Source organism: Ceratosolen solmsi, unplaced genomic scaffold (assembly GCF_000503995.2).
Source record: "Ceratosolen solmsi marchali unplaced genomic scaffold, CerSol_1.0 scaffold7, whole genome shotgun sequence".
Classification (NCBI taxonomy): Eukaryota; Metazoa; Arthropoda; class Insecta; order Hymenoptera; family Agaonidae; genus Ceratosolen; species Ceratosolen solmsi.
Window position 1 is genome coordinate 4,307,327 of NW_011948413.1, and position 72,089 is coordinate 4,379,415.

Genomic DNA, 72,089 nt, shown 5'->3' on the forward strand with positions numbered 1-72,089 from the left:
CAAATTTTGTACCCTGTGGGGTATTTAATGTCATTCCAGCAATAAATTTAGTATTATTTTCTAATTCTATCGCGATTCCAGGAATAAACTGTAGTTCTTTTGTTTCTGTCATTACGCTTTGACCAGGTAAAAATTGAAGTCCATTTTTCATCAATACCGTTTGACCAGGAATAAACTTTTCGATGCCATTATCCATTCTTAATCTTTGTCCAGGCATAAATTCCCAATTTTTATTTACTTGATAACTCTGTCCAGGGATAAAAATCTGTTGGCCTAATTCATCGGTCATAGTTTGTCCAGGCATAAATTGCGCACCTTCATCAGTTGTTATAATCTGCCCTGGTATAAATGTATTCTCTACTACTTGTCCAGCTACAAATTTCGGACCATCTTTCGTTAAAACAGTCTGTCCAGGAATAAACTTCGAACCTTCATTCGTATGAATTGTTTGCCCTTGCACAAAATCATCTCTTTCGCCTCTACATAATGTTTGTCCGGCTACAAAAACTGGTGTCAACTTACCACTTTCTTCTTCAATAGAAATTATTTGTCCTGGAATAAGCACTGGTCCCTCTGGCGTATGAACTGTAAAACCAGGCACGAAACTATTTCCTTTTCCCGTTTGTAATGTTTGCCCTGGCACAAAAATATCACCATCGGGCGTATGTATTGTTTGTCCCGCGACAAATCTCTGAGTTGATTCTATATCAATTTTTAAACCTTTCACGTTATGCATTTGTACATTATCGCCAGTATTTATGCGCCCCACTAATTTTGGAATTTCGTCAATTCTTGGTAAAATTTGCAATGCCTCTGCACCAGCAGCTACGAATTTATTATATACATCGGCTGTTTCTTCAAGATCATTGGACGAAATATTCTTAATGCCCTCTTGGACATCGTATTCTAGCTGTGTAGTTAAAGGCGAAAATGGCTCAACTACTGCAATAGTCTCAAACCCACCCGTTTCTTCAGACACGGGTGTATTGTAAGAGCCAAGCATCGTTTGTTCTAAATCGATTCTTTGAGGATCAATTGTCACTGGAGTAGGCAATTCTTTTATTAAAGAAGTACATTCAATAACTGAATTCTTATCATTATTTTTCAAAACTTTCCAGTCAATTATATTGTTTAAAGGCTGTCTAATATCTGTCCATTCACAAGAACTCGAAAGAATTTGTCGATTTGATTTGTCTTGTTTAATGCCAACTTGTTTCCAATTTAAAAGTCTATTTTCTTTATCTTCCTCGTGAATACTCCTTAATTTAACATGTTTTGTTATCTTAAGTTCCTCCTCTTCCGCTGCTTTTTCCTTGTCTTCAAAAATTTTTTTAGCGTAGCTAAGGCCATCTCGCTTTTTTTTTGTTTTATTCTTAGACTCGGCCTCGACTCTTTGTCGCTCTTTAAAGATATCCTCACGAGGGCCGAATCCATCATAAAGCTCATCAAATCTTTCCAAATCTCGGAAATCAACCGAAACGTTTTTACCTTGCTTGAGGCGCAAGAGTACAGTATCACAGTCTCTCGAGAGCATAACATCTCTCACATCGCCATCTCTTACCGCTGCTTCCAGCTGAGCTGGGAACACAAGGCTGCATCTACGCTCTGCTACTGTATAAACAAATTTCGAATGCGTCTCCTCCTCTACAGGCTCTTTTGATTTAAGTAAGTTTCTTAAAACTATATGCTGCTCGTCATCGCCGTCTAGGATTGGAAAAACGTATCTGTAATCTTTCAATATAATGTGTTTTTTTTTCTCTCCTAGTAGAATTCCAGCTGTATAATGATGCGGCGCCAAGCCAGATGACTTTGTTGTAATTTTACATTTTTTGTTTTTCTTGCCTTTACTTTGACTGTGAAATCCAAGTACGACAGGAATGTAATGATGAGTTGGTAGTCCGTAGGATTTACCAGTAATTCGACAAAAGCGCTTAGCATCAGCAGGACTAATGGGTGGCAGTAATGGAAAGTAATTTGGTTTGGGGAGGCCCCGGCTCCTCCCCGTTATCCTACAAAAGGACATCCTTCTACAACAGCTCTCAATTCCTCTCTCAAAACTATACAATAACTTTGCACATATTACCTCGCTAATCTTGCATTCGTATTAGACATTTTATCTTCAAATTTTACTTCACTTTGTACTTCCATCTGAACTTTGGACATATCGCTAAAGGATGTTGATTCGTTATTTCTTTTCTCCCTTTCTATAGAAACAGGGAGCAATTACTGGTCGTCGGCCAATTAGTAAAATTAAGCTTCATCTAGAGTTATAATTTCAAAGGAATTCAGACACATTACTTATTTTAGCTTTTGAGCAAGGACGTACTTGATGTCAGAGATCAACATAAAATTGAAATATCTAAAGAGTAGTAGTATCAAGATCATTTATCTAATTTACTTTTCTTTTTTCTTTTTCTTTTTTTTTTTTTTTTTTTAACTCTCTGTCACTTTATTATATTGGATTTTTCTATTTTTTTTCCTTTTTACGTTTCCTTATATTCGTTGTAATTTTGCAGTCATTCTCGTCGCTTTCGTTATTTTTTCGTTAAAGAAGTTACGAAAATTTAATTATATACTGACACTTATCATAGGGGGTGGTACGAGTCTAAAGATAATATCAACGGACCACATCTATCGGAGACACACATCGTGCTACTGCTGCTACTGCTGTTTCTACCGCGGCTAATAGCACTGCTGCTGCCACTCTGAAAATTGTATATCACGATACGCGACGACGAGCGCCAGACTACTAGTTGTACCAAGTGCATGGCGCTTGCCTGAGCCTCGCCTCCTCGTCACCAGAAATAGCTTCTCTTCTTACTTGTGCACGGCTTTAACGGTCGGACGCGGTAAAACTGTATGTATGGGCAGCCATCCTGTTTGCCTATGATTCAGCACAACGTAGAATTAAGCGATCAACAACCCCCTTGGATGACCGGTCACCTCGAGCAATGAAGCTCATTGCCCACAATATTAGTGCAAATGGCTTGGACGCTATTATCAATAATTCAATTTAGACTACAATGCAGAATACTACGAATTACTAGATTTTTATTAAAATATTATTAAGCGTAATGACTAGCTAAAGCATCTTTCATTTATTAATAGCCGTTGATAGCTAAATTCTACGTTGAAATTTATTCTACGCTCGTGTAACGGAATACCAAGTGACCATTTGTTAATAATTTATCAGACTATTAACATTTACGAGATCTATTGGCAGCAAGTTTACCGACCATATCAATATTAAAATGAGAAAATTGATAAACTGCCAACACCTGCTTTATGCATATCGTCACGGATTATGGTTTTCACGTGCCTACTCGTCTCATAAATCAGCGTTGTTTTGCACTTTGCGACTATCACTCACTTGCACCCCGGAACTGTCGCGTTAATACTTTGGGCAAATCTTTTTCTCGAGCAAAATTTGAGTTCTGCCAAAAAGCAATAATTGACCGTATCCTGCCAATACTCCAAGCGATGAATAATAAAAATTCAATTAATAATACGGACCTATGAGTCTTGTCAATTGAATGATAAGCACGTGCGTACCTTGAACCAATTTTCTTGGCGACCTTCATCTAATTACAGCAACACCTAATCGCTTATCCATGATCAAAGCAGGATCGAAAGAGAACAGGTAACGCACTATACCAATTACTTTCACGAATTAGATTGCTTGCATTATTTACTGCCTGCCAAAAAAAAAAAAAAAAAAAAAAAAAAAAAAAAAAAAAAAAAAAAAAACAATAATAAAGTGCGGTGACAGTGCAATTTGTCAAAAAATTTGACGGTGCATGAGAAGCAATTAATGGATTACAGCTCTCGAGTTAGCAGCGTTAATGATTTTCGAATCAGGCAGACGAGATATCACGCGATTTGAGCACCGCTGCATAAATATTATTTTCATTTGACTGAAAATTGTTTTGACAGTTCAAATCCAAGTCATTCTTCTCTTTCATTATAACTATTTTTTCAGTCGTTGACAGATTTTTAGTCTGCGAAAAAGTTTCCTACTTTATAGCAGTGAATTCACTTCATCTTTCTAAATAGTACCAATGTTTTATTCTTCTGGTATATTATGACTTTTAGGTCTTCAAGATATTCGCAATTTAATAGAGTAAATTGTCGGTTGAATATGACATATTTATTAATACTAATGCGTATATTTGATATTTCCGTGGCTCAATTTAAATAAGACTCGCTTTCAGATACTTTTTGTCATTTATGTGTTTACAATTAATTATTCGACTTTACCAACACCTTATTTTTCTGATATCCATCAATAATGTTAGAAAAATTGAAGCGATCATGAATCGTAAAACAAACTCTACAAATTTGGTATCGAACGGCTAAGACGAATCCTCAAATTATAATTTAAAAAAACACATTGCACTCAATCTTTATAATTAAATACTTTCAAAGTATTTTAATAAAATCATTAATAATGTCAAAAAGATCGGCATAATCTATCATCGATTTAATTTTCAATTACTACAATAATAAGTCTACTGATATGATGGGGCAATAATTGAAAGCAGTAATTATATAATCTGAGCATGTGCCTTTTTATTTTTGTCAGAAAATTAAAAATCAATTCGTTTAATTTTATAATTTTTAAATTATTAAGAAAATTGTATTCAAAATTGTAAAATTAATTGTAAACTATAAAATATGAAAAATCGAATTGAATCTCAAGGTGATAATTTTTAAATTTCATTTGATACTATAAAAATTATATTTAATGAATCAATAATTATGTTATTACTTAAATTAACTTAATAATTAATTTAATTAAAAACGAATGCCAAGTTATTGTGTAGTATTGAGTAAAGTTTGATTTAAATACAAATATTATGATTTACGTAAAGTCTGACGAGAAAATCTTAACAAAGTTTTCATTGTGAATAATAATAAAAAATGCATCATATAGTTTCCAAGCATATTAATTGTTCATTTACTTAAACATCAATGTAATTATTGCACGAGTAATAATGATTTTCATAAATAATTTAAATGATCGAAAATGGATTCCAATTATGATTTAAACGGTCGATTTAATAGTTATATTTTAAATATATAATTTATACTTATTTTCAGTATGAATGTTTTTAGCTTAAATTTATTTTAAATTTAATATCATTATATTTATTGGCATATCTATTAAAATTACATTAAATTAAAGAAACATCTCTACTAAAGATTAAATAAAAATATTGATAATTTTATTTTAATTAAACATTTTGAAGACAAAATATGGTGAAGGAAGAAGAAAATTTTTAATTCCATTGAAGGAGCGCTAATATATTCAATTAAGTTAATAAAATATTTAAAGTTGCGATAAAAAAAATGATGTTGTGCATCAGTTTAATAGTTAAATTGTTACACGATTGTTTATATTTATGTCTCAATAGAATCACTTTATAAGGAATACGGCTTTCAAAAATCCATTAAACGTAATGATTTAAAAGAAAATTTTCTATTTATCCTTAAAAAAAAAAAATTTGCAATACAAAAAATTAATGTGCCAATTGATGGTTTCGATTAAAGATTATATTATTTTACATTAAAACAATATTCAATATTACTTACTGCTGAGGATTGTAACGAGGCACGACTGGTGATTCGTTCAGTGACAGACGTCGTTACATTACCATCCACACTGCGCCTCACTTCCGAAGAGAATTCTTTAAGATTATAATAATAAATGTTACCTTCATTATTAAGAAATTATCCAGGCAATATAATACATTAAAATAATAATACTAATAATAATGATAATAGTAATAATAATAATAATAATAATAATAATAATAATAATAATAATAATAATAATAATAATAATAATAATAATAATAATGAAAATAAATAAATAAATAAATAAATAAATAAAAAACAAATGAATGGATAAAAGAAGTAATGTATGGACTTACCCTGTCTTGAATATCTGCGAGCCATTTTGTTATGTCTTCATTATTCTAGATTAACATATAAAAAGTATAGTTAGCGCTCAGCTAAATTACTTTAACATTATAATATGTCGAAATTCAAATATTTAACGTGTCTTTTTTCCACTATTAGCCATTTGGATTTACATCATTTAAGCACTTATCTTTCAATTTTCTTCCCTATTTTATCGTTTTCAAATATAACGTCGATACTCAATACAAGTGACCTTCAGTTTAAGAGATTCCTCAACTTTTCGAATCTACCGTTTACGATTAACGTATTATTATTAAGCTGTATGCCTATAGTTGCTTTATTTAAAAAAAACTTATAAAAGTATTGTTAAATTAAAGGAGAGTAGGCTGATTAGTGCTGCCATCTGAGAACGATAAGTAGAAGAAGTACAGCACAAAGCTGCTAAGCGATCACTGTGAACTTTCGTCTCGTCACTTTTCTATTAATTCCCATAAACGAATCTGCATGATCGACTTGCACTCAACGCGCGCTGCTCATACCGGCATCGCCCAATAATAATCATTTCAAATCCCAATACCTTCTAAAGCGTGGAATACGCGTTCTAATAAAAAAAAAAAAAAAAAAAATAAATAAAAAAAAAAATTCACTAATTATAATAAATGTTACTTTGATTCCAATTTGCATTAGTCACGACGTTCGTCAGCAAATATACATATATTAATTAATTAAAAAAAAAAATTAATTAATCAATTAATTGCTCACTTATAACATGCTCACGTTAAATTGAATGATAAATTAAATAGTGAGGTTGGGAGGACGAAGGGAGGAAAGAAATAAATACAGAAAAGCCAAGATCGATCTTTGGGAACAGTTTAGCAAGGTCTATTTCGGACGCGTGTAACGTTAGTCGCATCACGATTGGTTGACGAATAGGTCTCCGATCGCTGGCCGCATATTTTTACTATCCCACCTTCAATTGGGTCACTTCCGGCGTTTACTTAACAATCTTTTAAAAGACAGGTTAATTGATAAATTGACGCTTCTCGTGGTAGCGCCTCAACTTAATCACGAAGGAGATGTAACGTCGTTGACGACGCCTCTTTATTCTCGGTTTGGCGCCTCGGAATCAAAAAGCCGCGAAAAGCCGCGCGTCAAACAGAGGGGGCGGCGATTGGTAGGGGACTGGAAGGCGGGGGCAAATGAGTGACTGGCGCACGGGGAAAAGACGACGAGGGTGGCGGCCTCGAGGTGGGGACGACGGGCGTGCGGTTCCGACCTTCGCGACGCCGACGAAGCCGCGAAACTGTGCCGTGAAAATGGAACGTCTATTTAACGTGGTCTATACGACTGACTAAGTGCGCGCACTTTTTCCTCGCTCGCGACGCAAGTTGTTTGTAATCACTTGCCGGCGGCTGAGCAGCTCCGAAGATACCAGCGCGGAATATGCATCAGCGTTATTTCCGTCCGCATCGCGGGGCTGGACGCCGATGATCGATCGCGTTCTCGGCCAATCTCATCGGGAAATCCAAATTTAGCCCGGGGCCGCGATCGCCTCGCGCTAAGGGCCGCTATTTTTAAAACGAGAGGGGCCGCACGTCGCCGGGGAAGTTGTGCGCGCTTGTTTGATTAAGCTGCCTGTTGCTTCGCCGGGGACGCGGGGCCCAATAACGCAAAACGCAGGTTACCTTCGAGACGGATACCCTGGGGATACGGTGATCGGCGACGTTTAAGAAGGCGGCTAGACACGATCGTTGCCCGTTGTGTAAATAGGATGCAATCGGCCGACGGCTATCCCGGGACTGCTGCCGATGCACCGATCTCTCTCTCTCTCTCTCTCTCTCTCTCTCTCTCTCTCTCTCTCTCTCTCTCGCTTTTTTTTTCACTCAAGCGCACACTCTTACGTACGGACAGACGTACACACTTCTGGGCAGCTATCGTTCCCCCGTGGATTCGTACACTACCGCGATCGGCGACCGATCGGCAGCGCACTTTTTTTACACGACCAAGAGGACGATGACGAAGACACGCCTTACTCGTAGTCGGGTTATATCTGCGGCCCACCACGACAATGACAACGACAGCGACTCCTATGACGACGACGACGACGACGACGACGACGACGACGACGACGACGACGACGACGACGACGACGACGACGACGACGACGACGACGACGACGACGACGACGACGACGACGACGACGACGACGACGACGACGACGACGACGACGACGACGACGACGACGACGACGACGACGACGACGACGACGACGACGACGACGACGACGACGACGACGACGACGACGACGACGACGACGACGACGACGACGACGACGACGACGACGACGACGACGACGACGACGACGACGACGACGACGACGACGACGACGACGACGACGACGACGACGACGACGACGACGAGGACGACGAGGACGACGACGATAAACACGACGACGACGACGACGATGAAGACGACGACGACGACGACGACGGCGACGACAGCTGATCGTGGACGCCCGCGCCCGTAGCTGGATCTAATAATACGTCAATGGCCTCGCGTCTCTCTACTCCAGGCCTCGGACCTTACGACGCCGATACATGAATTATCACAGCAGCAGCGGTGGCGGCGGCGGCGGCGGCGGCGGCGGCGGCAGTGGCGGCGGCGACGTTAGCCGCGTGGTTGCGCGACTACGGCGCGGGCGGCAAGGAAAAATAACAGAGCGCGGCAAGCTTTCCTCTCAGCAAGTGTACGACTGAAAACGGATGTGTTATTTCCCTAACATAATTAACACTTGCAATTGGCCGACGACCAAAAAAGCCCTCGCTTTAGTTTTCGTATGTTATCCCTGATCGAATGGACCACTCCGCAAATCCTTTTATAATAGCTTTTATTCGCCTACGTCATATATAAATTTGCTTCACCTTTTCTCATCGTTGATTTATCGTTAAATCCTAATTTATAAATACCATTTCCGTACTCAAGAATTCTGTTAAAATGTCTTTTAAACATCTAAATTGTATTTTACACATTTCGCGTTTAAAGGCTATTTGTTAAGCTACTGATAAGGAAACATAATTTATGTAAACTACCTGACTTATCACTTTCTGCAAGTAACATATAATTTTACATTTGTCACTGTCGTAACTTCATTATAAGATCGATGTATTAAAAAAACACCTTTCAAAGAAATCTAATTTTTTTCAATATGAGATTTCATAAAATAGTTTTACATGCACCACAATTAATAAAATTAATAAAAATCTTAACATTATTGACAACTTATTTTGATAAATATGACGCCTATAAATAAATACAATATATAGTTAGTTATTTCTAATAATAATATGAATAAATATATTTATAGCATTTATGAAAGAAAATAATTTTATAATAATTTTATAAAATCTTAATCAAATAATTATTATTTCAAATACTAAACATATTTATTGTAAAATAACTAAATTATAAATAAACTCAATAAATAAACTAAATGAAGTATAATATAAACTCATATAAATAAAGGATCTAATAAAATAATCAATAAACATAAAAAAATTATCAAATTTGCTTCGAAATTTAAATTACAATTATGCTGAGATGTATATGTAATGAATTATAAAAGTACTGAAAAATTCTAAAATTTACAAAACTGAAAATACAATCAAAATCGTCTGTGTAAAGAGCAACTATAAAACATTTTTTAAGATTTTGATAAAATTCAGTAAACTTAAAGCTCATTCGCATTTATAACAAATAATCATTTATACACGTACACACATCCATCTCGCTGCCTATAAATTACATTTGCTATTTGTTAAGTTAATTAATTAAATCCATATGAAAATTTGTAGCGCCGTAATTTCAATATTTGTAATAATTTTTATGTTTTAATGTAACTATTAATAATCAATAATAATATATCAATATTGAGTTTATATTATATTTAAATAAGGTAGTGGTCTTATTAAACAGCCGCATATGATGTTATAAATTCTAATAAATAGGCAGAAAAGTTAAAAATTATCATTTAAATTGTTAATTATTAATTTATAAAGGATTATATATTTTCATATACAAAACAAATTATATATGTATCATATAATTAAGTTCTTATTTAAATATTTTGAAAACCGTTGAAAAAATAATACTGGGATCGTTCGTTTTGAGAATATATTGAGCTATAACAAATAGTTTTTAATTAAGGAAAGATTACTTCTACATAAAAGCATTTCTTTTAATTTATAAAAATGCTAATATGATAATTATAATTTATATAATTGTGATAAATTATGATAGTATTATATATATCATAAAATGTAATAATGAATCTTTATTAATATTTCTACTATTTTTAAATATACTTCTGAATAATGTCAGATATGAAATATTTATAGTTTAATTCATAAAATACATAATTCAGGATTTAATTCAAATTATTATTATTATTATTATTATTATTATTATTATTATTATTATTATTACTATAAGAAATTAACTATTTTTGTTTAAAAAATTATTACCGATTTAATAATTACCTTTTTTTTTAATGTATATTTAGCTAAAACTGTTTATTCATTCTCTCAGGAAATTAATTTTTACGATAAAATTAACCTATTATATATTTAAAAGATTTAGTAAAAATATATACATTGTTATTTCAAAGAATGATTATTTTGATTAATTAAACTAATGATAATTTAATGTTTAAATGTGTTGATTTTTTCTTGTTTTCACAAAAACTGTATATTTTATTTGAACAGTATTAGATTTTATTACATTCAAATGATAATTTTACGTAAAATTTTAACTATAAATATGTCAGAATTTATGTATTATTGTGTAATTAATGCAAATGATAAATTAAAATGTGTATATTACATTGAAAATCTGTATGAATGTAGTATTCAATTAATCTGTACTATTTGTTTTATTCTATTTTTAATATTTTATGCTTTGAACACTATTAAAACTGCCGTTGTTATGAAAGCACGGACTAACGAGGATGTTTTTATTCTTGTTAAATTAATTTATATTATCTAAGTACTATAATATAATATTGTTTAACATACCAATTTTCTCATATTTTAATAAAAATTTAAACTGATAAATAAAATAAAATTTTTATGTATAAATAAATTTTGACCTAAAGTATTAAATGCGAATTTATAAAATTCAAAGTTTGTTTAAAATATTTTTCAAACTATCCCTTATCTCATTATTATTTTTATTGACAAAAAATATCTTTATATTATAGAAGACACTGTAATATCGATGTTTACATAAAAATTTTATTTTATTTTTTCAGTTTAAATTTTTCAAAATTAATCGAAAATTTTGAACTACACATTTCAAGGTGTAAATATAATTAAAATAATGCGGAAATTATGAGATTAATTAAGAATACAAAGTTTGTCTATTGTTGGCATTACATTTGAATTATTATTGGCCAAAACTATTACACCACAATATTATTTAAATAAATGTTTTTATAGCTGTGAATCTTAGAATACTATTTACGTACTGTAAACGCTTTAAATGCTCCGGTTAAATTGAGCTGTAGATACTATAAAAATTTTTCAGACATAAAATACCAAACTGTTATAAGATTTACTATTCAGATAGATTGATCATGAGCAAAAACAACTCTTATACATTTTCAATTAATAAAATAATTAATTAAATTCAAAATCTACAATCTATATAATAAATAAAAAAATATGTATTAGTTATGTATTAGTTCTATTAAATATATATAATATATGTATATAACAGTGACTAAAAATTTTTAATTATAATATTAAAAAAATATTAATATTAAATTCAATTGATTTATGTTTTCTGAAAATATACTTCTAGTTCAGTTTGTTTTTATAGCCTAATTATAATGAATTAATTATAAAATAATCTATATGATTAATAGAAAAATTATCCTTAAACAAATCCAACTAAATATAAATAATTACGAAAAAGACTTTTAAAAGCAATTAATCCAAATTTTATGCCATAAATAATTATTTCTTGATATATTTGTACTCGCAATTGCTTTAAATTGCTATTAATTAAGTTCACTTTATATCGTTTACTGAATTAAATGGATGTTTTTATTTTTTACATTTACACATATAATGAATTCAAAAATAAATTAATAGTAATCGAAAAGACGAGTTAAAATATTAACTAATTTTGCAGGAGTTTAGCAAATAAAATGAAAATGTAAGAAAAATTATCACGGCACTAATAATATAAATATTAACATATAAGTGTGTCTTAATTATAATATATTTTACTAGTACAATGAAATATAATTGGATATAAAAAAAAATTCAATTATTTTGTATATTTCTCAGATACAATTATAATCTTACATAATTATAAAAGCTTACAATAAAATACAATATTGCAAAAATTATTAAAAATACTAAAATGAGGGTTACAAATATATTAATAATTTTTAAATATTTTAAATACTAAGCAGATAATGCATTTTATAACATATCGTAAAAAAATTTAATCGTTTTACTAATATGTTCATTAATAACTTAATAACAAAATTGATAATATATGTAAATTTACAATACAGAATTCATATCAAGACAATAAACGTGTCGAACACATGATTATATATTTAAAGAAACTTTACTATTATTTCTAGTCATTATAATAGTTAAAATTTGTACTTCGTTTTAATTCTTCGTGATGATTAATGAACGATAATATAACGTTCATATTTGGAAGCTCTAATACAATACACTTTGATCCCCATAAATATCTGTTTTTCACAATTTTACTTCTGTAATGAGTCCTTTCGTTTTATTTTCAAATAATGATTTCCTGAAAATATCAATCAAGAAAGTAAAAACTTTTCAAATTTCAATCACATGCATATCTATATATTCAAGCACATTGATATATACTTTTTTCATAATTAATATAGGTACTGTTTAATCCATACAATGTTTATCTTTGATAGTGTAAAATATAAGGATATAAAATATTTTCCATTTTATGCATTTAGAATACATTATCAAACATTAGACTCAGTTACAATCGAAACCTTGAAAATGAAGAAAGCCATTAGTTTTATAATCACTATACGTTCATTATAAATATACAAGTATTTGTCAAAAACAAGAATCGCCGAATAACAAAGTTTCAAGTTTAGATACTTGTTTTCGAGATTTATTAGATAATGCTGATGTTCCTGAATGCCTTATTCTAGTTGTATTTTGAGATTCTAGAGGTGTATTTATTTGCACTTGGTCTAATAATCTTAGCATTCCTTTGCGAGACAAATTTCCATTTCGCGGAACTTGAATTTTATTTTCATCGTACAATTCATCATGATCATCGGAGGCTTTTTCGTTCGTTTTGGCACTATCTAAAAAATGTTCTGTTTGCGTTGATTCGTTTATCAAATGATCTTCTTCACCTGCTTGAATACCTTTTTCATGTTTAACAGGCTCTGTAATTTTACTATCAACAAATTCTTTTTTACGATTTTCTGAATTTATATTCAAAGCCTGCTTGTTTAATATGCTTTGTTTGTCATTTTTACTATTGATCTTGCATTTATTTTGTGACTAAAAACAAAATTTAGCAGACTATATGAAAACAATATAAAATTTTCTTTTAACTTTTATTGAGAATAGCACTGAGTTAGTATTAAGAGTATTAAATTAAATGCACTTAAAAATAAGATTATTAAAACAATCAAAATATAAGAATTAAAAAATATGTTTATACATATACAAATGGGAAACGTTCTTTATGCAAATGCAGTACCATAATAATAAGTATTATAAGTATTATAATAGTTAGCATTATTACAAGTATAATAATAGTAAGTATTAAAAAAACGGTATTATAACGTAAAGTAAAATAGGAAATAAAAATATATAGATCTTAGAAGCTCAGTCACAAGTATAAGTCATTTATATACAAAGTAACAATAATTTATATTTGGTTAATAGTAACGAAATTTACTATTAGCTCATACAGTTAATGGTACTACTACATACCTATTCAGCTACTATCTTTATACTGGATTATTTTCTATCCTAAATTTAATGTCAATTTAACATTTTATATTGTTATAGTATACATTTGTTTTAGTATAATTTAATATTTCTCCCGTACTCCGTATATAATTATTATAACAGTTTTTTTTTTTTTTTTTTTTTTTTTTTTTTTTATAAAAAAATTTAATCGATTCTCATTTTTTATTTATTACCAATTTCTTCTAATAGAAATATAAATTAACGCGTAAATTATTTCTAAATTAATTCTACTCATTACTACAATATTGTGCAAATTTTATAGAAATAAAATAAAAAATGAGTGTATATGTATATGCAAATTTTTTTAAAGTTAGTATGAAATATAATCTTTTAAAAAATATTAAATTTCAGTATTCATAGTAAATCGATAGTAATTAATGATTTTATATTAATTATATATAATTAATGTATGTTTATTACATTTATGATAAAAAATGGTGATAATCTGCAAACTTAACTCAGCACTTCCAACAAACAAAATCAATATAAAGTATGCAGTCATTGGATTAATAATTTGATACTCACGGTTAATTCAATATTCATTAAGTCGATATTTGATTGCAATTCATTAAGCTTAAACAGCAACTGCTCATTCGCTGCTTTAAAAGCTAACACATTGGCTTTTTCCTTGATAATATTATCCTTCAGGATTAGTTGTTCGGACGCCTGTTGTGCGATCTTCCGCTTGAATTCGTCATTCTCATGTTCAACATTATCGAATTTCGAACTGAGATCGAGAAGCTCACTGTTATGCTGTTGTAGGATCTTTATCTCGTTGATCAAATCAATTATCCTCTCGTCTTTCTCGCGCATATCAACCTCGGAGCTCTTGACTTTTAATATGCTCTCATCCATCTGGGCAACCTGTATCTTCTCAGCCTCGAGAGCCGCATTTACCTGCACGTTGTTCCTATGGATAATTGTAAAATAATTATTAAACGCATAGGAATATTAAAAATGAATGACATAATAAAATTCGACGTACTTGTTGCTTTCTTCGAGCCGGCTCTTAAGCTGACAGATCTGCTCGTTCAATATTTCATTGGCGCTCTGCGAGTCGATGAGTTTCTCGTTCTGACGTTTCATTTGACGCCAAATTCGGATGTACTCAATGTTCTCTGCAACCTTATCACGTTGATTCCCCGATGTATAGGTCGCAAGCTCGGTCTCTAAATCCCCGATACGCGACATCATTTCTTTCTTCTCCTTCTCTATTTCCTAAGAGCAATGCTTTATTTAATAAAAGAACGGAGAGGATTTATAACTTTGATAAATGGATAGGATTGAAGTACCTGCATTTTAAGTGAATAATTTTGAATATCGTGTTCATCGTTTCCACACCGAATGTTGATGCACTGACAAGAGGGAGTTTTCAATCGACTGCCTTCGCTCCGACAAGTACTAAAATAAATCGGCGCTCAACACTTGATATTGCTGAAGCCAAATCCAAGGGTTCGAGTGTTCGCGAGTGTTCTTCTATAGGGATATACGGGCCAATTTTTCTTGATTCGAGATTTATTACTTAAATTTATCGACTATGTAAATCAATTTTAATGTTTTTAATGTACATACATTGACTACGTCGGAACTTACAAAGGTTTGTAATATTGCTTATAGTTGAATGAGGAAAACGGTAAATGCAGATACCACGACAAAATAACTACTGTATACGAAATTTATTTGAAATTCAGCTGTTTGTATGGTATATTTAAAATATAAATGTAAATAGGTTTATTATTTTTATACAATTTATCACATAAAAAAAAAAGAAAGAAAAGTAACTATACGTTCATTGTTAAATGCTAAATAATAATTGTCATATTAATTATAAAAATTTACCGAGCACTTTAGGAAACTATTTCAATTTATGAGGATGTGAAAACAATGTTAAAAATGATATAAATTATCTTTAAAATTGAAAAATTCCTTATCAAGTTACTAAATGTAGAAGTGACTGTATTGCAATAGCATCGGGAATAAAGCCAAAATGGGCTTCATCGAATACTTATAAATAACGAAGCATCGAGAAAACTTTATAAATTCAACGTCGCGTACAGTTAGTTTTGGTACGCTTATCAATTCGCAAATTATAATAAATTGTAAAACTCGATATAGTAAAGAAAAATACAAAATGTCAACTATCTTTTTTATTATGAATTGAAAAAAAAAAAAAGAAAAAAAATATTTAATTTGAGAAGCAGTAATGAAACTCGGCCCATTCTCCCCTACAGAGTTGATGGTGAAATTAAAGTTAAAAGAAAAACTTAAATTACTACTTACATTAAGCCTGATGTAGATCCGAGTCTACGAACACGAGGAGGCGACCTCGCAAAAATTTTATTATTCATCAGTTGATTTCGAAGAATACACATTTGGTTTTTGAGCTAATTTAATAAAAAAAAAAAAAAAAAAAAAAAAAAAAAAAAAAAAAAAAAAAAAAAAAAAAAAAAAAAAAAAAAAAAAAACAAAAAAAAAATAAATAAAGCCATAAGAGCATTAGAAAACGCAATAAAAGGATTAAAAATATTCAACAATCGATATTCTTTATTAAATCATTAATGTATAACCTTGGAATTTTCGTTTTCCAAATGTAAAAGTCTTTCGCGGTCATTGGTAACGTCAACAGTGGCGATGCAGGTACGAGGATTCACTCCATACCTCATCAGTTTGGTGGCGAGTCTTTTGATCTTATCCTCCTGGCTGTTGGATAGTTTCTTAAGCGAATTTACCTCTTCCAGTAATCGCAGGTACCTGTCCTCGAGTTCGTAGCGATCGAGTTTACACACAATATGCCGCTCCCTAGGATCTTTCATTATTTTATTTTCACACTTTTGATGTCTTATGTCGTTCTTACACTGTGCAAATTGCAAATGGCTTTCAAAATATTCGAGTACCGATCGCGCAATATAAGAGATCCGCGAAATGACATTCGCGCATTAATAAAGTAATCATTAGAGTGCGCAAAGCATTAAATATATATATATATGACTATGATAAATCGACGAATTTAAGCGGTGATTCCTGATTAACTGATACGAGAATTTGCAAACCTATACTGCAATGGCAGGTGTCAATCGACGAGTCCTCCTTCACGGGATGAAGGTCCCTATCCAGATGATCGGTCATCGTCCTGGCATCGAATGCGACCTACCTGAAAGAAGATGTAGCATTATCAAAGATCATGGATCAACAACGAATCCACATCGGGTCAATGCAACGATGATGACGCGCGCCGATAAGCCTTGATGAGTATGGTGAGCCACCAATTGGCAGAGTCAAATCGCTGCTTTAGATATTCTCGGCCGAATAAATAACAAAAGCGTGGGATAGCGGCGAATGGGGAAGTGTCAAAGAGGAGCCCTTAATCTCGTGATGCACACTGTTGTCTATTGGCGGGGGGGGGGGGGGGGGGCGGGGGCGGAAAGCATTCAGAGGGCGCGCGTTCGTTAAAAGGCTGCTCTGCTGGCAGGAGGGAGCTGACGGCGATTGGCCGACGGGTAGGGACGAGGAGGAAACGGGGGCACACACGCTGGCACGTACTGTGGCTAAGGCCTTGTCGCTGGCTCATGGTGGCAGTGGCCACCGAAGGCAAGATGGCGGCGGACGGAGATGCGATTCCCGACCAGGAAAAAGTCCGAATAGTCTCGGACTTTATATTACATTCGCCCCCGGGCGAGTTCAACGAGGTTTTCAACGATGTCCGAATCCTGCTTAACAACGACAATCTCCTTAAGGAGGGCGCCTCCGGGGCGTTCGCTCAGTACAACAAAGATCAGCTCATGTCTGTTAAGGTAGAAATCATTCTCATTCGCTCGTAGTCGAAATCGAATGCACACAATGAGATACGACTTTACTCATTTTCGTCATCCTTCGGCTTCCATATCCCGAATCTTTTAATTTTTCCTTTCACGGCCTTTTCTTGCCAGCGATCTTGCGCATCAGCGATAACGCGTATCTCGTATAATTGTAAATCGTAGCGAATTTTTAGCGAGCAATTATCATTAGATTAGATATTGTTGTTAATTTTAGTAGCTGTAGTGAGTAAGCTCACTTCAAAAATCGAACCGTAAAATCCCATTAGTAAATTTCAATTGTCTTTTTAACGCATACATTTTTATATTTACATTGTAAAATGTTTGTAATAGATCGACAGTAGTGATTATCCAGTTCTTATAACAGAATACAATGACTTGGGAAATCAGAGGTTTTACGATCCACGTACTAAGCAGAGCTTTAAGTATGACCACCTGAGAAAGGAAGCACAAGATTACGAGCCCTATGAAACCGACGTAACAGCAGAACCGTGGAGGTTGGCATTACAGGAAGAGATATTTGCTTATACACAGAGTCATTATAGACATGGCTCTTGTTCTGTTTTCGCCAAGAGTCAAGGAGGTAAGGTTAAAGCTTTTATTTTAAAAGTCTTCATAGAAGTTTATAATTTTCAATAAATGGATTACAGAAAATATTACCCTAACGGCCTGCATAGAAGATCATCAATTTCAACCAAAAAACTTTTGGAATGGACGTTGGCGTTCAGTATGGACAGTAAGTTTTAGTACTAATTCGGGTACAGCTGAATTAAAGGGAAGCTTAAAAGTTCAGGTTCATTATTATGAAGATGGTAATGTTCAATTAGTTAGTAGCAAAGAGGTAAAAGAGAGTTTAGCAATATCTTCGGAAAAACAGACAGCCAAGGAATTAATACGGCTTGTTCAAGAATCTGAAAACGATTATCAGACTGCAATTTCTGAAAATTATCAAACAATGTCTGATACGACCTTCAAGGCATTGCGCAGGCAATTACCTGTCATGCGAACAAAAATTGACTGGAATAAAATTGTATCGTATAGTATTGGCAAGGAACTCAAAAGTCAATAGAACTAGATTTTTTATATATTATTAAGAGAAGTAATTATAAAAGCGCAATTTGGTTGCACGTGGTCTGGAGGTGTTATTGCATGGGAGCAAATGTAACATTACTATGTGTAATAAAATATTTGGTCAAAGCTCGCTCGTGCACTATTCGGCACCTCAGATCCAGTAATCCTAGCAATTTTCAATAATCAAATTGCATAGGATAACTACTCTGTCAAATAGTAGCCAATTTACTTGTATATTTTATATAAGAATAATAATTTCTTGTGTCAGGCAAGAATCTTGTTCCAAGTTTCAAAGTGCACATTTAAATGCAAGATACATCTCAATCTTGATAACGAACTGAATATTATATTTTATTCAAACACATTGTGTACATATATAATAGAAGTTTGATCCTAGAGAATATCAATCATTAATACACTTGTGTCTTTCTATTAAATTTTTGAGTGAAATTCATTTTTTGCAACAGCCCTGAACATTTTCTCAATTTCGCTTTTACACTATTTATAACGTTCTTAATCAATTTTTATATAAGGTTGCTATTTTTTATTGTAATTTTTACACTACTTAATAATTCTGTGCCAACTAGAGAAGTGGTGCATAGTCTCTTTTGGTGCTACTGCTTACCATAGCATTGCACAGCCAGACGAAGACGTGGGAAAAGGAAAGAACTAAGTACATAAGAAATTGTACATTGTAGAAGATAGCCTATAACCTGCTGGAGCCTTAATCTGTTCACATTTTGCGTTGAGAGGGTATTCTGTACATATGTTAATGGGATGGATGAATGGATACGCAATAGCGTTCAATTTGACACATAAGATTCAATATACGTTACATAATATTTAAACTTAGTCGTTAAACGACATTCAACTTTCAAAGCGCTCAACTTGTTGACCTTATTAATCCAGATTACATCAGAATAAAACAGAACATATGAGTCTTTTTGCAAAGACTTGCTATTACTTGTATAAATTATGATAAAATTACAAAAATAAATATTACAAATCTTAAATACAACACAATAGTTGCCTACTATAAATGAAATTTTAGGATTGTACCAACAATCAAGTGTATCTTGAATAAAGTAATGATCATGTCATGTAAAAATTACAAGGAATATGTTTATCGTTTAAATTATGTATTATTAAATGTTATTATTGAGCGAATAAAGTGATTGACACTTTACTGTACCATTGTGTACTTGTGTTAAAATGTCTTTCTAAATTTATGATCTTAACGAATTTATTTCAAATACTGTCATATCTCTTTTTATCTCTATAAATCATATATAATTATCATGTTGAACTGCATTGAATAAAATATATAATAATTCATAAGTGACAATTTTTCTGAAAATGTTTTTAATAATAAAATTAAAACATTTCATTTAAATTAGATGTATATTATTTCTTACTTTAATTCTTTAATAATTCTGAATTATTAGTCGTGAGTTAGTTATTCGGTTGAAGGTAAGGTATCAAGCTTTGCTCATATAATTTTTAATAATTGAAAGAATACTTTCTTTTCTTCTTTTTTTTTTTATCAAATTAACAAAATAAAATCTGTATTTAAGCCTTTAAATATATATATTCTTGTATTGCTATTATTTTTTTTAATACCCTAATGCAAAACTATTATCTTTTATGTTATAAACTAGTAAACAAATATCTGATTAATTGTTAGTATTGGTTATTTTTTATTATAATTAATTACTATAATATTATGGAAAAGTAAATTTCTCACCTTGTAAACACAAGATTTGAATACCTCAAGATCTGAATTACAATTGAAAAAGATCGACCCTTCGTATGCATTTTCTTTTTTATGAACAGAACGCGATGTCCTCTTGAATTTTGATATTCGTGACCATATTTGTTTACAAATTATTTTGTTACTATGGTAACTATTAGAATATGTCAACATTGTAGTAATGAATTAAAGCCATTGAATCTAGAGAGGTATATTTTATGCTTAATGCATATATGGTGAGTAATCACATTTGAACATTTCATGATAAAATTGATAAATTGTATAGATTATTCAAATTATACAATAATTCAACAATTTCAATTATCAATGAAATACAATAACACAGGTTAAAGCGAATATTTTCTATCGAGTAAAATTCTCAATTTCCGTTATTTACGGGCATTTTAAATATTTTAATAATAAGAAACTGTATTAAATAACATTGCAATTTCTTTTTTACCTAAATATTATACTGCATTGCTTTTAAAAATATAAGGTCTATAATATTAAATATAAAATTGGTGTTTTAGAAATTATACAGTTATTAAAAAATACAGCTTATACGAATTTAAAATTATAAATTGAACTTTACAATGCAAATGAGACAATTTAGTCAATTATATCTTTAATATATTATTTTATTGAAAATTTGAACATAAATATATGATCTTGAATGCTTGCATTTATCATTTATTATATTTTTTTATAAAAAATATTGTTATTTAATTATTGATATTGCAACACTTAGAAAATGAAGTATAAACATTTTATAAAATAAATTTATTCGAAGAAGAAGAAGAAGAAGAAGACGAAAAGAAATAGAAAGTATAAAATTACTATATGAATGATTAATAAATAAATTATAATAACATATGAATTTAAAATACATATCACATATAGTATATGTTTTAATGTTTAAAATAAGAATCAATATCTTTTAAATTCATTAAAAAAGTCCATTGATTTGTTACATAAGTTTTTCATAATATATATATATATATAGATATGTGTGTGTATGTGTGTGTGTATATATATTTTTGTAAAGCATGATGATTGTAAGAAAGTGCGTTTCATCTAATAAAAAATAATTACAACTAATTTAAGAATATATTTTTTAATTTATTTATAAAACAAAAAATGAATATCCACTTTATATTTACAAATCATAAAAGGATTACAAGCTAAAAGAAATGTTCTATTTCAAATGAAGAAAATGATTTTGTTAGAATATAGTAGTAGCGTAAATAAAATAATAAGTAATGAAAAAACATAATAAATTACAAATGAATAAATTACAAATCAATTATTTTAATTAATTGTTGAATATTTACAGCTTACACAATGAAATAATTCGATCGAGAAAAATACTTACGAAATTTTCTTCTAGAAAATATACTACTATTAGAAATATAATAAGCAATATTAATATCCATGATAATCGGTAGTAAAAAACTAAAATTAGACAAAATAAAAATGGTTACTTTTTAACATGCACTTTATCAATTAAACTTGAAATAAAAGTTAAATTTAATATACGTTTTAAAAAATTGTATTTTTTTCTATTAGAAATATACATAGTAAATAATGAGATTTTCATAAATACTTTTATTTATCCTTTCCATAAATCAATATCAAAATTTAATTACCATTCAACTAACACCTACATAACATTTGTTTTAAACCATCAAAATAAAATTTTAATTTACTTTATTAAAGATATTTTATTAATATGACCTAAAAAGACACAACATTAAAAAAATCAAATAACAGAATATGTAATTACTTTTAATTACTTTATTATTTCATTTAATAATAAAGAATGCTATGCGATAAGTGTATTGTAAGATAGTAAAAATAATTCACTCTTAAAATATTTTAAGAATTAGCACATAAAATTATTATTCATATAAATTAATTTAATTATCATTATAAAAAAAAAACTTGAATAAAATCTATAAAAATCATTCTATACACAAAATTTATTTAATCATTATTTTATAATTATTATCATTATCAACATAATCCTTATTATCTATATAATAGTTATTATTGTTATTGTTTCTTTATTATTATTAAATGAAGGATGAATATGAATTCTATAAATCCATATACGCGGTAAATTAATATATTTAACGACTTTTTAAACTATTACTATAAAATCAATAAATAAAAAAAGTATATAAGTAGAAAATACGTGATTAGTTTAAATGTAATTATTTCAATTTAACGGATTAATAATTATTTATTACTTTTGTAGTAACGAATATACAAACGTACAAATGGCATAGATAGAACTAATCAGTTATTCCAGTGTGTGAGATTTAATAAAAAGTATATAACAAAAATTTAAAAAATTGTAGATAAATAACGAAATATATTTTAATTTTCAAAGATTAATTTGTTTCATTTAAAGTATATAGGATAAATATTCAAGAACAGCACTCCTTTTTTCTATTCTTGAAATCTGCGTTGGTATTAAGAAGAAATCTTCTTTATTTTAAATGTGGGCATGTACATTTTATTTCTATTTTTATCGGCGTTTCTTTAATACAAATATAAAGTAGACTCCACGTGACTTCCCTATTTTCATAATTACCTATAAGGCAAAAGATTTTACATCGTAATTCGCGATATAAAATAATTATTACAAATTCAACCTATTTAGACATTATTACTTACCCATACATAAAAAATAACTGTAAATATCGAATTTTTAAGTTACAATTTTAATTACAATGTTAATAATGTAATTTAATGTTAATTAAAATCTAAAGCAATGTAATAATAATCTTTATAAATAATAAAAATAAAATTATAAGCACGTAGATATATCTATGCTTAAGGAGAAATCATTAATAATGTTGTATAAGGTAACATAGATACTAGAGAAATATAAAATATTAACGTAAAAAAGAAAATCATTTATAATTAGAGTTCTAATTATAAGTTAAAAATATTTTCAATAGAGAATTTTGCTTTTTCTGTATCTACTTCTATCATGTATTGTTTCTGACATTATTAATACATTTTAAGTTATTTTTCTAAATGCAGATAATCTTTTAAATGTTAAGAAATATAATCCGTTTATGAATTTATTAATTAGTGTATTCATTTCCATTATTGAACTTATCAAACCAAATGAATAAATTATATAAAATTGTATGTAAAATTAATTCAATGTCATTTTTAAATTATTAGTAAAATTTTTTTAATATTATATTTTAATTCATACAAAATTTCAATTATATGAAAACCAATATATAATGCTTTTTTTTTAATGAAACCTTTTACAGATTTTGAATTGCATATAATTAGATCAAATTTCGCAAACTTACTTTACCAATATGATGTGTCAGAGTAAAATATTTTTTAAATTTACTTTCCTTTCTATATATCAAAACCTAACAAATTTATGTGTTAATTCGACTATTATTTAGCTATCAAAATAATTGTTTAAACCTACTTGTACCTAGTTTATTCACGTATAATCGGCACTTCTCCTTAAACACTATTGAGATAATACTTTATTTATTATTATAAATAAATACTTTATATTACTTATGATATTTCCTTTTATTGGCTAATTAATTATAAAAATTCTATATTATTCATACTGGATTGCTTTTATCTTTTGCAGATGGTTTACAATTTTAATATAACATAAAAATATAAAAATAGTGCAATATATTTTTATTTAATAAGCTCTATAGTAGATTTAAAGAATTTGACTGTAAAAAATAAAATAATGAAATATTTACTAGAAAATGGTAAAAATGAAGATATTGAAATTTTTGTCGCAAAAATATATACAATACGATATAAAAATCCTAATAATAGACTAGTTATGATTTTTTATTTTTCTTTAATTTATAATACATATGTTCTAATATAAAATTTATTATTAAAATACAACGAACCTTCTTCAACGTTCATTATTTAAGTATATTAATGTAATGATTTTAATAATAACATTCTAAATTTCAATCTAATTTAAATCTTATTAACAATTTTTAAATTTGCTAAACTGACACATTGCCATTTCCTATATCTTACTGATCTGTGAAATTCATTTCAATTTCTTTTATATTTATGCATATATGTATATTTATCATGTATGCATATATCATTCGTAGAACGCAGGTTATCCATTGTCAACAATATACACATGTTCACGTGCATGTCAATTCATGTGATTTCTAATTGTCAGTCGAGCATATCGGAATACATTCCACCTCAGAGTTCTTCTAACGTCACGACCAAAATTAGTTAACAAATGACAATTACGATTTTTCTATCATAAAGCTATAAAATTTATAACAAACATAAAAAATGTGTGTTCGTATTTTAAAAATTAATTTCATCATATGTTTTAATCGAGAAAATATTTGATATTAAGAAATTAAATAAGTGATAGAGCATAATTAAGAAAAGCGAACGGTGAAAAGGAAAATTTTAGGTTACCAAATATGAAATGAAGAAGATAAAGCAAGAATTTCCTGTTGATTTTGTAATTTTTTTTAATTGTTATTTTTACAATTAATATTTCTTTTAATTATAAATATGTTATAAATGAATTAATCTCTATTTATATTATGGCAATAATTCAATACTAAAATTATAATTTTAGCAGGTTTGATACATAGTATGAAGCCAAGGATTTGTTGGATTCGCGTTTCAGTATTGTTATTATTATATAATATTATTGAAATATGTCACAACCTAATACAGCAACAATCTGTAAACGAAACCAATTATTGTTATAAGACAAATGCGATATCATGTCTTAAATATGATGTAAATTTTTGTAACACATCTTATAAAACTCAGGGTATAAATATTAAATTTTCTTCGCAAATTGTTGATGATGAGTATATTGTTACATTTAATGGATATTATAAAAAAGAAACGCGTAAAAATTATATAAAAGCTGCGTTTTCTTCTTCTGGAATAAATGATTGGAAGATTATATCTAGAGATAATCTAGCTTCAAAATATCCAAGTGATTTTGATATAGTACAGATTAAAGAAGCTAGTAAACAAAATGGTATCGATGCTTTAAAAGGTCACCCATCGATTCAAAGAATAACTTCTCAAAAATTGGTTCATAGAACGTTAAAGTATTTGAAAAGTGATAAAGATGAATTATTACCGGAATATAAAAGTTTTAGAAGAAAAATTAATAATAATGTACAATACTTTATTTAATATTTTAAGTAATTAATAAATATAAATAATGGTGGTTTTAAATATTTCATTATGAATTTTAGAAAAAAATGTTTTGGCATCAATCTAAGCAATATAAATCTAGGAAGTTATTACGTGCAACTCCTCGACAAATTACAAATATACTGCAAGCTGAAACCCTTTGGAAGTTAGGAGTTACAGGTAAAGGAGTTAAGGTAATCGGAAATAAATTTAATAAATATTTATCAATAATATAATAATGAGTTTTTAATATATAATAATAATATTAGGTAGCAATATTTGATACTGGATTAGCTGCGAGTCATCCTCATTTTAAAAAAATAAAAGAACGCACTAATTGGACAAATGAGAAGACTCTTGAAGATGGTCTGGGTCATGGAACCTTTGTTGCAGGTGTCATTGCATCTTCGCAAGAATGTTTAGGTTTTGCTCCTGATGCCGATCTTTATATATTCCGAGTATTTACAAATGCTCAGGTATATAAGCTGCTTGTAATTAATTTACTCTCATATTTCATTATAATAAAAAGAAGTATAAACTATTTATAGGTGTCATATACTTCATGGTTCCTTGATGCTTTTAATTATGCAATTCTTGCGAAAATAACAGTTTTAAATCTTAGTATTGGTGGACCTGATTTTATGGATCATCCTTTTGTTGATAAAGTTTGGGAGCTTACTGCCAATGGTGTTATTATGGTTTCAGCTATCGGTAATGATGGGCCTCTTTATGGGTAAATATAAAAAAGTATAAGAATAATATGTTGTAAGATATTCTAGTTAGTATTATTATTTATTTATAGTACTTTAAATAATCCTGCTGATCAAATGGATGTTGTTGGTGTTGGTGGAATTAATTGGGAAGATCAAATAGCAAAGTTTTCATCGCGTGGTATGACAACATGGGAACTACCTGCAGGCTATGGAAGACTCAAACCTGATCTTGTTACATATGGATCTGGGGTTCATGGATCTGCTTTAAAAAGTGGTTGCAAATCCTTATCTGGCACTTCGGTAGCTAGCCCAGTTGTTGCTGGAGCTGTAGCTTTATTAGCGAGTGGTTTTATAAATTCTAACAATTCCATAAATTTTGAACAAAAGGTAAACAAAGAATTAAAACAAAGTAATTCAAATTTACATATTACAAGAAAATAGTTTTTTTATAACTAATAATTAAAATTTTTATCTAATAATAAATTTTAGTTTAAGTGTTTTATTTAAAATTTTTTAAATATTTGGTTTTAAATTTAAATAAAACATTTTCTTTGCTTTGTCTACTCATTAATACCTTAAAGTTTAATATTTCTGCAGATTTATGATGCTTTTATCTTAATTTTTTTATTAAAGATTACTCCTGCTAGTATGAAACAAGCCTTATTAGGAACAGCTCAACGTTTATCTGGTATTGGAATGTTTGAACAAGGTGCGGGTCGTTTAGATCTTTTGAGTGCATTTCATTACTTACGTTCATATTCTCCAAGAGCAACACTGAGTCCAAAGTAAAATCATAAGTTTCATATGTATTTCTAGTCTCGTTGTTGGATATTATGCATTTAATAATATTTACCATTGTCTCTTTCAATAAACTGTCATATTTATAGTTATATAGATTTAACAGAATGTCAATACATGTGGCCATATTGTACCCAAGCAATAGTTACTGAATTAACATGGCATCCATACACTCGTGATAATAATGGTGAACGTATCGATGTCTCTTTAACACACTGTGATATTCTTTGGCCTTGGTCTGGATGGTTAGCAGTAGCAATTACTGTTCCAGCTACTTCCAAGGATTGGCAAGGCGTTGCTCAAGGTACATTTTTTCTTTAAATATAATAAACTTTTATATTCATATTTTTAATACAATTGACTTTAAATAATTATTATCAAATAATTTAATATTATTAAAAGGACATATTAGTTTAACCATACAATCACCACCAAGTAACAGTGATCAAAAACCGAGAAGTTCAACTGTTAAATTACCATTGAAAGCTAAAATTATACCTACTCCTCCACGTCAGTAAGTTAATTTTTATTTAAAATTACAGAAATTCGATAACTTATTAATTATAAGTACAAAAGAAAATTAATATTTCTATAAATTTCCTATTGACTGTCAGTTATTTACTTTATTTTCACTACATGTTTTGCACAATTCGAAGTAGTCAATTTTATTTAAATGAAAAAATTTGTTATCTTATTAACTTATACAAACAGAACTTATATTAACAATAAAAATCAAAATTAATTACTCAATACATTTTAAATTAGAATTATTTTTATAAAATAAAATTTTGAGATGCAAAAATATATTATATAATTGTTAAAAATTTTATAATTTCATAGTCATTGACATGGCTATATTTAGTAATCATTGAAATAAGTAATAATGGATTTTAATGTTCATTAAAATGTTATGAGACATTGCACTGCATTACAGTTAGAGTTGAACAAAATAATTAGTCAATTAAAATGAATAATAAAAAAAAAACAAATAATGAATGAAAATGTTATACTTTTATATATACATTCGTTTTTATTCATTTCAACTGTTAACTAACGAAGTAATTATTTATAATTTATTAGTAAACGAATTCTGTGGGATCAATACCATAATTTAAGATATCCTCCAGGATATTTTCCTCGTGATAATTTGAAAGCCAAAAATGATCCACTTGATTGGAATGGAGATCATATTCATACAAATTTTAAAGACATGTATCAGCATTTGCGTAATGCAGGATATTATCTTGAAGTATTGGGAACACCCTTTACATGTTTCAATGCTCGTAATTATGGAACTTTGCTTATTGTTGATACTGAAGAAGAGTTCTTTCCTAACGAGGTAAATGCAATATATATATATATATATATATATAATACATAGTATTTTATTGATAAATTTTAATTTATGTACATACGATGGTAATGATATTTTCTCTATTTTAGATTTTAAAATTAAAAAAGGATGTAGATGAGGGACTAGCCTTAGTAATATTTGCCGATTGGTATAATGTAACGGTAATGCGTCAAGTTAAATTTTATGATGATAATACTCGACAATGGTGGATACCAGAAACAGGAGGAGCAAATGTACCTGCTTTAAATGATTTATTATATAAAAATTGGGGTATTGCTTTTGGTGATAGTGTTAGAGATGGTCAATTTATTTTAGGACAACATTCTCCAGTGACTTTTGCTTCTGGCACTGTTATTACAAGGTAAAAAGTTTATTATATAATTTTGATTACAAATTATCATTTGGATTAAATATAAAATATTTCCATAACAGGTTTCCTAGTGAAGGTTTTCTTATGCATGCAGAATTACGAGATCAAGGGGAAGAATTATTATCAAAATCTGAAATAGGAAATTTACGTTATGTACCAATTCTAGGACTTGTACAAGTAAATAATTTTAAAAGAAATCAAATTAGGAAAACAAAGGAATCTGAACCTAAATTCAGTACTTCTGGAAGAATTGTAGTGTATGGAGATTCAAATTGCATCGACGACAGTCATTCACATAAACGTAATTATTAAATGATGGATAATTAATTAATTAAATTAAAATAAAAAATGAAAAATATTGCAATATAATTTTTTTATTATAAGCTTGTTTTTGGATGTTGGATGCAATTCTGGAATATGCTACAACAGGTCGAATACCATCAGTTTTTATTGAAGAAGAAAATCGTATTAAAGGAAAGAGAAATATTATGTCATTGGACACAACAGATCTTCCTAAACGCATGGCAGATAGTCATTTAAATCGACATAGTAAAGTACTAGAACCTGCAGGTTCTGCTCTTCATTACCGTCCTCTTCCTTCATGTCCAATTTCAATATTAGCCACTCCAGAGCCATTAAATGAAACAGCACCAGTGTAATTAACATATTTTTTTTTTAAATATAATGTTTTTATATTTGCAATAATTTAATATAATGTATATTTATTTATATCAGGATTTTATATAAATCTCAAAAACTACTATCAGTTGGAAGTTCTCTAATTTCTGCAGTTTCATTATCACAAGATTCAGATCTTCTGTGGAATTCCAGGCGTGGTGGTGCAATAAAGCTCGATGCACTAATTCCTCGGGATATTCATAAAACAAAAGTAAACGCACAAGTGGATAATTTAAGCCGAATAAAATTTGGACATTTGGGATACATACTAGGATTAATAATTTTAACTGTACTAATTATTATAGCTTTCAATCGATGGTGTTGTTGCACAACAAAGCGATCTCGTAGAAATAGAGCAGTTGGCAGACTGCAAAGGGTGATACAAGCAATTGCTACTCGCAGAGTGCTTACTATATAGTGCTTGCACTACAAAGTACAATTGAATAAGTGTTGATTTTCAGAGATTATCTTGTATCCATTAATATTATAAGAAATGTTTTTTTTTATATGCATACATCTGTTTTTCTTAACACGTGACTGCCGTTAAAAAAGAAAAATCTTTATTTTCTTATGCGTTATAATATCAAAGATTTTTAATAATTTATTTATACCGCACAATTATTAAAAATAAAATATTAACAGTTAATATTTTATGAGAATTACATTTTTATTTATATTATTAAAAAGTATTAAAACAATATATTAAAATGTTTTAAAATGTTAAAAGAATAGAGATTTAACCATTGTAGTACGTATGTGAAATATAAGAAAATTCTGTATTGTTTATTTTAAAAAATCGAACGAAAATTAATAAAATACATAATTGGATGAAATTATTACTAAATAAAAATTTACTACAATAATTAAACAATTCTAAAATAACTTAATGATTGGCTTAATATGTTCAATGATAATCAATAGCGACATAAATTTAGTCTAATATTATGTTTAATATTAAAATTGTAAATATAGATATAGTACTTTATTTACAATGGAAAATAAATTTAATATTTTTTTATATATTTTTATCATTACTAATTTTACTAATTATAGAATGGATTATATGTAACCCAATGAGCTCTAGTCTGCTCTGAAGCAGTTTTATGTGTTGTAAAGATACTTTTCAAAACCTCTGATGCATTTGGATCTTGAGCAACACTATAATCTTCTTTGGATTTTTCATAAGCAGGATCTTGTGGTTCTTTTTTCGATTTAATTTGCGTAGTTTGTGTTTTATCTAATTTTTCTTTTTTAACTTTCTTACTCGATACTTCCTCTTTTACTGTATCGGTACAACCTGCATTACTTGATCTTTTTTTAGACTTACGTTCAACTTTACGTGTAATAATATTTTCTTCCATATTTTTGAAATCTTCATCTTGAGCATTTAAAATAACTATATCTGTGTCGGTAAAAGGTTGTTGACATTTGTGACAAGTCTAAAAGAATTATAAAGAAATATTATTAAAATCAATGAAACAGTTTAATATTTTATATTAAATCAGCAAGTTTTATTTAATATTTATCAATTTATTTTACTGAATTTAAATATATACATTTTTATATATGTATATATATAATCATTATGAAATATGAAATAATTAAACTTAATTATTCTTATATCACAATAATTTGTAATTAATTTATGTACTGAATTACAACAATATTTAAATTATTAACATATTTAGTTTATAAAATGCTCAAATAATTGATTGATACTTACATAAGTTTTTATTTCTTTTAGTGCACGTTCGCTTATTACACATCCACAATTCCATAGAAAACAAAACTTATATTTTCCATTCATTTCCAAACCAATGACGGGACAAATAAATGGACTCCGTCCATCATCTATGTAACCACCATTTTTTGCTATATCCCCATCAAAAGCCGGATTTGGGGTAAGATTAAGATTCTTTACATCTTTCAAATTTTTAATGTGAGTCGCTGATTCAGAAAGTGTAGAACGATCGAGTAATCCCTCAAGCACTGCTTCCTTACTATACAATCTTCCTAAACCACACGCTACAATAGGAGCTTGTAATGGAAGTTGTCGAATAGAACAATGTCTCCAACGATAAGCCAATTCTGCTTCCTTATCTTTCTATTAATCAAAAGCATGTTACCAATTTTATTATTTATTAAAGATATAAATTTAATATTTAAAGAGTATGTATTTTGAATATTAACTAGTTCAAAAATGTAATAAAAGAGCATTAAAATAATAATGTAATCAATCCAATGATGGATAATATCGATTTTGATAAGCTTATAAATTCTATCGATCATAATTTCCAAAGGATAATTATTTAAAAGGCTCTTTGACAATATGAAACTAATATTTATAACTTGCCAAAATCATTATTATTTATTAAGCATAACGCTCAACGCTACGAATAAAAGTGTGACAGAATAAAAAAACATTAATGGCAACGACTTAGCCCAAGAATTTATTCATACTTGTTCTGGCTTCTTTTTTATTCTAACGAGCTCATCTCGTCTAGGTATTGTTCCTCCATCGCAACCCATTGTTAAAAAATGCTAATTTTTTAACAAAATTGTTTACAATATATCGTATCAACTGTCAGACAATATTGCCTCTAACCTTTTATGACTCACACACGTTAGATCTGCAGGCCATACGTATCGGCCGTAAATTGAAACTTACGACGCACATTAGCGTGCCAAGTGATCAAGTTAGGCCAACCTGGAGAAAAAATTATGGCAATAGCATATGAAAGTGACTTTTACTTACAAATATCTTTTGTGAATAAATAGTACAGATTAAATAATGAAAAATGTCAAGGGCACGTACAAGGGATTAAAAGTAGGATGAATTTGTAATTGAAAGAGAAGGCAGATTAAGAATCTCACCAATTTAGCGGCGTAGCGTTGGCATGGCTAACGTGCGGTAGTCAGCTGTTTTGTATCGTGGCCTGGTAGAGCGGCTTTAGTTGTCGGGTGAGTCGCAAGACTGCAGCACTCCTATCACGTGAGGCGGTTCGGAGGTTCGGTATCTGTGTGAGTGAGAGAAAGACAATACAATGGTTGGGACGAGAAGAGAGTAAGTCGAAGCGACTCCACGAATTTTCGCGGAAAGGACGTTGTCGGGTCGTCCTCCCGAGTGCATCGAGTCTACCAAGATCATCAGAGTCGCATCCAGGTAGGCAGTGAGATTCAAGTGGTATACGCGATCGCTTTTGACTCGTGGTCCATTAAAATTAGCGATAAAATTATCGAAAAGAAGCCGAGATGCGGATAATGACGTACTCTCGTTCGCGTGATTTACGCTGCTGCTCCTCGTCCTCGCCGTTTACTCGGGGGCCGAGAGTGCCACGCCATCGCCCTCGGATATCAAAGTCGGGCTCGCTCTGCCAAAAGCACCGGATTTTAAAGGTTCGCTATTGCCTGCATAGGCAATGCTGGGCATTTGTCGCGACCTCGGCCCCGAGCACGTTATATAGTGGCGATTGATAAAATGGAGTCGCGCTCCCTCGCGCGCGCCCGTGCGCTTCAATATTGATTTTCGACAAAGACGGGCGCCCAGTTGCCAGCCCAGACGGACCTCATAGAGGCGCTCGTTCAAGGACACCTAGGTGCCATCGCGTCGGCTTCTTTACTCGACATCCTCTCGCTATGTTACGAAGCGTCGCGCATCTTTTCCGCGATCCTCATTGTTGTCGATAGTACGAACACAAGTCAAGTCTTAGCGCGCTCTTTGAGTTGCGGTATTTTCTCGGTCTCGCAGTCACGTGGAAAGCATACATCTAGGCTTACGTAATATTTCACGAGGAGTCGCAGTGTGCCACACCCCCTTGAATGGCCTGTACACTTGTTTCTTCGAGCCGATAATTAGCCCGTGATCGAACCCCCTTATTTACTACAAATAATCAATTTTATATCTTGATATCTAACGAGACTGCCAACAATATTTTCTAATACTTTTTCTTTTTTTTTTTTAAATGATTCGGATTCTTTTACGCAAAACGCCTTTACCACGAAATCTCGTTGAGCAGGTGGTTGTTTACAGGAGGTTCTTGTCGCTACAGATTAATTAAGACATTTTGTAACGGTCGATTATACAGTTGGCAAATTATGCCTATCGTGCTCTTTACGAGTGGGTTACTTAATTTTATCTCGATATTTAAATTCATCGAAGTTGAACTGATCGATTGAAACTGTAAGAAGTTATTCGGAAATTACGCGCACCCCAGGCACATGTCTCTTATGTTTATAACGTACCAAATTGAGACGCAAAATCATTCATTTTAGAAAGATATTAAAAAGCACCATATTTGTTGTTTACCAAAAAATAGATATAATTTGCAACTATTAGATGACCTTGTATAATTCTTATAAAACTTACCTAGGTAATAATAATAATATATTGTACTGGAGATCTTAGCATTCGTTCAACAAACGACAAATAAATACTGATAAATGCTTTATATACTATTTTAAAATGAAATTTAATTTTCTACTATTAGCATTGCAAAATTTTAACATTTTCAGTGGTAACAAGGAACAATTCTGTCAAATCAAAATGACAGAATATTGGTTGATTTCTGCACCCGGTGACAAAACTTGTCAACAGACATGGGAAACAATGAACAATCTAACATCCAAACAAAATTCTTTATCCATCAATTACAAGTTTCACATCCCTGATCTTAAAGTTGGAACCTTAGATCAATTGGTAGGTCTATCGGATGATCTTGGTAAGCTTGACACGTATGTTGAGCAGGTGACTCGTAAGGTGGCTACTTATTTGGGAGAAGTCTTGGAAGACCAGAGAGATAAACTTCATGAAAATCTAATGGCCAATAATAGTGAGTATTCACTTTTGATTTACAGCTTTTTTATAATTAACTTCCTTATCTGTTGTATGTTTGAACTACTAAAAATAATATGCTGTACGAGAAAATTCAAGAAAAATTAATCAAGAATTAAGTTATTTTATAAAAATTTATCTAAATATTATTATTTATAAAATAAAGAATATATTTGCATTTTTCTTTAAAACAAGATTATTCTCTCAAATTTTCTCCTACAAAAATATATTAAAATTTAGTGTATGATGTCCCATCAATTTAAATCTATCAATTAAGAAAAGAAATCGACGCGAAAGAATACTATACACAACACAAAACAAATACACCATATATAATAATTTTTCTTCGTGCATACATACACACACACACACATACACGTGTGTGTATATATATATATATATATATATATATGCATATGTATGTATGTATGTATGTATCTATATTATTTTTCATATTGATGTACTGAATATAATATATTCAATAAATAGACAACTTCTTTAATATAGCCTTATTTTACTTTTAAATTATTTTTTTTAATTTAAATTCTAACCTTAATCAATTAAAAAACTTCAATAACTTTTACTCAACCTTGATAGTTTTGCCTGTAATGCCAATAATTATTTTAAGATAATAAAAAATTTTCTCATTTAAATGTATTTTTTGTATGCATGAAAAAAGTTTTTTTTATAAATTTTTTTTTTCCTCGTTATATTTATGATCGTTCAATGAACTTGTTTTTAAGGAGTTGAAATTATTCTCTTGTGATAAAATGAAGTTATGAAATATATAGTCAATTGTTATATTATAAATATTAGTGGGAAATTATATTTTATTAAATACAGAAAATTACAACCATATTTTATATTGTTTAAAAATGAATCGAAAAACACTTATTTTATGAATTTACTTGAAATGTGTATATTAAGATTTAATAAATTTAAATGAAAGAACAAAAATTTATTACTAATGTAATTTTATGAAAGCAATTAAATTTCGATTCGATTAATTAAATTAAAAATTACATTTACATCAATCGATTCACAATCTCTTCTATAGTTGAGATTGCATTAATTTATTTCCTTTCTAAAATTTAATCTTATCAGTATCTAATAAATAATATCTTTAAAAAATCAAGTGTTTTCACATCCATTCTTTTTTTTTTTAATTTTCATTTTTAAATTTTTTATATATGTCTTCAAACAATGTAAGTTTTATTCTATATAATTTTGTAAGATGAAAATTAATAGGGATAAAATTTAATCCTTTGATCATCAATAAAACATGACGTAAATCAAATTCATAGGTAATTAATGAAAACTACTTAATAATATTTTATCTGTAATAAGGTTTATGGAACTTATTTATTGTAATTGAAATATAAAATGCAAACCTCACGTGTATTTCAAACGCTTTTTTGTTCATTTTCATATCTTTGTATTGTTAATAACTTGATTAAATGGTTAGTCCAGAGATGCTTAACATAATATAAAATTAGCACAATATTATTTTAAAATTATTTTTTAAATTCTATTTTTTATTATTTATTCGAAAAGCATTTATTTTTAAATTATACCAAATTAACATAAATTTACTGTATTATGGATTTATTTTTTAACTAATTAGTGTGTATTTACTGAAAAATACATAAACGAATGAAATAATACTTTTGTAGACAAATTTATCGTAATAATAATTTATTATCAACATATAAAAATTTAAATCAAATGATTATTAAATTTTTTTAATTTAATGAAAATTGTATTCTTTTTTAATTTATCAATGTGACTATATTAACTACCTTTTAACGAGATATAGTTTCTTTTTTCTTTTCTTTTTTAATAAATTGAGTTATATTAAGTTTATGGATTAGATAATTAATGAATTGCATAAGTAAAAATGTAGTAAAAATGAATAAAACATTTTTATAATTATTGGAATAGTAATATTTTAGTAAAAGTTAAGAGCGTGCATGAATTAATATCATAAAATCTTTATATATTTTTTAAGTTTTTGAAGTCAAATATAATCAATATTATTGAAGGCGTTTTGATGCGACCTAAATAGGATTAAAAAATAAAATTTATTATTAATTATTGAAATTAATAAAATTAAAATGTCCTTTTAATTGTTGCATTCAATAATATTATGCATTTGCAGGCCAAGCTTTCATGGCTATAAAGTTATTGATATTTTAGTTGATTCACGTGCTGCGACGTATTTCTACTTATTAAGTTTGATTAACTGTTAAACGAATTATGATTCTGAAGAATACAAAAGAATAAATCGTGTATGTCGTGTATAGTACATAATTGATGTAACAGTAGATGGCTTATTATATTTAGCTGGAGATTATTTTATTTTCTTTAATTGTATTTGTTGTGATGTTGCTTTGCTTGCTTTACTTTTATTTCGACCACATTAACCCTTTCTCCCTGTACCTTACTCATTGTTTTGACTAACAAATGCTCATACACGTGCACCGCCTATACAACAAATTTTATACAAATATTCGTGAGAATTCTCAAGGCATATGTGCAATGTGCCAATTGACGAAAACCGAACCAAGTGAAAATGCCACTTACGGGCACGCGTTACTTAAAACCAACTCCAGTTCGCATGCATTCGAACTAAAGCTTATACTTGCAACATGAACATGACCATAAACAATGATGACAAAATGAGATAATGAAACTTTGAGTATGATAAGTGGCCAACGCAAGGAATTGCTTGGGTTACTGTGGTCACCAAGCTCCGATTAGTCACCGCATAGGTTTTGTTTCTATTATTTTTCCTTAAATTTTCCGGTGCCTCTTACTTCAGCCCTAACCTTTAACTCCAACACCCTAACTTGGGCATGCTGTCGCATTTATTTTCGCGACAGTCTTTTATTTTTAATTTTGGTCTTAATAAGACGATTACTTTTATTGCATCGTCTTATTTATCTTGCAACCTATTTTGTAGACTGTTTGCTCATGCCAATCGATCCGCCTTCCTGTTCTCTTCCACGACAAATTATTATTTTCTTTCACCTTCCCCCTCACGTTGTTTTTTTTTTCTTTTGTTCAGTTAATCATCCTTACGCTTGTGTTGGATTTTGTTACTCCCCCACGAGATCAGAGTATTTAATCGATCGGTGTCAATTACGAGCTCGTAACAAAAACAAAGCCGAATGAAAAGATAAGACGGCCCGTGGATGTGGTGTGACGGGCTGCGCATTAAATACTCTGAACCGCCGAAACATCCGTTAAGTTACTTTGTTTTCGTTGAGTTTCGTCGGCGTTGTCGTTAGGCTTTTGGCGTAGGACGCAAAATAAATAGATTGAGCGAGACAGTCGTAAGAATGAGAGAAGTCGCTTTGGAGAATTGGGACTGGGCTGTAATGGATAGGTCAGACGTCAATGGACGGTGAGGCCGAGAGTACCGAGGGGGGTCCGGACACCCCACCCAACACGCCCGTGACACCCTCGTACAAGCCGGCGACCTGCAAGGAGCAACAGAGGCATTGGAGGGACTCGGACAGGCTCGAGAGGCCCGACTCGCCTGAATCAGCAGCCTGTCTAGGTCAGCAACACCATCAACAGCGCCACCATCATCATCCTCATCCTCATCAGCATCAGCATCAGCATCAGCATCAGCATCAGCATCATCTAGACGAGCGGCACGAGTCCCACCACCATCACCATCAACATCAGCATCAGGCGAATTGTGGCCAAGGCCATAGCCAAAGCCATCGGTATCATCATCATCAACATCATCAGCATCATCAGCATCACGATAAGAAATCATGCCCGGGCTCGCAGGGTGGCTGCGAGGGCCGAGCTTCGGGCGATTCCTCCTCCATGTATTCGTGCTACCAGACGCACTGGTGCACGGCATCCACCCCCTCGACACCTTCCCCGCGGCACAGTCCGAGTCCTCTCAGTCCCTCGATCTCCTGCTCCCCGTCGTCGAGCTGTAGCAGCGACGAGGAGCTCGAACAGGAGCCGAGCAGGCCGAGGCCGAGGCGTCGCCGCCGACGACAGCGCCGCCCCCGACCATTCCGGGCCCAGACCGCCAGCCCGGACTGCCCGCAGGACGACCGCAATGACGACGACCCTGACGACGAAGACGAAGACCAACAAGCTGTCAGCAAACTGCCCAATCCAGGTACCCGTCCCGTCACGGCCACCGCCCCTTGCCACCCGCGCCACCCGCTCCTCTAACGTATCATCCACCCTCTCGTAGTTGGGATATCTCCCCTCTCTTTCTTTTTCTCTCTTTCTCTCTTTCTCTCTTCCTCCCACCCTCCTTCCTTTCCGCGGTGTTATCACTCTCCTCCCTTTTTCCTTCACCCTCTTTTTTCTCACTTTCTCCCTCTTCTCTCTGTCTCTATCTATCTCTCTCTCTCTCCCTCCCTCCCTCCCTACCTCTCTCTCTCTCTCTCTCTCTCTCTCTCTCTCTCTCTCTCTCTCTCTCTCTCTCTCTTTGTATTTGTCTTTCTGTCCGTTCTAATTTCTATCTCCACGACTCTCGGTCTACATCTAAAGAAGAGGTTGCTTCTATTCCCATCCTTGCTTCCTTCTCAACAATCAACGATCTTGTAAATTTTTATTGCAGTGGCTTAAGTCACGCGTACCAGACTTAAAACACAAGAGAATAAAAACAGTAACAACTGTTCGGTGCACTTAAAGTATCTAAAGACATCGTATGAGTGGCACAGTGCACAGTTCCACCCACTCGTCAATCACAATCCAATTGCTTTCGCTTCCTTAGTTTTTCTTCTTCTTTCTCATCCCAATATCAGTATATTATGTATTCAAGAGAGAAAAAGAAACAAAAGTAATAAAAAAAACGGAAATGATATTGTCATTACAAAACTCTTGTATCCCTTCTCTCATATCTTGGCCTCCACTTATAGAGACACAAGCAATTTTTTGGCGCCACTGCTTATCCTGCTGCAGTCCGCCTCACTGTATTAAAAAGAAAAGTCGAATATCGAAAAGCCAGTTTAACAAACTGTTTTTTCGGAACGTGTCTAAGGAAGCGTATTCGATCCCGCCACTTACGATCTGGTACTTTTTTGTCGTTTTCTTTTCTTATTATATTTTTTCTATTTCATTTTTTAAAGCTTTTAAATACTGTGTGTAGTGTATAATTTTCACTGAATGACTTAATACTGAACATACGCAACACGACACAACTCGTACACCTTATTTACAGATAATAACAGAACATCGAAATTCCACGGAGTCGAATAAATAATGATTATCGATCGGAACAATGGGACACTGCAACATACGAAAATTAACGTACTCGCATGCACTTCGTTTGAAAGATAAAAAGTGTTTTTTAATAATTGACATTTATCTCGATTATCCTAAATCTAAAACTCTATGAGACTGTTAAGATTTATAATTTTAAAAATTATCCAATGTCCTGAAACTAACAGCTAGCATGAATGAATGCTTTGACATGTCGCCTGCTTGCGGCTTGTAAGATTTCATGGCTCCGCATTAAACTAAAATCATTTATTCTTTAGCTTGGTGAATTTCATGCTTAATCTGTACAATCATCACATATATGTACATCTAACATATACGTGCATACATAACATACATAACATACATACGCACATACATACATACATACATACATACATATACATGTGTGTGTTTATATATTTTTATTTTTATTATAATCATGGCATTATAATCATTTTATTATAATCAATTACGTTTTGCTTAAACATAAAAAAATAATAAAAAATGAGAATTATGCATGATCTTAAGCATTTATGAAATCACGGTACTAATGACATTTTATGCTACTTCTCACATAAGATAATACAGGTTACTTTCCGATCAAACTACGAGGAGGGGATATTTGACCAGTATGGGGCACTTCATTGTCATTTGGGTGCATGTTGCACTGTGTTACTAAACCTATCGTTACTTAGTAAACACTACGGCATTTCGTTGCCCTTACAATATTCACTAATGTTAAATTTTGTTGATGTCACTACACCATGTAACACTGATGTCTATTAAATCTTTCTCTATTATGATATTAAAGCCACGTTAGATCATGAAACGAACAACTTTATACCTATCATATTTAAATTTATACGCGCGCAGTCCTGTGGAAGTACATATAATATCCATAAATTATAATGCATAGTGATGCATTTACCTAGGCATATTTACCTATGCGTGTTTCTATGCATATATTACATACAGACGTGTGTAACCAATACACGGTATGTATTGCCATTTGCAAATATTCACTTCACACGTATTAAAGGTACTATCTTCATGCACACGCGCGCACTCGTACATGTATATGTACACGTACACGTACGCATACACAGAGTAGAAGCATATGTAGATCGAGAATAAAAATTATATTAAAACATAATATAGTATAGCTCATATAGAATTGTTCTTAATACCATTTCTAATTAAACCAGCATGACCTATCATTATTTTCTATGCTCGAACGATTCTTTTATATCCCTTGAACTCGTAATAGAGTTCAATTAAATCTCTTGTGAAAGTACCGTATTATTTAAGCACTGTATTGAAAAATTCTGTCGCACCAGGTGATCTGCCAACATATATAACACGATTTCAATGGGACATGGCCAAGTATCCCATCAAACAGTCATTGAGAAATATAGCCGACATTATAAGTAAACAAGTGGGTCAAATCGATGCAGATCTTAAAACGAAATCGACTACTTACAACAATCTCAAGGGCAGTCTGCAAAACCTCGAGAAGAAACAAACGTAAAACCATTTAAATACTTTTAATTATCATTACCGTATATCAATGTCTATGTTTATTTTTTTACACAGAGGAAGTTTATTAACTCGAAATTTAGCGGATCTTGTAAAAAAAGAGCACTTTATCCTCGATAGCGAATATTTGACCACATTACTCGTGATTGTACCGAGGTATTATTATTTAAGCTTGAAAAAAAATCCATTTCCTCATTTTTTTAATTTAACAACTAAGCAATTATATGTAATTTTATTGTAGAGCAAGCTTTCAAGAGTGGAATGCCATGTATGAAAAGTTAACGGACATGATCGTACCACGAAGCTCACAGCTTATAATTCAAGATCAGGAATATGGATTGTTTACAGTGACTCTTTTTAAGAAAGTAATTGAAGAATTTAAGCTTCATGCTCGCGAAAAAAAATTCATTGTACGTGATTTCACGTACAACGAGGAAGAACTTGCTGCTGGTTAGTATTTTTTTTCTTTTTTTTTTTTTTCTTTATTATCCGAAATATTATTGAACTATTAATCTTATTGTAATTTTATTTTTCTTTTTACATCAAGGAAAAAATGAAATGACCAAGCTCGTTACTGATAAAAAGAAACAATTTGGACCCCTCGTACGGTGGTTAAAAGTTAATTTTAGCGAGTGCTTTTGCGCATGGATCCACGTTAAAGCTTTGCGTGTTTTTGTTGAATCAGTTCTTAGGTACGGACTGCCTGTCAATTTTCAAGCGATTTTGCTGCGCCCGCACAAGAAAAGCACTAAACGATTACGGGATGTTTTAAATCAACTTTACGCTCACCTGGATTCATCAGCGACTGCTGGCAGCTCGCAGTCTAGTAATCAAGACGTAAGTTTACTTATTATAAAATATGCTACAATAATAGATATTTATAAATATATTATAATTTTTAGAGTGTCGATATACCAGGGCTGGGCTTTGGTCAAAGCGACTACTTTCCTTATGTCTACTATAAAATCAATGTGGACATGGTGGACAATAAAGTTTAATTTAATTTGTGGAATTCATTGTACATTTAGCGCACACTTGACATCTTGGCTCATCCGGTTGCATATTTGCTACTATTTTAAAAACTAGCCGAATACCACCACTCAAACGATTCAAAACGCTTTTTAATTAAGTCAAAAATACTGTCTCAACATTCTCTTACCGATGAAACTTTTATTGATGTCGTTCCAAATGCATGGGCGTCTCAAATTTTAAAAGCAATTTTATCCAGCTTTCATGTGCGAGTCTTTGTTAAGTATTGAGAATAATATTTTTATAGCAATTTCTGAGGAAACGAATTCAATAAAATACTGAATTCTCACGTGATGCATGGTGAATTTCGAGTGATAGATTAATCTGGTGGAAAAATCTCTGATGTAAAAGCTTCGCTGTAGTATTCTTTTTACATAATAACCTCGGTTCTCTCATTTTCTTTTGTTATTACAAATAAAGTATTGTAAAGGAATACAGATCCTAATGGCTTATTTGTATTTTTTCTTTCTGACATATACACACACATGCACGCATAATTGTATGTATGTAGGTATGCAGTTAGTAAGAATACTTGAGATATTTTTCACCAGACAGTTCTTGTACATAATTTTAGTACAAGTTTTATTAAGTTTGACTTGTACGCCTTGCTCTAGTTTGATTATGTGCACATGTTTCATCAAAGGCTCCACATATTTGTCTAATATAAAAATATAAATTATGAAAATGTACAATTTGTAATAAATGACAAACAATGTTCAGATATTTTTAAGTGTGCAAAGGAAATATTAAAATTTTGCTTGAAACTTAGGAGCTTGAAGAACATGTACTAGAAAATGTTTATTTGAGAGTCGTTGCAACGCCTGTCTTTATATTGTATGAAAATATTGCAACGGATTTCTTTAATTGCTGTGTACAAAATTGAAAAATCATGAAAACAGTTTTGAAGCCTTTTAAGATATTTCAAAAGTATTCAAAAAGTAGATAAGTTTTCTTTTATTTAAATAATATCCTTTATTAATGTAAAACATGAATGCAGAATGTGAAATTCACGAAAATTTAAAAAACGTAGAATTTCATAAGCAATATTCAAAATAATTAAAAATTACAGAATATATTAACTATTGTAAAAAAAAAAAAAAAAAAAAAAAAAAAAAAAAAAAGTAAAGTATTATGCAAAGTAACAATGGATAAAGACTTTAGTTACTTTTGCAAATTGATTGTTAAATCAAGTATAAAAAATTTTAATTCGCTTGTAGTAATGGTTTTATTACCTTTTATAGTTTTAAACTTTACACAAAATTTTTTAAACGAAATAACGATCATTTAAACATTAAGAATTTACTTAATAATGCCTGCTTATATATTGTGAATATCGTTATAATTTATGTAAAAACCGAATGAAAGAGTTATAAAAGCAAGCTGTTGTAATTTGTAGATATATTAAAAAAAAAAAAAAAAAAAAACGGCGAGCTGTCGTTTACCTTCAATAATTATATTATACATTGTATAATTATAAATAAATATCATGTTCCGTTACTATCACTGTTACTAATTATATAAGCATTTGTTTTTATTCATTAGAACTAAATTTTGCTTTTTCCTAACAAAAATAATGTCAGATAAAAGAATTACCCAAGAATTATTTATTAATAATATATTATTAAAAAATACAATTTGCTACTATTCAATATATTACTTCATTATTAATATATTTTTTGTATAATCAAGAAGATAAAGTAACACTGCTTTTTACAAGATCCTGTAAAAAAATATACAAAATTGAAATCAATATAACTTATAAATTGAGAAAAAATGTAAAATACCTTTAAATCGTCGATACGCTGATCCCAATCTTCTTGACTGATCAATTCAATTGTTTGTATTAGCACACTTTTAATTTTATTAATATTTCTTTTAAAAACATTAAAAACATCAACAGGATGTACGTTATCTGCTATGTCATCCGATCCACAATCGTAATCAGTAACCATTGCTATAGATGTATAAAGTATTCCAGCTTCCTTTGCCAAAAAAACCTATAATATCGATATATTTTTGTTCTTAACCAACATTAATTTTAGTAAACTATTCACAATTCTAAATTATTATACCATACAATAAACATTTGTATATTAAAGGTCTTAACAATTGCTTTTAGAGATTAAAGAATTCATATTTATGTGTTTATACATACATATATATATATATATATATATATATATATATATATATATATAATAAAATAACCTTTTAATATTAAATAGTACTGTAAAAGAAGTTTAATGTATTATGACATAATAATCTTAAGTAAAATCCAATTTAAGTTATAAATTTAAAATTTAATTTTCAATATACTTCTGGACACGTTGTCATATTAATTAAATGCCCTCCCCATTGTCGAAACATATAACTTTCTGCTTTTGATGAAAAACGAGGTCCTTCTATTGCAACAATAGTAGCTCCCTTTTTAATAGAAATTTCTAATTTTTTTGCTGCATTTTCAACTATTTGAGAAGTATGAGGATCAAAAGATGGTTCCATTGGGAGATTACAAATACCTAAAATGTGAATTGTATATATTAAAATTTAAATAAAAAAAATTATACAAATTGTATAATACCTGAATAATATTTAGAAGTTCCATCATAGAAAGTTCCTTTTCTATGAACAGTTCTATCTATAAAACTATCTGGAATAACTAATTGTTCTTTACTGAATAATTTCACCAACGAGCCGCAAGCAGTAGTTGCTAGAATATGTGTACAACCAACCACCCGAAAAGCTTCTATATTTGCACGATAATTGACATCAGTTGCTGATACTTTATAACCTGATCCATGCCTTACAATAATTATTTTAACTTGTAATTTATAATATAATGATAAAGTTCTAGATTATTTTATAAAAATAATCTTATGAATTGGTATCAATAATATGGATCTTAAACTTTTTTTTTAAAATTATTTTAACTCATTAAATAAAACGATTTTATAATCAAAATTAAAATTCTTTATATAGCAAGGAGTTTGTAATTTTTAGGAAGAATCATTGTACATTTATGCAAAATACATTAAATTCTCAAGCTTTAGTATTATTATTAATAATTCTGAGGTATAATAAAAAAATTCTACATATTTACGCCATGATTATTGTATAAATGTATATTTTATATTTATACCTAATTAACAGCACAACATCAACTCCACTAATTGTTCCTGTATAAAGGCTACTGGATGGTAAACCATATTCGTTTGTTGCATCTTCCCTCTCTATTTTACTAAAATATGTAAGATCCTCTTTAAAAGATTTATCTAGGCCACAGCCAGCGATTATGCCGATCTGCAAAATTTTCAATATATCGAATAAAGGTTTTGTATGAAAATTATTTGAAATCAAATATTACTTTTCATGAATTTATCAATTAAACGTCAATAAATCATCCGACTTACTTTAATCTTATACTTTCCCATCTTGCTCTAATAATATAAAGATAAATGTTAGATTAAATCGTAGTAATTGTTTGTTCTCGTATAATTTAACCACTTGTCTGACACTGATCGGATCACATTATACAATTCAAAATGTTTGAGGAAGGATGAGATTACGAATGTTCCAGACCTTAGATTTATCTTATCAGCTCTTGTTTCGTGCTTTTATCGTCACCGTTTCATTATTGAAAGTCACTTTGAATTGACAAATAAATCAAGAACAAAGCTTTCAAGATGCTGCTGCTGCTGCTGCTGCTGCTGCTGCTGCTGCTGCCGCATTACGCGTCCTCGAGCATTTGGAACATGCGCTCGGGGCTTAGGGCTGAGGAATTTATATAAATGGCGTTTATTTATGCTCTATAGCGGAAGGATCGAGGGTATAACGAAGTCGTCCCTAATAGCATTATAATTTCTTAACTTTTCTTATTAGGTGACTTAAAAGTAGAATAAAACGATGACGTGTTTTCGAGGAGATATTTAACGATTTAACCGAAACCAGATTTCTAAAGAGAAAAAAAAATAATATAAGAACTAAAATAGTTACGAATTTATCTTGTCAATGCAAAAATAAAAAATTTTCATATACATTTGAATTTTTCATTCGTCTATTATTTACATTAAAATATACTAATAATTCTTGAAATTTTTCCAACAAATGAAGCAATAATATCGAGTCAAATGTCGTCTCAAAACAAAAGATATCTTTATTATACAGAATTCATAGTATTTAGAGTGGCTTGTCTAGATGGCGCTATAAAGACTATTTTACATAGAAAATTTCTAATACTACTATAAAGGCATTAAAAATGTTTTGTTTCTCGTGTTTATATATCGTACTTCAAAACGATCAGCCTTCTCAAAATAAAATTTCCTATTCAACTTACGCACTGCGAATACATATTACAATTCTCCGAACACTATTTAGATTAATTTAATAATTTTACAATCAATTAACAAAATTACCTTGATAAATACTTTAAACATTAGAACTGTTATCCTAATCATTAGAAAATTAATAGTAATTAATGTTACATCTTTTTCCACTGACAATCCATTATTAATGGTAAAATAAATAAATAGTTTTAAATAACATAGATACATTGTAGCATATAATTAATGCGGTAAAATTTATTGAAATTTGAACGAAGCTATGTATGGCACGATAGCCGCTGATAAAACTATGGAAAAATAAATAGAATAATATAAAGTAATAATTTGTAAAGTCTTTTCAATCAAACTTATAAAGCTTACGTTAATAAACGTAAAACCATGCAAGAGGCATAAAGGTGAGTATAAGTAATAATTCATACAAACTCTTTCTCATGTCAGCTATGAAATTTATAAAAGAAAATAATAAATTACCGAAAAATAAATTAAATTTTTTAATAGCGTTTAATTTTTTTTTCTTTTTTTTTTAATATAAAATTAATTATTATAATACTATATATATATATATATATATATATATATATATATATATATATATATATATAATTTAAAAATCAATTTTTAAAAATATGCTAAACAATAAAAACGACTTTTTGTCTAGTTAGTTCGATAATGACCCGTATACATTATAATGGAAAAGTACTAACTAATTAAAGGTACTTCATTGACAATTAATGGTCACATAAACGAAAATGTAACTAACATGTACAAGAACACGCGAGCTCAGATTATTCAACAAGAATTACACACAAGGTATATTGTATTTTACAAATAACATCGTCGTTTTAAAGTCAACTTTACTCGTGCAGCATTAAACAGTCAATAAACAGGAAAATCAATTTTCATTGGTGAAACTTTTCTGATATTCAGCCTTATGATTTTTATTTATTTTTCTTATTTATTCCAGTTTAAATATGGACATAGTCGATAATCGCCAATGTAAATCTTTACACGATATTTCTACAAATATTTTATCAAGACTAAAATATAAACGCAAATTATAAGTATTTTTAATCTTTCGTAGCCGAATATTTGTCAAATATAAGTTTTTTCGATATCCAAAATATTCTTTGTTTCCAACATAGTTCTTTAGAAATGTTAAATTCTATTATTTGTTGAGTAATGTTTGTTAATCTCCTTATAAATATATTTGCGATTATTAAGTTTAAATTAAATATTTTAACTACAATTACTTTTTCTTTTAAGTTTGATTTATTATATTTAAAGTTAGATTTTCTCAAATGCTTCATTAGGGATTAAATGGTTTCAAATATTCTTTATTACGTGCTGAGTTTTCTAGATACGAAGAGAATTTGTCGAAAGTGTTTATTATATATTAAATGCATTGGTTAAATAACATGGCGACTAAGTAATAGGATGACTAATTTTCGTAATTGAATAAAATTTATGACAGTCGGGGTCGATGCAAAGTAATTTATGTGGGTAGATGAAATGCACAAGTGCGTGGTTGAGGTAAAGAATCCAAGAATGGAAAACTTATCCAAACTCAAGAATCCGTGTCATGTATAAGTGAAAATAATTAAAATTATTAAGAATTCCCTTTAATTATTTTTACTTTGATATATGTTTGTACATATAAAATTAATGTAATAATACTATGTAAGAATATTACAATGCCCATCAGTCTTTTCGTACAAAAAATAAATCGATATTCAATATTTCATAGTATACATTAATTCAATTTTGTATAAGTACCATTTGGAAAGGTAATACTCACACACTGTTATTATCTTGGAATTCTTATTCCTTTAAACTAGATGAAATAAACCTTCTAATATAACTTATATATTATAATATTAATTATAATATAAATATAAAATAAAACTTCGTAATATAACGTGCACTAAAAAAAATTAAATAAAGATTAACTTATATATTTTAAAACTAATATTTAACATTTCGGTGTGATAATATGGAAGCATATTTACATAAAAAATACAATTTAATAAAATAAATAATTTAATATAGTTATTTATATTTAAATAATTATCATAATTTTTAATGTTTAAAATCGCAAAAATTTAACATGAAGAATTAAAACTTTTTATACATGCAAAAAGATTATATTTTACATATAATAATTTGCTATTTCTATGTCAATCAATGAATAATATATATACATATATATAACAATAATAAATACATAATAAATGAACATTCAATAAATTAATGTATTCAAGTTATTTTTAGGCAATTTTTGTTTTTTTTTTTATAGAATGAATACATTATCATTTATCAAATCTTAATTCAAAGTAAATATTACTTATACAGACTTGAAATTTTAAACAAATTCCTGCTAATCTCAGATTTCGTTTCAATTATATATATATATATATATATATATATATATGTATATATATATTTAAAGATATATATATATATATATATATATATATAAACTTTTAAGAAAAATGTATCTATTAATTGATCGACAAAAATTGTATTATGATATCCATTGATCATGATAGACTTTATAAGATTATTATAAAAAGTGAAGATATTTTAACTGGATTTATTGTACTAAAATCTAATAAACATAAATATTACTAAATATTCAGCTAATAAGAATAAGTATATACATGAAAGAAAGAAAAAATACAATCTAGAAGAAATTTGATACATCTGTTAAGTGGAAAATAAAACGAACGCTCATTTCAGAATTGATGTAACGATGTTTAAAATGATGCGTCCCTCCCACTCAATCAACCGTTTATTCTATTTAATAATATTATTAGAGATCTAATATGTTTTTCATTTAAGAATATCATTATCAATTGATTTTAAATTCAGAAACAAATAAACGGAGAAATAATTATTTAACAGTATCTAATTGTACGTCATTTTTTTTATTATAAACCATTGTATTATTTTTTACAAACAAAATATATACGTAGGCTTATGAAACTTTGCCTAAAGCAATTTGAAAAATTTGTTTGTAAGATATTTTACAAAGATGAAAATAGTTTTGAAGCATTTAAAGTAATATCATCGTCTGGACTGTTTAACTCATGATGCTCCTTCAATTACAGTCTACGCACCATTTAAAAAGTAATTAGATCAATTAAAGATAAGTGATAATTTATTTATATCGATCTATTTTAGGGAAAATAGTAAAAAATTTTATAGTTCTTGTGTAATTTATTAGAACAAGAACACATACGAGAAGAAAATATAACATAAAGAATAAAAGTTTATGTTTTTTTTTTTAATTGCGCTCATGGTTAATAATAAAATTATAATACTAAGGAACATAGAATAACGTGCTACGTACAACTTTTTTCGCAATTTAAAAACAGAAAACCTGTTTGTGTGGGCAAAAGTCGATGTTGATGGAAAAAAATTAATTTATAAAAAAATTTTATAAAATAGGTGTTATGGAGGCGCAAGGACAAAGGCACCAAATCTCGAGGGTAGTATTTGCTCGTTTCTTCTCTTACCGCTCTTTTAAATTCATAAGTGTCATGGCGTGTCAAGCAATTAATTAAAGCTACGCGGTTGCTCTCACTCTTGACCGCCTACGAAGTAACCAAAGCGATGATGATTTCACGAGGGCGCCGAAGGTGAAACCAATGGGGCCAAGATTTGAATGGCCATTCTAATATCAAATGTATTTGCACCTTTGTAAGTCATCTGCTACTGAAATATTTTTATCGAAGATAAGAAAAGTGTTGCTCGGTGCAATGAAACTGTTTTATATGTTAATAGAATTAAGGTGCTCCAAGTGAAATGTTGGACTCAAAGAGATAAATATGTGACTTTGTATTCTGCACGCACACCGAGTTAATGGAGGAAGGAATTGGATTTTACATATTGACAGGCTTGAATTTATAGTTAAGCGCATTTAGCATGATTTATTGCCTTAATTATGTATGAGCAACCAATGCATATTATTTCAGATTATGCGGACGTATTTTAAGTATGACTGAATTCTAAAATATGCGAAATATTTTTGTTTACTTAGAGGATTAGTGGAGTATATATGGGATACATATTTTATATGGGATAGGAAAATTCATTAAAGTCAATTTTCAAAGTGATTATAATATAATTATTTCCATATAAAGTTCGGCGACATAAGAATACATTTGATTGAAATATTTAAATTATCGTTTTAGTTCGCAAAACCGTGCATTGGACTCTTGTGCATAAATATAATTTCATTTTAGAAAAATTATGAGTTGTGAATTGAACATTTCAATGGGAATCGGAATTTTGCTTTATCGTCATGATGAGTAGCATAAGTTTTGTAAACAAAATAAATAACAGTAATTTCCGTATTAGTATTTTTAACATTGTTCCGTGCTCGCAATAGATAATATAATAATATTGCCTTACAAAAAGTATGAGAATAATTATATTAGTAGGATTTCAATGGTGCATCGCGTCAATCCGAAAAAAAACGTTTCTTTATCAATTAAAATGAAAATAAAGGGAAGGTATAGTACATAGAAGAAAGGTAAAAATAATGTTGGGCGTAGGCACTGAAAGACGACGAGTCGTCATTTCGATCGGCATTCGTGCAAGATCCTCATTACGACGGAAGGGAGTTTCCTCGGCATGGTATCTCATATAAGAGCCACGAGGCCGTCTGATTCGATTGTCGTCGGTGAAACAAGGACGAGGCGATGCGTGATCTAAGACGCAAAATGCGGGTCGGTGTGGAGCGACGGGGAACGTCATAAAGAGGAGACGAGAACAGCAGTGAGGAGCGGAAAGGAGAGGGGAGGAGAGGAGAGGAGAGGAGAGAAGAGAATAGAAGAGCAGCGCGGAGTGGCGAGGCCGAGGGCAGGAAAGAATAGTGCGCGCGCCCGCGCGGATAAAAACAATCCCGCGGATGGGGTCGGTAGAAAAAGTAGAGGAGCTGCCTGCAAAGGGGAGCGCACCCGAGAAGAAAGGAATAAAGAAAGCCGTGAGAAAAGGAGCACGGCTCCTGAGTTTCGGACAAAGGGCGATCGGGGCTCGCGAGTGAGCGAGGACGCGCGTGTGCGCAAGGAGGAACTGCGCGCAGGATCAATAGGCTCCGAGCGCGGGGTAACTCGTAACCGGAGCGATGGCTCCTATTCATTGGGCACCTTTCTCTCTCTCTCTCTCTCTCTCTCTCTCTCTCTCTCTCTCTCTCTCGCTCTTCTTTATAGGCATTATACAACCCCCGATGGGAGCGCACACTCGGTATAATGAACCTTTGTATGGCGCTTACTCGCGCGCATGCGTGCCGGCTGGGGCGCACGTGCGCATACCTAGGTGAGAGTGCTGGAGGGGTCACGAAGGAGCGATGGCACGGAGTGGTGTGACGACGAGGTGGCGGGCCAAAATTTCGGCGACGACGATTGCGCCCGTTTTCGCGAGGAGTCCGACGTCAAAAGGGCGCCGCGAAATTCCGTGTTGGGGGCGCGCGAGGAGGGGCCGTAAGCACGTAATATCGATCACCGAGGGTCGTCGCGGCGACGGAATTGCCGACTTAGTCAACGTCCGAGCGCGCGGCGGGTCGGACGTCCGAGTTTGAAATAGTAACTGATCAGCCAATGCTGCCATCGCCACTGCCGTCGTCGTCGCCGCTGCCGCTGCCGCTGCCACCGCCGTCGCCGCCACTGCCATCGCGCGATAAGTCGAAACCGAGGTTGTGGGGGTTGGGCGCGTAACTTCGATCAGCTTACGACCATCGCCGTGTTTTCTCGGCAAACGTAACCTCGCCGCGGATCTCCAGCGCTCAGTCATCAATTGAGCTTAATTAAGCCCGTGATCGCCGCTTAGGTCGTTAGCGCCATCACTCAAGGGGAAGAGCCGCTTTTCGTCCGCGCTCTCAACTGCCGCTGTCAACGTCACCGCTGCCACTGCTGCCGCTGTTTTGCCTTATCTCTACTATTACTTCCCGAGCATTCCTCCTCTCTCGATATTACGTCGAAGCAGTGTGATCAATGTGCAAGTGTCGCGTACGAAGCCCCGGGGCTCGTGCGTCCAGGATAATGTGAGAACCGCGACATGAAATTCATCATATTGGACGTTAGGCTCCTTCAGCTGCTGTCGCTGCTGCTGTTGCTGCTGCCGCCACCGCCAAGGCTCGAGGCCGTCACCGTCGTTGATCATCACGCCGACAACGAGTACGTGCTTGAGCACGAGGTTCCTTACGAGAAAGCTATTACCGAGGCCAGGGGTCTCAAGCTCTACTCTGGTGAGTTTTCTTTATCACCCGAGCTTTATACATTATCTCGTTCTTCACCTCCCCCCCCCCCTCCTCGCCCTTTTCGTCCTCGTTTGAGAGATTAGATGCCAATTGGGCCTCCTCGTGCTTCGCGTTTCGTAATACAACGACACGAATTTCTATGAGTCGCGCGGGAGTGAACCGAATCGACCGATGTCAGTCTCTCGAGCGTGGGACCCCTTAATCCCTCATTATTTATGTCCCATTTCGTTTCCGCGCGCCCGCTCTATCCGATTCATCGACTTATCGAGCTTTTGGACGTTACAGGTCTAGTGCCCGGATGCAAGGCTTGTAGCAAGGACGAGATGACATATTGCCAGAACGGCAGTGTCCTGGAGGACCACTGCTGCTGCGACGGAGGCTACAACGGTGCGTTACTTAATTAATTCCCACGAGTTTGACACGCGAATACGTTTTTGTCGGCGCGGACGTGCTAAGTGATCGGTGTAGCCTTTGCGGGCGCAAAGAAAAAAAAAATAAGAAAAAAAAGACAACAAGGAGAAACATAGAGGTGAAAATGAAAAGCCAGGCGCAACCGTCCGCGCGTGACGCGCTGTCGTCAAGAAAAAAGTTGCAATTTCCAGAACGCATTCTCGTTTTTCTTTTTTTCTTCTTCCTTTTTTTCTTTTACCGCCTCTCGTATTGCTCGAGAGTGATGCCGCGAGCGAAAACTCGACGAGGCCGTCGATGCAAATGGCCCCGAGACATGGGCGGAAGGGCAGTCACCCGTTCCCGACACTACTGTTTCGCTGCTTCGCATTCGAAATACGCGCACACGTGCGCGGCCTCGACAAGAACCGCCAGGTGGTGCACGAGCGATGCCCCGGTGTCGCCTCGCCAATGCGCCCATGCTTTTAGCTTTTATTTACGAGCTCCTGCTGTCGCTGGCGAATGACGAGGTCGAGGTCGAGGTCGAGGTATTGGGGATGTGTTTAGGCCCCAGCGACGCCCTCTCGCCTTCAATAAAAATGGTCAAATCCCCGAGATTGTCAGGGGCTTTACGCGTGATATCGTGTAGTGTCCACTTTGAACACTGTTCGACATTATATTGCGATATTGTATTGATACAGACAGTACAAGTTACCAGCAGCCACACTTTATCCGACTTTTTTTGTCATTCCGTAATCAAGTTTTAGATAAGTTTCAACTTATCTGGCACCAACTATTTTAATGATTTATCTTTATGAATTGGGAGAGTTTCTTCGAGATCGTAGATCAAAACTTCTGCCTATAATGTTTATTAATTAGGCAAAGTTTTTGAAAACAGTGTTTAAAAGACAATAGTTATTTTAATAATCATTCGATTGATGGTGAGGTTTATTGGGAAAAAGGATGTTTATAAGGAAAGGGATCATCTACAAGTACATAAGCAAAGAAAACATTCGATGATAAAGCTAAGCTTTAAAATAATGTAAGATAAATAAAAGTTTGATGACGACGAGATTGTGTGTTAAATATAATAGCTCGAAGCTGAAATTAAGTATTTAAAATACAAAGCATAATGTTACTTACCGAACGTTCCCACACAGAATAATCCATTTAGTGTCATACCGACAGCGCCATACATCTATCCACGTACTGTACACTACTAGGTACGTTCCTATTATACGAATGTACAGAATACGTTGGCTTATTTTAGATAAATAGTCTATAAAATACTCACTATGATAATGATTTTTGTCGTTTCTGTGGAGAGAAAGGTAATGAATAAACGATATTATCACTGTAACTCAGCAATTGTACGAGAGAGGAGGCTTAAAAATTTAGTAAAATTTAAAATAAAAATAGTATTATTATAGGGCTCGAATTTGTCGATTTTGTTGAATTAATCCAATGGAAAAAGCTTTTAGCATGCTCGCTGGATGTAAGACAACAGGAGAAGACGGATTTCAGATGATTCTGAAAGTACGCAGTGAAAATGCATTGATGCGAGTCTGCGCGTGTCGCAACGAATACGAAAAATACTTTTAACCGCAATAGTTTTTCACGCTTTTTCGAAATCTCAAACTGTTGCCATAAAAACAAATAAAGAACGCCGGTGTAACCCATATATTGTTCAACATATGAAATTAAACAATTTTTTTTATATGACATACTATTTAAAATGATTTGTTTTAGCAATTCGTATAATCATTATTGAGGATTAAAATTTTAGTTTAATTAATTTAAAAACAGTTAATATATTATATATATATATATATATATATATATATATATAAACTAGGCAAAACGTATGCATAAGAACGTTTGCATTGTTAACAGAAATATTATAAAAATAACCACAATATGTATATTAAACTAGAAAATTAAGTCTCCACCGCGAAGGTGCTAATTTCATAGTTTCTTTCAAAAAATTTTATGACTTGAATTTGCAGCTTCTTCAGAACTCCGTAGCCGAAATTTGAATATTTAGTTTTTTTTCTCTCCGTAGTAATAACATTATTAACATATTGCCATTCTTATGCAAATTCACTTATTAATCAAGTGTGTCAATTATTACTTAGCCATGCCGATGTAAAATTTGACGATGCAGTTAGTTATAAATTATCAAATGGAGTAATTATTTTTTTTATTTCATTATTAATTCCATTGCCATATATTTGAAAAATATTTTGGATTTCTGGTATGTCGATAAAATAAAATAATACAAATAAATTTATTACTTAAATAAAGATTTATTACTTTCTACTGAATTTTTAAAAAATGTTAAAACTATTATGATTCTCCTTGGCATTTCATTAATCGTTGTGAATCTACAAACTTAAAACTTTCCCTCTAAGTTTTCCCTTTTTTCTTCTTATTTATTCAGTTTCAATACTGTTAATATGACTGAATAACATGATTATAAAAATATTTTTAAATATGAAAAATTGAAACGTTTCAGTAGAGAGCAATAAATAGTGGCGAAACAAAATATTTAAAAAAATTTAGATTCGACAATAAATCTACATTTCGATATAATAATCCAATCAAGCATTGAACTTTTTCATTGAAATGAGAAAAACAGATTGCTTAGTTATCAGTTTACCGATTAAAAACTAAATATAATCTGTAAAAATGAAAGTGTGCGTGAAAAACGGATTTTATTTGCAATGAAATTGAAGGTCACATTTATACAGAGATATATAGAAGTTTTATTAATTTAAATAATTGACAGGTTAAAACTATTAAATAATACTATTTATACCGAAAGATAAAATTAATAAGTTTTAAAATTATTTCTAGACAAACATTTCATGGGAAAGATATTTTTGAAGAAATAGTTAATAGTTTGCGGCTTTCTAAAGTATTTAAAAATACATTTGCTGGCATGCAAAGTTCATTCGAGATATCGATTTTCTAATTGCAAAGCTGGCGTGTAATATTTTCAATAATTAATAATTATCGGAAGCTACGTGTCAATTTATTCAACAGTTTAAATATACACATTTCCGTTAATATTCAAATAACTTCAGGGCTAATCCTACATTTCGGCCGAGCTAAAGCCATTTAAGGTTAACGTATTAAAGTCTTTATATTATAATTAATATCCTTAAGTACTGCTGGTATTGTCGAATGACCGTAGCTCGTCATCGTGACTCGAAGAGTCATATATTTCAAAGCATTTGATACGAATCTAAAATATTTTCCTACGTAAGTAAATGCCGTAAAGCCCGACGCCTCACATTAAATAAAAATCGCCTACAGTCAAATTGCCACACTATTTATGCGCACTTAAAGTACGACAACTATAAGTATGCGCGCGTCCGAGGCTAATGCGAGTGCACGTCGTTGCACAATCAAGAATCGTCGATTCATTTGCTGATGGCATAACGACTCATCGGAGCGCGTCGCCGACACATGTGTCAAGCTCGAATACTCGGCAAAATGGATTTCGATAAAGTTCTAATGTGTGTTGCATGAGCGCATGTACGTGTGAGGCATTGATATCCCGAGGTGGTAGGAGAGCGAGCCGGAAGTTTTGATAGCACGTTGCGAGAATTTACTGTTGAGTCTGTGCGAAAAGCCGTCACACCGTTGCCGTAATGTTTATTGACTCGTGGCGAAGCAATGTGAAGAGCAAAATTTGTCCACCAATGCGCCGATAGCCGGCACTCGCATTGCCCCCGAGATAATAAAAAAAAAAAATAAAAGAAGCAGCTTTTCGAGGAGTCTTATTATTTTTCTTTTTTGCTTTTTTCATTTTCTTTTCCCTCCTTACGAATTTATCAGCGGCACGATACAGAAATCGCAAATATGTCACCGCATTCGACGAAATTTATTTGCCCGATTGTAATTTCCGCTTTCTAATAGCTTTATTTGCGGAATCAAGGCGCGCCCGGCTCACGAGAAATAGATACCAACGATACCGTAATCGCCGTACCGTTGATAACTGAAAGTTTTAGGAGGTGTCACTTGCAATTCGCGGTCGTTAATTTTGACGATCCAAGAGTCTGCTGTTTATGCCTAAGTTTATGCCTCTAAGTTGTAGGGGAGCAGATTTTTATCGACAGCTCAGGTATGACACTTGATCACTCTGACTAAATAAATAACGCATTTTATTGCAGAGGTACTTGGATTTGTGGAGCACAAATGCCGAGTGGGTCCGGAAGCCTGCAAAGTCCGAGCGGCCGACTGCGCCGAGTACTCGAGACTACGTGAATGTTGTTGCCACTCTTACTTGGCTTCTTTGTGTGAGCGACATTAACTGTTATTTCCCACATCCGTTGTATTCTGTTCGGCACGAATAGCAAGCAACTCTCTCGATCTTTATTTTTTCGCAGGGAAGTACTTGGCGGGAGGCGCTGGGATTACGAGGACATCTCACTGGCTACTGGGTTGCAGCGTCCTCCTGGTGGCACTACGATGATACCACCTAGTCCCGACGACACTCCCGCATCAAACACATCTTTACAATGCGGGCGCCGATTTTCATGATCGAGTGGAGAGAATGTCGCCGGCGAGGAAAATGGTTTCGTCGTCGGCCTGCACGCAACAGATTCCTAATTTACCAAGCGACTGCGTAAAATTCGACTTGATCTCGGTCATACGGGTGAATGAGAGACATACCCACCGAACGTTACGCAAATCTCTACCCGCCGCACGCGAGCTATTGTTAATGCAACTTTGTTACCTCACTTCTATCGTTCGAGGTTTTGTTTTACTGTTTCATTGGAATTGTTTTGTAGTGTCGTTCCTTAAACTTATACTGGAACGGCGACAGTGCTAAGCATTTGCTAAGCTTCAATTATACAATTTACACATATATGTATACATGTGTATATATATATTTTTTTTTTATTTATTTATTTACAATTTTATCCGCTCGCAAAATATAATAGTGTTGAAATAGAAATATAAAACGAAAAAAAAAAAAAAAAAATTAAAAAATTAACCATATTTCAGAAGAATACAATACAGTTTAAAACATGGACAAATAGATTTTAAGTAAAAAGCGTCAATTTCATAAGTGCATTAAATAAATTTATGTAATTTGTTCGGTATTTCAAAGGCCTAATTAATATGAATGCATTAAGATTTATGATATTGCAAGTAAATATATCTTGTGTTCTAATTAGATTAACCAAGCAGTTCTAAACTGCATTACCTCATTATACTGTACACAATTTATCAGAAATACAATGCCCTCTTCTTCATTCAAAATGATAATAATATTGATTAATTCTTTAATTACACAGACATTAAAATTAAAACGATGCCTTTGTTAATTAACTTATTTATAAATTTCAATAAATCAATAAGCTAACTAGAAACTGACTGCCAATACCATCACGAATTTCAATAGAGTTACAATTAAATTATTTTATTTCCTACATTCGTATAATTTTCAATTATCTTTTAAAATGAAAAACGTTTACAAATTGAAGTAATTTTATTTTATTTCATTAATTGTACTTATGATATTTAAAGATATTTTATATTTTTAAATTTTATGTAGATTTTTATATTTACATAAACTTTCACAGAGGAAATATATATTTATGGAAAAATAAAAATTTATATATTAAAAATATAAAAAGTAATAATGCAAACAATGCAATTTACCAGCATTTTACTTTTATTGTAAAAGCTTTATTTCAAAGATAAAACCTTTAATAGTTGTATAATATGTAGTTTTATAAAGTCATCGACATATAAGAAGGAGTTGCTTTTAATATATTGTTCAAAGCTTACGTAATGTTTCTTAAACAAGGAAAAAACCGATTAATATGTAATAATAATCTAAGTATATTTTCATTCGTTTAATTATACTGTCTTTCTATAAAAATATTATGTTAATTTTCATAATCAGATTCTGGAAATTACTATTAAAATATTGATGATGAAAAGATATTAAATTAATTTTTATGCCATAATTAATTGTAAAGCTATTGGATAAGATAAGTAAAAGATACAAATTAAAATTAGACAAAGTATATCTTTTGAATAAAATATTGTATTTATTTATACACAACGAGAATACAAATTGCAAAAAGGGCATTAAAATATTAAACTTAATAATTTAATGGCAATTATATATATATATATATATATATATATATATATTTTATTAAATTAAAAATACAAAAATGATGTACAAAAATACGGCTGAAGCTTTGAGAATCAATCAATATACTGTCATATGTGCACTAAATGTTCACGTAAGGTTGTCATTGAATATAAAAACAATCGATTCTTAAACGACTATAAATATTTGTTTATTGATAACAATAAATCATTATAAATTTAAGGTTTTTTTAACATATATGTATATTCTAAATTATGTATATTTTTATATCGTCGTTAATAATCATTTTAATATTAATTATTTGGCGTTAGAAAATTCTATTTATTTATTTATTTTTAAGTTTTTTTTTATTGATAGGAAGTGTATAAATATTTTAAATTATCATATAATTCAAATAAAGTATGGGAAATAACTATTCATCTAGAAGGTGTTATTTTTCATAATTTCAACACTAATGCACTCGAGATTTTATTTCCTATTATGTATAGCGTAAATAATTTTATCAATCGTCACATATAAGTTTCACACTATTGCAGTAATAATATCCGTCCACAGACTAACTTGTAAGCTTTTAATGCATTATTAAAAACACTTTTTACAAACTTTTGTAATTACATTAATATCAAAATAATAAATTACAAAATTGAACATTACGGTATACTTAAAAGTAAAAAATATTTTAAAATCATAAAATATATAAATAAAAATATATTTTCATATACTGTAAATAAGTATGGAAAATTACGGAGTCGATAAAGCAGTATTCTTCTCTTCTTATAACCTTTAATCGGAAGCTGTCAGATTTAAATTCTTTTTTAATTATTTTTCTAAAATTACGTATAGAAATGGTAAGACAGCTTTATTCTAATATAATTTCATTATTGTAATAAAAATAAGCAAAAATTTAAATATATTGAAATATTGATATTTTTCTATTTTTATAAATTGATTGTTTATAATAAAACATTATTTAAGCAATTTCAAACTGTCCTATTTATAAATTTTCTATGAATCTGACACTTAAAAAGAATATATTTAGTAATGAATATATGACCGCATGCTCTATACTCTGCAATATACTCTATTGATTATATCTTATTTAATCAAACTAGTACTTATTAAATTGCAAACGTTTATTATAAAGAAATTACTGCGATTCAATTTATTAATTTTACGTTAAAGTGTACAATCTTATGATAATTAAATATATATATATATATATATATATATTATGTATATAAATGTCAGTATAATGATACATTGCCTAAATATTGTGAATTCTCGTGCACATTTGTATATAGGGATGCCATAGTTTAGGAGTTATGTATTGATAAAAAATTTTATCACATTAAAATCAATTCAATGTAACAAATTGTAAACTAAAATATAGATTCTTGCTATAAATTCGTAAAAACGTAATGATAAAAATGAAAACATCAATATTATATAATTCTTTATTTACCTGAAATACTTATTGAGTAGCACCTGCATTAGTGCTATTGCCATTTCTAAGGTACTCATTATAATATCTTTATTCTTATATGCTGTTTATCTTTTATTATATTATTAGTCTAAAGCTTAAAGTAATGTCCATGAATTTTGATGGACTAAGAATAGAAATGATTGATTCAGATAATTGAAAAGTAAAGTAAGCATGAACATTTTTAATAAAAAGAAATAAAATGCTCAATCTTTGTATTGTATTTATTTTGTATTTATTGTATTTATTTGCATGTGTATTTATTATACTCTTTTTCATCAACTTTTAAAGGGAAGACAAATATCTAAATAAAATTGAATGTTCATAACTTACATATAATATTAAAAATAGTTTTAATATCTTGGTTATAATACTCGCTCTTCATTTATAAATGATTTGATTAAGTTAAAATCATTCTTCGATATAGATATCAACTATATCGTAATATATTTTATTATAATATAAATCTTTAATTCTGGAAAAGATATGAAAATTTGTTTTGAATAACTTTTCTGTCCAACACAAAATAGATAAATATATTGCCAAAATTTGAGTATGCTTGTAAGAATTTTTCACATAAAGCTTCATTAAAGACCAAACACTTGAGTATAGTATTTTAAAAATATTTAACATTATTATAATATTTTCTAATATTTTTAGCCCATTATAATACAATAATTTTATAATGAACAGTTATTTGAAATCTGAATAAATTTTAATATAGACCATTGTTTTTATAATCAAGTGATGAATTTATTTCAAAATTACTTATGATTATTACGGTTATTAATTATTTGCTTCATTTCACTAAATAATTATGTATGATTAATTATTAGGGGAAAAAAAAATAGAATTTATTCAATTCTATTCCAACTATACTGCTTATATAATATATATATTTTAATCAATTAATGTGTTATATTAATTTTACAGTAAAATTTATTTTTAATATGATAATTATTGTGAATATGATGAATGATTGTAGCAACTGAAAATTATTTATCAAATATGTGAATGCAAACAAAAACATTGTAATATTTCAGCGTTTATTTTATTAATATCCATAATCGTTTTAGACTCGCAGAAATGAATGAAAAAATTGATAAGAAATGAAATAAAAGATAATTTTCATAATTATGATGAAAAAATGACACGTGGAAGATGAATATATAATTTCTATTTATTCGATATTATTAAATTCGTATATAAAAAATTTTACTTTGGATATATGCATATATCAGTTTTTCCTTTAAATGTATTATTATTAATATGTAATTAATTCAATATACTTACAAATAAGTTTAATAAATTTTAGTTAAAAAAAAATTACTTTATTATGCGATATTATCCAGCCAATTACTTTAAATTCATTCTAAATAAATAATTAATGATATCAATATGATAAAAATAAATAATATCAATAACGAATTGTAATGCGGTGTATGTAAATTATTTATTGCAGCATAATTTTCAAGGGAAAATGTTTTTCATTCTGATATAACTTAAAGCTATATTTTTATAGTAATTTACGATTTAATATGCAAATATTGAACGTACGCGCATAATCATTGCAATAGAAATTCTAAAAATATTAGGTTTGAAAAATACATTTATTAACTATGAAATTAAATGCTTCAGGCTGTAAATTAAAAATAAATAGAATTACATTTAAATATAATTTGTTTCATTCAAATAGTAATAATTTAATGCAAGTAGTTGATTACGGAGAAATATTTCTAGATGGCTATTATAATTAAGTTGAAAATAAATTATTTAAGTTTATAAGACTATGATAATTAAATTTTTAAGATTTCATAAACATTATATGATCACAATTGTATACAAATGTTTAAAAATTCAAAGTGCTTAAACAAAATTATCTTTTTAGCGTTTTTAAATATTTGATATGTTCACTTGACTCTACTTAAGAAATTCCGCGTCAAGTGAGGGAGATCAAATTAAATATTTGATTAAAAGCACTGAAAAAGATAATTTGTTTTTTATAACATGTTGACGAGTTTTTAGACCTTTACGTCTAATGGCGAACATATATTTTGAAACTTTATATGGCCATTGTTTTATAAAACTTTAAATAACAAGCTAAATATGATAAATAAGTAAACAAATTATTTGCTATTATTAGGATAAATATACAATGTAAATATATTGTGCTACGTGTGGATGAAAATTAAAATAATTAAGGAAAGAAAATAATAAACGGATGAATAATCATTGATTAATTACTAATTTACAACATTATTTATTATCTATGTTTTTATTAGCGTGTTATTCTTTTTTAGTCATTAAATATGCATTTTTAATTTAAAAAGATACAATTTTCACATATAAAAGTGAAATATTTATTATACACAAGTTATAATTTAATAAAGTAAATCTATATTTTTTAATGTAAAGACAGATTTTAAAATGAAACATCGTTGTAAAGTTTCTTTGTATAATTTTAAATATTGCTGAAAATGTTATTCAATCATATTTCAAATTATGAAATTTAAGTATAAAATTTTCTATTTCATCACTTAAACTCCTAAATTATAATCCTATAAAATAATCTTTCAATTTATTCGTAATCTATCATGTTCCAAGTCTTATTTCAAATATAAATATATGCAGCTATTTCTTAATAAATAATATAATAAATAATTCCAGATAAATAATATATTTAAAATGGATAGGTCATAAATCCGCTAACAATTTGTATGCCCCAATTTATATTATTATGGCAGCTTCATCACTGATTAGTTCTAATGACGTTGCGTAAAAAGCAATAGATTATGAAAATTACTTGCACACGAAACCTTTAAGCGAGAGACTCACGTCTTGCCCTTTTATTGATTTCGCAGAATCCTTTAATGTACGGCTTACTAATGTTCGAAATTCATCACATATGCAAAGTCAAGTTCAAGGTCAGGCACGGGTCACTGCAGTTCGGAACATGAGCGGACTTTAATGCCTCCATTAGCTCATTTTCCAATTGATTATTTGCTGTTGAGTCTCAGAGTTACCCTTGTCATATTCCGGTTCTTCGGCCTAAGTCCTCTTACGGTGCTTCGACCGCATTGCGAATCGAATGCATTTTTATTCTCATTCGCCGCATTCCGAGAAATTAACAATAATACATCGATATTTATCCGAGACGGTGAGCATTCATGAATCATTGCATGCCATGCGCATCCAAATTATTAGTATACGTGATCTGGACCTTGATATGTGAGTTTCTCCCTCCCTCAACCCCCTACCCGTCCCTTTATCATTCCGTGTGTTGCGCACGTGGGTATAAATAAATTATAAATGTCGAATATGTATTTCGTAACGAACCGAAATTAAGAAAGCTATTCATTAAATAATGAAAAATGCACATTTTCTAATCCATAGACACGAAGAAGAAATGCTTACAGCTAGCTGCCAGTAATATAATATTGTCTGTCATTATATATCTGCTGCTAGTATAATATAATATAATATTGTCCGATATAATCAATTATTGTATTTTTCGTTATTTTCCGTTCGGCGTTATCTTTTTTGATATAAAACAAAACAAAATTACCATTTTCATTTGGCAAAGCGATGTTCGATATACTTGAGAATCGGCAAAAAGCTTTTGTTGTATATCTTCTCACGCTTCTCGCTAGTCATACGATAATTGACTAAATACAATACATATTTCAATAATGATTCGAACGCAATATTTATCAAGTACGATTTATCGAATAATGTAATAAAAATTAAATATATTTATAGTCACGCAGCATTTTTCTACGCAAATTTATTTGTTCGGCTTGCAGTATAATAACGCAAATGTCGAGATAAGAATCTTATATTAGGTTTTATTAATTATTAGGGTGAAAGAAAAGGGAGAAGATTGAGATGGGAAAAAAATTAAAAATGGATTCGTGAAAGAATAAAACAATTAATTATGATAATAATATTGTTTCTCTTTAATGTATTATCATAAATTTTATTTTAACGCATAGCTTACATCTTTTGAAGTACACACAAACGGGCATAATTTATCTCTCGAAAAAAAGTAATATAAATAAAATAATTACTTACTACTACATGGTTATAAGTAATTTATATAAATTTTAAGAAATTATATTATTTATTTAAAAAATTAGATATTAAATAATTTTATGCCTGCTACCGATCATAAATATTAATTATAATCTGATTAGAATTATTAAAAAAGAATATTCTCTTTTATTAACTTTTATTGTAATGGCATTAATATTAGAGATGATCCATTAGGAAGTGTAATTAATTAAATACCTAGAGAGAGAGTGTGTGTGTGAGAGAGAGAGAGAGAGAGAGTAAGAGAGAGAGAGAGAGAGAGAGAGAGTCTGGAAATAATAGTAAGGAAATAAAAGAGGCTTATCAAATTTTACGAATTCAACTACAATAATATGTGATAATTGGCAGTCAAGTTGCATAATAACGCGCTTTAATAATAATTTGGTCCAAGCCAAATCGTGGTCGTAAATGTATAAAAAGCACAAACATAGCTTTGAAAAATATTTTTTTTATAAAAAAAATTTCTGTACTTTTATACGTCTGTTATCTGTAAAACAGGTATTTACGTATTCTTATCAATATATCGTCAAAAATTACAAATGAGCCTAATTGCATTTTTAACAGTCAGGCATGTTCTTACTATACGCTTTGATTAATTATATTTCAACATTTCGTTTTCTGTGCACTATAATGCTTCAATATACATTGTTAAACGTAATAAATTACAAATATTTATAGATGTGAACGCTATCGTTTATTTACGATGTGCAAATGTCAAATATCCATCAACATCGCAGTTATTTTAACATTAGTATCAAAGGAAAGAAATAAAACAACATACAGATATTATACCAAAATTGCTAATTATATTCCACAAAATTATGGCAAATTTATAAATTTCATATATTATTTGCAATTACTACAACTTAGCAGATTGTCATGTAGAGATCTTGAAATACATTAACGTAAATTTCTCTAATTTTTGATCGATATAATAATATTTAATAATCAAAAAACTTACACGTATTTTCAACAATTTTGTATCGTTCATTTTTTAATTTATTGAATACACAATTCACTGAAAATTTCATAATCTTTTTTCAATTAAGTACCAATGACTATTTTTAATAATTATTTTTTAAAATTTAATTTTATGAATAATCATTACAAACATACACATAATTTTTATTCTGTTGTCTCCTTTCCATAAGACTATTTTGCGTTTTATATTGTATTTTTAGAAATTTTGTTAAAAATTTTCCATTTTTTTATTTTTTTTTTATTTAAGAATAAATATATTTTTTATAAATATTTAATTTATACAATTATTTTAAAAAGCTATTGTGCAACAATCTAATAAATTATGCAACAATTCTCTTACCAGAATAATCATTTTGAAAATAATATCTCTAACTTTCATCATTACATTTAACTTTATGTAACACTAATAAATTTGCAATATTAATAAAAAGTATAAAACATGAATTACTAGCAAAGTATATATTTGTATATTATATAAGTATATTTGTATCATCGATGAATTCAAGTAGAATTAGTCAATAAATGTTAAGTTTGTATGTATCAAACTTCGGTTGCATTATTAAAAAAAAAACATAATTATATTATTAAATTAATAGATATTTATGAATTTATTATTTTATATTGTGAAAGCTGTATTAGTAATATGCATTCATTATTTATTCGATTAAATATATCAATTGTAAAATAAATAATTGATAAAGTATATACAAAAATATTATTAAGTATTTTTTTTAATTTAATTTAAGAACTATTAATTTTTCACATTTTAACTAGAAACTATTATTTCGATTTGGATTCAACATTAAATTTCATTCATTAATTTTAATCATTTTCTTTCGTGTTACTAATTTTAAACGTAAATATTGAGAGGGAAGACAACATTTTACCACTGTATATAAAATTCATAACAAAATAATCATAACGACAAAGGTTAAAGAAACTAGTAATTAATATTTCTATACAGAATCTCCGGAAATTACAGATTAAGTTTTATTTTAGTGGGATTATTTTTGAAAAAATAAAGATACTTTACATTATAATGATTTGTTGGATTTATAGAAATGAGGAGAAAAAGGTTAATGCACCGTAAAAATATATAATTCGTGTAATATTGAGCTTCATTATTGAGTATTTATATTTCTAACTTTGCAAGATTGAATTCAGCTATTATGTAAATTATGACTCTGTAGAGATACTCTGAATATTCGATTAAATAAAATTAGTATAGGGTATCGAATTTAGCGGAATCGCTTAACTCTTGAAACTTTCTAACTGTTTAAAACAGTTATTTATTCTTATTTATTTTATAAGGGATGATGTTACTTTGCGCATAAATACAATCAACCTATGTCAATAAAAATGTAATTACTTTGCAACGACAAATGAATATAGACTACTGTGTTTATAACCCAAACCTTCATTTAATTGAATTTTATCCAATAATTATATGACAAAAACTAATTAATACATAGAAATATTTTTAACAAGTAATAATTATTTTAAAAAGAATTTTTGAAAATTAGTAACTTTTAACAAATTGTTTGTATGGAATGCTATAAAGAGAGTTAATTATAAATTTATTTGATTCAAGAGCCTCTTTAAAATTTAGTTTTATAATTTCAATTTCATTATTGTAAAATATTATTTAAATCGCTTCTTATAAAATTAAGTAATCAAATCAATTTATGTAATAGAAATACTACAATCAAATATGTTATTTTACTTCATTAAAAAGAAAAAACGATCAGTCTAAGGGATCACTATCAATATTAATGATATATATCCTCACTTTTTATTAATTTTTTTGATAAGACGAATATCGTTCGAAGTACTCTTTTAAAATAAAAGAGATATATTTTTAATAAGATCGCATTCACACGTCATCGTGAAAGCTAATCATACGTGCAATAGATGCACACGTAAACGCGCACGCGCGTACGCACACACGCACGCACATACGAACATATGCGTACGCATACACAAGTGAATAGGTGATACAGGAAATAACGATGGCATTATTATATTAAAGGTGAAAAACAAAATTTTACTATTCCGTAAACATTGTTTTATTTAATAAAAACTATGAAGAAAAATGCATACGTGAGCGTCTGCATTATTCAATGTCAATATTAATCAATATAAATACATTATTAAGGACAGAATTCAATTTGTTTCATAACAAAGAATTTGTTTGATTCGATAGGAATGATAACTAGATAAATAGATTATTAAATAATTTTAGATAAATATATGACAGGAAACTGTTTTATGATTGTAACATCTCATCTATTTTTATACTCCAGATTTCAATGGGTACGTCATCAATGGATTACACGTGTATCATCAAATTATAAATCAATTTATTAATTTTATCAATTGATAATAAATTTTCCTACATATTTAGTATAAATATTTTTATTTACATTCTTGCTGTAATTTTGTTTATTTAATAGTTTAAAAAATTAATTTGTAACAAGATTTCATTTAAATATAAATCATATAGTATTTCCGTGTTTATAAAGCATATCAATTCGAATAATTATACTAAAATAATATGCTAAAACAATAAAATGGGACTAAGATAAGTAAAAAATACCGATGCATCTAAATGATAAATATATATTTTTCGTTAAAAAATTAATATTTAGTCAGTTAAATTTTGAAAATACTATATAATTCATACTATGTAATTCATATCAGTAGTGCTTAAAATTTGATATAATACCCATCAGATTATGCAATATTTATCATTAAGTTTTACATTCAAAGATTCCTGATGATCATTTGTGTTACAAGATTGAATGATTAAATTACCGTTTTCATTATTTTCATACACTTTTTGCACAATGTAACTTTCAGATTAAGGTTTTATGCCATTCGTATATTGATTGCTTTTTTGTGCACTCATATTTTTCTTTGAATTATTTGTTTTTCATATAAATGAAATATATATATATGTAAAGCGTTTAAAAAATTCTATGTTCGAAAATCTCTGAAATAGAAGTAAAAAGTTATAAATTAAATTAATAAAAAAAATTTGATTTAATATTACAACATATGTCAAATAGTGATAACAAAATATTTCTCAACTATTACGTTCATATTATTAATATATAGTGAAATGTTAAAAAAAAAATATTCAAACGATTTTTATTAGAATTTCTATACAAATTTGAATAACATTCTTTATCTTAAAATGATCTTCACAATAAATTTTTATATTTAATTTATTTATGTTTCGGCCTATACGATGCAAAATTTTCCAAAATAACGATAATTTCTTTACACCTTGCACGAATTGATAGATCCAATTATCTTTAGATTTAAACAATTTCTTTAAAGTTTAATACTTTATTTGAATGTATGTTGAAATGAATTGATATGATTGTTAAAATACAAAGATCTGCATCTTTATGGAATACAATGTCAATCGTTTCATTATATATAGTAACATGTCAGGGAAGCATTTTCCTATGAGTTCGAAATATAAAATCATTTAATCCGTGTCATAGATAAACCATTTAAAATTATTGTTTATAATGCGAATATGATATAATTTTTAGCAATCATAATTATAATGTCCTAATGTAAGGCTTTTATAAGGTGTGTTTTTATTTTAAAGTTTATAGCTTTCATACGAAGTATTATAAGCCAAATTATATGCTGTAAAATTATTTTATATTAATAGTCCTTCAATCAATGTGTGAGTATTTCTAATTTGCAGTAATATTTGCAGGTAATAGTATTTTCATAAAAAGTATAGCCATGTTATACCGCGAATCTTTCAAAAGATATGTATATGAAAAATAAATTTCTAATAACTGTATATATAAATCGTATGTATTAAAGCAATAATTACTTATTTCACAATATTAATTTTAATATATTAATATTCATCGTCTGTAATAATCTGTAAATTACTAAATAAACTATTTATTAGTTTTCTAATGATTTAAAAAATTATGTAAGCTATCGATTGGGCCGAAATGTAATCAAGCCATAATAAATTATTACAAATATTTTATCATCCAAAAATATTTAATATTGACTAAAATTAATTTTTTTTCCAAATATGTCGAATATATTAACACCGCATTTTGTATTTGAAAATAAGGAACAAGTGTGCCATAAAAAGTTTAAAGCTTATTTAACTGATTAGCGTTAGCCTAATAGGTACGTTTCAAAACATTAATTCTAGTTTAAGACACGCGTTAGAATATCAACGGAATTTATGTAAAAAAAAAAAAAAAAAAAAAAAAAAAAAAAAAAATGAAATTATAGAGTTAGATTTATCATTCAAAGTATATTCTACACATTACAAAGAAAAGCATAATAATTTTCTCATGAAATCACTGTCATTTGTAATGTCTTGTATAAAATGTTTCCACACGCGCTTGTATAGCCTAATGTGTAATATACATTATATGTACATATATCTTTATATGTATATATAAGATGTAATTAATATAAATATATTTATATACAGCATCAATGTAAGAATCTGGATAATTACTATTCTTATTTAAAATCACATAAATGATAAAATATTTGGCTCTTAGTAAATTTAATATTTTATCGAAATATTAACCTTGTTGTAAGAAATAGATTATTACAAAAATAATCATAAGTGAATATTAATAAGACGAATAACAGTTTTTAAATTTATAATAGCAAGAAACATTATATGAAAAAATTAAATCATTGAAATACATTTTTATTAGTAATATGAAAATGATTAAATTATAAGATATAACAATTTATTAATACTAATTGTACAGTTAAGTGATTAATATATTTTATTTGTACACGTATGAAGCAAACGAACATTATATTTTGCATAATTACATGTTTATTTAATTTTTAATTTGAAAGAATAAAATAAATCTGAAATTTGTAAAATTTCTCTGTATATTTTTAATAATATTTATGAAACACTTACACATAAAATACCCAAGTTTTATGGTGTATTTGTTAATGATGATGATCTTTAATCCTTATCGAATTTTGATTGCATATTTTTAATGCATTTTGATAAAAGCCACTGTAGAGTATTCGATTATCGGTCAACGAATGTAGAGCTTCACCACGTGTCAGACAAAATCATCCGACGTTTAATAAAAGCAAGCAAATCAATTCTTGCGAGCTTTTTTAAAGAAATTTTTCGCAGAATCAGAAAATTGAATGTAGTACTTTATATTTGGAGAACGTAAATCCACTGCACTAGAAATAATTATATAAAGTAGGCAGAGTCTAAAAATGTGCTACGAAAGCCCGCATCTAGACATCGTATTTAATCAAGCACCAAGGATTATCCACGTGTCTCTCCCAATCGAGTGATTTTCCAAAGATTACAAAAAGTGGTTGTGAGACTCGTGGTGAGACGGCAAATTATCTATCCTGCAACGCTAAATCGCGGGTAGATTAAAGAAAGAGAGGGAGAGCAAAGGCGTCGTTCGCGTGTAACCCAGCGATTAACGAAACTTTTCCAAGGCCAGACAGACGCGTCGTGCACGTGTCTAGGCATCCCGGGGCGACAACCCTTCCCCTCATGTGGGGGCCGCTGCTCTTCTATCCCTTCTCCTCCTACCCTCCTTCTCCATACCCCTCGCCGCCTCACCCTTTCTCCTCTTGCTCGTTTATCATTCCATTTGCATTACTCACGTTAGCAGCCCCGAATGACAATTTGTTATTCCACCTTTCGACGACGTTTGACCGGGAGATGGATTAGCAGCAGTTTTCCTATTCCCTTACCTTTCATTTTTCTTTTTGCTCTTCTTGCGACGGAGGTCCTCAAAAGATCTTTTGTGCATGAATTTACATACAATGAACTGGGTAAGGCTATTATATGATCTGGTAAATGTGGCCGGCCTATCTGCCTATCTAAGTAAGGACATATTTCTTGCACCTCAACAATAACGAGCCACTTGCACTCTTTTAATTTCATTGGCCAAATTATGGAATACACAGCTTATTTTTCTTACCCTACTACACGGTCAAAATTTTTATTTCAGAATTTCAAAAAAAAAAAAAAAAAAAGCCGCGCATTG

At 29.9% G+C, this 72,089-nt stretch overlaps 8 protein-coding genes across 9 annotated transcripts in view; 4 read left to right on the forward strand and 4 right to left on the reverse strand.

The window, feature by feature from the left end:
* Obsc (Obscurin) overlaps window positions 1-2,383 on the reverse strand; it is a 44,119-nt gene extending 41,736 nt beyond the window's left edge. Inside the window, exon 1 of the mRNA XM_011505979.1 lies at window positions 1-2,383. This exon is cut by the window's left edge and continues 2,699 nt beyond it. Coding sequence (XP_011504281.1) covers window positions 1-2,023 — 2,023 coding nt within the window. The 5' untranslated portion in view covers window positions 2,024-2,383.
* A 10,660-nt stretch (window positions 2,384-13,043) lies between these two features.
* Window positions 13,044-20,818, reverse strand: LOC105367643 (protein fantom). Its single transcript, XM_011506410.1, has 8 exons — window positions 20,607-20,818; window positions 17,030-17,130; window positions 16,547-16,785; window positions 16,260-16,363; window positions 15,272-15,380; window positions 14,965-15,197; window positions 14,505-14,889; window positions 13,044-13,502 (listed from the first exon to the last, which is right to left on the reverse strand). The coding sequence occupies exons 2-8, from the start codon at window positions 17,103-17,105 to the stop codon at window positions 13,044-13,046; spliced, it is 1,605 nt and encodes a 534-aa protein (XP_011504712.1). The 5' UTR covers window positions 17,106-17,130; window positions 20,607-20,818.
* cpa (F-actin-capping protein subunit alpha) lies at window positions 17,507-19,682 on the forward strand. Its single transcript, XM_011505980.1, has 3 exons — window positions 17,507-17,770; window positions 18,125-18,374; window positions 18,442-19,682. Exons 1-3 carry the CDS (start codon window positions 17,546-17,548, stop codon window positions 18,858-18,860), a joined length of 894 nt encoding a protein of 297 aa, XP_011504282.1. The 5' UTR covers window positions 17,507-17,545; the 3' UTR covers window positions 18,861-19,682.
* Window positions 20,819-25,245: 4,427 nt separating the features above from the next.
* On the forward strand, window positions 25,246-30,268 carry S1P (membrane-bound transcription factor site-1 protease). The gene is made up of 13 exons (XM_011505981.1): window positions 25,246-25,799; window positions 25,880-26,011; window positions 26,087-26,293; window positions 26,366-26,550; window positions 26,620-26,917; window positions 27,164-27,315; window positions 27,418-27,632; window positions 27,731-27,842; window positions 28,409-28,667; window positions 28,772-29,043; window positions 29,115-29,353; window positions 29,437-29,707; window positions 29,788-30,268. The coding sequence occupies exons 1-13, from the start codon at window positions 25,257-25,259 to the stop codon at window positions 30,146-30,148; spliced, it is 3,246 nt and encodes a 1,081-aa protein (XP_011504283.1). The 5' UTR covers window positions 25,246-25,256; the 3' UTR covers window positions 30,149-30,268.
* Window positions 30,269-30,560: 292 nt separating this feature from the next.
* Window positions 30,561-32,684, reverse strand: LOC105367324 (protein RTF2 homolog). The gene is made up of 4 exons (XM_011505984.1): window positions 32,605-32,684; window positions 32,191-32,437; window positions 31,454-31,834; window positions 30,561-31,169 (listed from the first exon to the last, which is right to left on the reverse strand). The coding sequence occupies exons 2-4, from the start codon at window positions 32,257-32,259 to the stop codon at window positions 30,774-30,776; spliced, it is 846 nt and encodes a 281-aa protein (XP_011504286.1). The 5' UTR covers window positions 32,260-32,437; window positions 32,605-32,684; the 3' UTR covers window positions 30,561-30,773.
* Window positions 32,685-32,741: 57 nt separating this feature from the next.
* Vha44 (V-type proton ATPase subunit Vha44) lies at window positions 32,742-43,313 on the forward strand. 2 transcript variants are annotated; one of them, XM_011505983.1, is made up of 7 exons: window positions 32,742-32,893; window positions 34,243-34,559; window positions 41,140-41,326; window positions 41,396-41,494; window positions 41,580-41,788; window positions 41,886-42,175; window positions 42,241-43,307. In XM_011505983.1, the coding sequence occupies exons 2-7, from the start codon at window positions 34,274-34,276 to the stop codon at window positions 42,334-42,336; spliced, it is 1,167 nt and encodes a 388-aa protein (XP_011504285.1). In that variant the 5' UTR covers window positions 32,742-32,893; window positions 34,243-34,273; the 3' UTR covers window positions 42,337-43,307. The 2 variants fall into 2 exon arrangements, with proteins under 2 accessions (XP_011504285.1, XP_011504284.1); XM_011505982.1 differs by lacking the exons at window positions 32,742-32,893; window positions 34,243-34,559 and adding an exon at window positions 37,776-38,708 and having other exon boundaries at window positions 42,241-43,313.
* A 738-nt stretch (window positions 43,314-44,051) lies between these two features.
* LOC105367644 (S-methyl-5'-thioadenosine phosphorylase) lies at window positions 44,052-46,078 on the reverse strand. Its single transcript, XM_011506411.1, has 6 exons — window positions 45,778-46,078; window positions 45,507-45,667; window positions 44,949-45,169; window positions 44,684-44,886; window positions 44,140-44,364; window positions 44,052-44,087 (listed from the first exon to the last, which is right to left on the reverse strand). Exons 1-6 carry the CDS (start codon window positions 45,796-45,798, stop codon window positions 44,052-44,054), a joined length of 867 nt encoding a protein of 288 aa, XP_011504713.1. The 5' UTR covers window positions 45,799-46,078.
* A 6,527-nt stretch (window positions 46,079-52,605) lies between these two features.
* Window positions 52,606-57,877, forward strand: LOC105367325 (uncharacterized). The gene is made up of 4 exons (XM_011505985.1): window positions 52,606-52,954; window positions 53,252-53,353; window positions 57,532-57,657; window positions 57,748-57,877. The coding sequence occupies exons 1-4, from the start codon at window positions 52,765-52,767 to the stop codon at window positions 57,831-57,833; spliced, it is 504 nt and encodes a 167-aa protein (XP_011504287.1). The 5' UTR covers window positions 52,606-52,764; the 3' UTR covers window positions 57,834-57,877.
* Window positions 57,878-72,089: the final 14,212 nt, after the last annotated feature.

Excerpts from the sequence above, each read along its gene's own strand:
- LOC105367324 (XM_011505984.1), bottom strand. The coding sequence starts at position 32,259 with ATGGGTTGCGATGGAGGAACAATACCTAGACGAGATGAGCTCGTTAGA. Across the intron at positions 31,835-32,190 it reads TAAAAAAGAAGCCAGAACAA|AAAGATAAGGAAGCAGAATT; the intron begins GTATGAATAAAT and ends TTTGATTAATAG. Across the intron at positions 31,170-31,453 it reads TAAAAGAAATAAAAACTTAT|ACTTGTCACAAATGTCAACA; the intron begins GTAAGTATCAAT and ends TAATTCTTTTAG.
- Vha44 (XM_011505982.1), top strand. The coding sequence starts at position 37,961 with ATGGACGGTGAGGCCGAGAGTACCGAGGGGGGTCCGGACACCCCACCC. Across the intron at positions 38,709-41,139 it reads CAGCAAACTGCCCAATCCAG|GTGATCTGCCAACATATATA; the intron begins GTACCCGTCCCG and ends CTGTCGCACCAG. Across the intron at positions 42,176-42,240 it reads CGCAGTCTAGTAATCAAGAC|AGTGTCGATATACCAGGGCT; the intron begins GTAAGTTTACTT and ends TATAATTTTTAG.
- S1P (XM_011505981.1), top strand. The coding sequence starts at position 25,257 with ATGAAGCCAAGGATTTGTTGGATTCGCGTTTCAGTATTGTTATTATTA. Across the intron at positions 27,316-27,417 it reads AGAGCAACACTGAGTCCAAA|TTATATAGATTTAACAGAAT; the intron begins GTAAAATCATAA and ends TCATATTTATAG. Across the intron at positions 27,843-28,408 it reads ATACCTACTCCTCCACGTCA|TAAACGAATTCTGTGGGATC; the intron begins GTAAGTTAATTT and ends ATAATTTATTAG.
- LOC105367644 (XM_011506411.1), bottom strand. The coding sequence starts at position 45,798 with ATGGGAAAGTATAAGATTAAA. Across the intron at positions 45,170-45,506 it reads GATGTTGTGCTGTTAATTAG|GCATGGATCAGGTTATAAAG; the intron begins GTATAAATATAA and ends AATTATTGTAAG. Across the intron at positions 44,887-44,948 it reads AACTTCTAAATATTATTCAG|GTATTTGTAATCTCCCAATG; the intron begins GTATTATACAAT and ends TTCACATTTTAG.
- LOC105367643 (XM_011506410.1), bottom strand. The coding sequence starts at position 17,105 with ATGACCGATCATCTGGATAGGGACCTTCATCCCGTGAAGGAGGACTCG. Across the intron at positions 15,198-15,271 it reads ATTATTCACTTAAAATGCAG|GAAATAGAGAAGGAGAAGAA; the intron begins GTACTTCAATCC and ends CATTGCTCTTAG. Across the intron at positions 13,503-14,504 it reads TAATGAATATTGAATTAACC|TCACAAAATAAATGCAAGAT; the intron begins GTGAGTATCAAA and ends TTTTGTTTTTAG.
- cpa (XM_011505980.1), top strand. The coding sequence starts at position 17,546 with ATGGTGGCAGTGGCCACCGAAGGCAAGATGGCGGCGGACGGAGATGCG. Across the intron at positions 17,771-18,124 it reads ATCAGCTCATGTCTGTTAAG|ATCGACAGTAGTGATTATCC; the intron begins GTAGAAATCATT and ends TGTTTGTAATAG. Across the intron at positions 18,375-18,441 it reads TTTCGCCAAGAGTCAAGGAG|AAAATATTACCCTAACGGCC; the intron begins GTAAGGTTAAAG and ends AATGGATTACAG.
- LOC105367325 (XM_011505985.1), top strand. The coding sequence starts at position 52,765 with ATGAAATTCATCATATTGGACGTTAGGCTCCTTCAGCTGCTGTCGCTG. Across the intron at positions 53,354-57,531 it reads CTGCGACGGAGGCTACAACG|AGGTACTTGGATTTGTGGAG; the intron begins GTGCGTTACTTA and ends ATTTTATTGCAG. Across the intron at positions 57,658-57,747 it reads CTCTTACTTGGCTTCTTTGT|GGAAGTACTTGGCGGGAGGC; the intron begins GTGAGCGACATT and ends ATTTTTTCGCAG.